Here is a 72,089-nt window from a genome sequence, read left to right on the forward strand (position 1 = left end):
TGACGTACATTTCTGCCCGTCATCAAGACTCTATATATGCAATTAATAGATTCAATATCTTTATTGAAGATGTTTTAAATAACATCTTTTATTGATAATAGAATATCTTTAACTTCTACAAACTGCGAGTTTTAGGACATAAAACCCAACAATACTCCTACTTGGACTAAAACTCCAGTGGATCAATATATACAAATATATACAATGTTGAGTTACACCAAGAGAACAAAAAGTATAAATACAATAAACTAGGGCATTAAATACCCATATATTCTTCCACTTGTCCTAATGATAAATATCTCGTAAACCTAGTCCTACTAGGTGATCCTCGAACACTTTAGCTGAGAGGGCCTTCGTAAATGGATCAGCTAAGTTGTCTTGTGAATCTGCATGACGATCACGTCTCCTCTGTGTACAATCTCTCTGATAAGATGGTTCTTCCGCTCGATGTGTTTTTCTCATTTATGGCTTTGAGGTTTCTTTGAATTTGCAACTACTCCATTGTTGTCACAATAGAGGGTGACAGACAGGTGTGCATATTAGGAACTACTTTCAGGTTAGTCAGGAACTTTCTGAGCCATACTGCTTCTTTTGCTGCTTCACTTGCAACTACATACTTAGCTTCCATTGTGGAGTCAGCAACACAAGTTTGTTTAATGCTTCTCCACATAACTTATCCTTCATTCAGAGTGAATACTGACCCCAAAGTTCATTTCCTTTAATCTATATTGGTTTGGAAGTCAAAATCAGTATATCAAGTAAGGATTAGATCTTTAGCACCATACACGAGCATATAATTTCTCGTTCTCCAAGATACTTGAGAATATTCTTAACGATAGTCCAATGATCATATCTAGGATTAGACTGAAATCTACTGGCTATTCCAATTGCATAGCATATATCAGGACGTGTACACAACATGGCATACATCAAGCTCCCTACCGCTGATGCATATAGAATTCGTTTCATATCCCCAACTTCTTAAGGTGTCTTAGGACTTTGTTCCTTAGACAGGTGAACTTCATGTCTGAAAGGCAATGTTCCTTTCTTAGAATTTTGCATTTTATATCTAGACAACATCTTGTCTATATAAGATGCTTGAGATAGTGCTAATGTTCTGTTCTTGCAATTCGGAACTATTTGGATCCCAAGAACATACTGTGCTTCTCCTAAATCTTTCATTTGGAATGATGTAGTCAGCCATCTCTTAATGTCAACTAGAAATTCTACATCATTTCCAAGGAGTATAATATCATCAACATACAACACCAGAAAAGCGACCATTTCGTTAACAATTTTTTTGTAAACACAAGGTTCGTCAACATTTTGTTCAAAGCCATAAGATTTGATTGCAGTGTCACATCACATATTCCAGGATCTAGATGTTTGTTTCAACCCATAAATGGATTGATTAAGCTTGCAAACCTTTTGCTCTTGACTCTGTTCAATAAACTCTTCTGGTTGATACATATAGGCACTCTCTTCAAGATAGCCATTCAGAAAGGCTGTCTTGACATCCATTTTCCATATTTTATAATTATAAAATGTAGTTATGGACAAGAGTATTCTAATTGACCTTATCATGGCAACCGAACAGAAGGTTTCTTCATAATCTACCCTCTCTCTTTGGGTAAACCCTTTTGCCACAAGTCTTGTTTTATAGGTATGTACCTTACTTGCTTGGTCTCATTTTCTCTTGTAGATCCATTTGCAATCGATGGGTTTTACCCCTTCAGGTTGATCTACAAGATCCAGACATAATTGAAATACATAGATTCCATTTCAAGATCCATGGCTTTAATCCATTGATTTTCATCCACATCATTTATTGCTTGTTTTAAAGTCAATGGATCCTCTAAGCCATCATCTGGTATGATGACTTAAGTTTCAGTTAAACCCATGTACCGATTAGGCTGTTGCACAACTCTTCCACTACGACGAGGCATTCTCAACTCTTGAGAATGATGTGAAATACCAGTTTCATCAATAACTCTTGTTGATGAACCTGCTCTATCAACAACTCTTGTTGATGTATTTGTCGTTTCTCTAGACATTTTATCTATTACTAGCTTACTGCAAAGTTGATGATTCTTTATGTGGTTTTCCTCCAAGAAGGTTGCATTTGTCGATATAAATACCTTGTCTTCCTAAGGATCATAAAAGAAACCACCTTTCGTTTCTTTTGGGTAGCCTACAAATAGGCATACTTTTGAATGATGTTACAACTTTTTAGGATTTTGCACCAACACATGTGCCGAGCAACCCTAAATTCTAAAGTGACATAAATTTCCTTTACGTCCTCTCTAGAGCTCGTAAGGTGTTTCAGAAATATTTTTCGAGGGAACCATGTTCAATATATACTGTAGTCTGAACTGCATAACCCCAAAAAGAACTTGGTAACTGAGCATAACTCATCATGGAACGAACCATGTCCAACAAGGTTCTATTTTTTTTTCCTGCCACACCGTTTTGCTGAGGTGTGTCAGGGGCTGTGAGTTGAGATTGGATTCCATGTTCTATTAAATAGTTTTGGAATTCCAATTCCACATACTCACCACCTCGATCTGATCGAAGTGTTTTAAGTTTTTTACCTAATTGGTTCTCAACATCAGCCTTATACTCTTTGAACTTTTCAAATGTTTTGGACTTTTGATGTATCAGGTAAATATGCCCATACCTAGAATAGTCATCAACGAAGCTGATGAAATATTCATACCCTCCTCTAGCTCTAATATTCATAAGACCACAAAGTTCTGAATGTACCAGCTCTAAGGGTTCTTTGGCTCTAAGACCTTTTCTAGAAAAAGATCTTTTAGTCATTTTACCCTCAAGATAGGATTCACAAGGCGGTAATGAATTGTCTTCTAACTTATTTAGATGACCATTCTTAACCATTCTCTCAATCCTGTTGAGATTTATGTGATCCAATCTCAGGTGCCAAAGATAGGTATTTGGAGAAACTTTATTTTTCTTATTATGAGTTTCAGCTATTTTAAACATTTCTATATTTAAAATGGCCTTTACCTCAGTCGGTCATAATAAGTACAAATTATTTTCTAATTTTGCAGAATAAATTTTAATATTCTTCGAAGTAATAAACACTTCATCATTTTCGAAAGAAACCTTATAATTTTGTTCCAGCAAACAAGAGACAGATATTAGATTCCTTTTCATAGAAGGAATGTAATAAACATTTTTAAGCAAAATGTATCTATCTCTTATAAATAACTTCATATCTCCCACTGCTTTGGCTGAAACAACCTCCCCGGTCCCTACTTTAAAGATTGTTTCACCTTCTATCAACTATCTCCAGGAACTTGTTTTTCGTGAGAAAGTACAGACATAATTAGCGACACTTGAATCAATTGTCCAGGTTTTATCGTTTTCCACTAAACATGCTTTGATAACAAGTAAATCATATTCATCTTGTTTTTTGAATTTTGCATTCTCATTTATATAGTTCAAAACTTTAGATGAATTGGGAGATCGAGGACAATCCTCTGTTAAAACCCTTTTAGAACCATTAACCGCTAGTAATTTGTATGTCGATTCGATTTTACCGTTAACTAATTCGCAAGTGAGTACTCTAGAAGATTTCGACATGCTGAAAATTTTAAACAAATTCTAATTAGCAAATTGCAACTAAATCCAAAATCAAGTTTTAGCAAAACAAGTAATAATGTACCCATAACCATTATTTATTTGTAACGATACTATAGTGAGTCAGAATACGTGCTATTGAGGGGCAGCCAGATACTCCTTCACTAAAGCAAACAATTTTGACCAAATACTATCTCCAGAATAACTCTTATTCTTATAGTCGTTTAGTTACCATTTTCGGTCTGAAATTATTAACACTTTAGTAATTCTATAAGTGTAACCCTCTATTTTTAGACGTCAGAGGTCGACCCCAACTATGCTACCGAAATGAAGAGTCAAGGTTGGGTATGGACCTAAGAAATTCTATCCATTTCTGGAGTTTGAGTTGTTCCGAATCTTATGTTACAATCATCCGAGTGGATAACCATCGTTAAACAACTAGCAAGGGCCGCTTAAAGCAAACCAATAGGCACAACATAGGAATCTCATGGTCCAAACTAACGAAAGAGACCGCAGGATATGTTGACACATATCCTTTACCCACTTACTACGAACTACTTTCCTCATTTACCTTGCTCTTGACTCATACAAACACTTTCCGAATGGAGCAATCGAGGTATAATCGACACGAAGTGTTATATGGATCTCACAGTGTGAATTTTGTGGGGACATGAAAGTTGAAACCAAATGTATCATATACTTGATTTTTATATTTGACCGACTTCCCCTTATTTACCGAAATCCAGATTTATGCAAATACTTTCTGAATGAAGTAGTTGAGGTATAATCGACACAAAGTACCGCTTAAATCTTGATTGTAAACTTTTAGGGACGTGAGAGCTAAAAATAACGTATCGTATATGTTATTAATCTCCTACTAAAGTGTTCTAATAACTTTATCATATAAGTTATTAAACTCTCACTGAAGTTTTCTATTAATTTGGGTAAATTTATACTTAGGTTCATTTCGGCTAAATAAACTACCCTAAGTCTATGTAGTTTATCCAAGTATAACACTTATAAATGGATTTTAACCTACAATGTCTAGGTGATAAACCATTTTATTACCTCATATCGCTCACATACGCTTATAAAACCGGTTAACAACATTCAATTATTCGGCCATAATCCCCAAGTAGAAAGTGTTCCATAGATCGTCAACTTAAGTACCCTCAGCCTCAAACAGGATTTTATACCGGTTAAGTTTGTAACCGTGATTTATAAGATAGTGACATATTTTAACTATTAAAAGAAGTGTTTAACCTACACGAGCATGCAACTTATCTTCGTTATGGATTTTAATGCCTATTTCAATTTTATAACAACTTATAAAACTTAGACATGCTTATACATCCACAACATGCATCGAAGGCATTCAAATTTAATATAATAATTATATTAAAAACAGAAACCCTAAACAAGCATTCTATACATTATAACAATTTATAACATATACTTAATGCATGTAACATGCTTCCTATGGTGGGTTTTTAAATCTAAATGGCATACTATATGCCCAAACATGTTTGAATTTAAATACAACATACATCACATGCATAATTATTTAAATAAACACTGATATGGTTCAACTTTGACATCCTAAGCAAGCATAATAACTAGATTATTACAAAAACAAGTCCAAAACAGCTTCAATTTGGTGTAGAACCACCCAAATCGACCCGAACCACTTGAACCGAACATCCAGAGCATCAAAATGTGTTGAACCAGTCTAAATATGATTGAACCAGACTGAAACCGAGTTGAACCGGTTGAACCATGAGTCTGTCGTGCGAACTGACTTGAACTGCGCATTGCACAGTTGGGATGAATAGCGTTGCAACGCTTCAATCTTCCTCAAGAACAGCGTTGCAATGCTTGGACGTAGTGTTGCAACGCTGCCTGGGTATTGGAAAATTTTGCAGTATCTTTCTCACGACCTTGCTTGCTTCAATCTCCAAATTACAGCTTAAAACGGACTCTAACGACTCCAAATAAATTATAGACTCTAGAGCTCACATCAAAGCTCATCAATCAAGAGCCGATTACAAATTTAACTTGGAAATCAAAGAGGAATCTAAGCCTAAGTTGATAAAACCAGCCATATTAGTCCAAACATACAGTTTTCAGAAATTCACCCATCAAAACTCAAATTAACGTTAATTGAGTGCTTAAATCACGCTCTGATACCAATTGATGGAATACATAAGCATGCAACGAAAACAAACAGAATCAATAAGCACTCTAATTATATTTAATTTGAGTTCTAAAGTATGATATTCAGGTGGGTTTCACGTTACATACCTTTTGTGATGAAATCTTCAAATCCAAGTTGCTCTTCACTCCAATTCAGCTCTAAATCAATCCGTGAACCATCAAGAGGTCTTCTCTACTATTCTCAGCCTTGAATTTGAGTGGTGGAACTCAGATTTGAGTGAATTTGGTAAGTAAATTTGTGGGTTTAAAGAGAAAGCAGAAGATGAAGCAGAAACCAACTTTTCAGCTTCAAATCTTCGTCCATCCATCACCAATTTAGCAAATTGGTAATGTTTTATTACTTAGCTGCATGCAAGCAACCTCAATAATGGAATTAGCCAGCAGCTACTTCAAATTGGAAGATGAATTTGTATGTGTACTAGGACACCTCCTACTAGCTTCAAAGATGGGATAAACCCACTTTGAATTTTAATTTTCAAATTTCTCTTTTATTTCAAAATTTCAGTTTATTTTAATTAATTTTAAATTAAAACCTGATTTAATCGATTCATAATTTGATTAAATAAAAATCCAATTTCTCAAATTGAATTAAAATTGGAATTATTTTGAATTTATAGTTAATTAAACATATTTAATTAATTAATTAATTTAATATCAAATATTAAATTAATCACACACTAAATTTTAAACATGAATCCTATTCATGTAATTGATATCTACATCAATATTTAAACATTATAAACTCTTCAATTTCCTTTAATTTCAATAAATTAAACCTTAATTATACTGAATATAATTATGCAAACCCTAATTTGAATTTCAACTAATTCGAACTCAAAAACCCTAATTTCAATTTGAACATTTTCAAATTGAAATTCAATTTGAACGATTCAAATTGATGTCATTCTAAATTCACTCAATTTAATAAGGTGTTCATGTTTTACGAGCTAGTAGAGGGACCCTGTAGACCTACAGATCATGAGCTCCAACGATTAAGATTAATTGGCTAAACTCTTTAGACCAAATTAATTAGTATTCGTTAACTATCGAGTCACACCAATATAGCTTGATAGTTGCACTCTCTTCACTGTAGATATATTTGTGTCCACATGATTTAATCATAACTAGTAAGTCAACCCTTCAAAGGTTGTTCGTAATACCGACTGGGTCAATGTACTATTTTACCCTCGATATTATGTTTTGTTTCTTAAGTTCCAACTGATCCTCTAATGAACAATTGGTTTATGATCCCATCACTAAATCGGATCCCTCTGGGGCCAGTGAGAGGGTGGTGCCCCTTGTTCAAGACCTGTATACAGTACTTAAGAGAACAACCTTTCTCCTATCCTTAAATTGGGTAGGCATGAATTTCGTCTTGTACCCTATGTCCCCAACTATCTACCCGGTCTTACCCCTGAATTGGGAGGCTTATTAAGCCAGTGCTGTTGAGCCAACTCTCACCTATGAAAATCTAAGGATAATCCTGAATAAACAGGAGTTCATAGTTAGCTCAAGATTAAGATCGAGTTACCTACGTCATCTAAGCGAAATAGTTAGTCTTAAACAGTAAACAATGTTAAAAGGTAAGAGTGACTTATTTCTTGGTCCGATCTTATGCAAACTCATTGCATAGGACTCCCCCACTCCTCATGTCATTACATGAACGAATCTGGATCACTTGGTTTGTAGTATCTTTACAACAACTTGTAACAGCTACAGAGTAGACCGCATCCAATAGTGTTACCAGAATAAAGTACCCAATCTTAATCATGTACTATGGACCGTTTTGGCTATTTACTCGAACTTGATCCATCTTTATATTTCTACATAAAGTTCATGTATTCATATACTATCCATGGATCTTAGTTTATTGGATTTAGACTATATAAATGCAATTAATAAATTCAATAGCTTTATTGAAGATGTGTTAAATAACATCTTTTATTGATAATAGAATATGTTTAACTTTTACAAACTGTGAGTTTTAGGATATAAAACCCAACACAAACATCATTGGACGTCTATCAAACTCAAATGAAAAGGCTTGTATGATGGCAAAGAGAGAAATATGAGCTGGAGTTTGAGAGGCGAAAGGAATTCGTCGAGCAAATCTACCAGGTTGAGGGTTTAGAGGAAGATGATTGGTGGCCCTTATAGATCTTGTGGTGACTGATATTCATAAAACATATTAGTTTTTAGCCATTTCCCACAGTCGAGAAGAAGATATTGCATGTGTTTGTTGGGCAAGACTGACTGACTTGGAGCTATGTTATAGATGTCTATGAATTATTTTTTTTATAAGTAACTTGGCAAAATGTTGGTCCACATTATATATATTTTTTCTATGCATCTTGTAAACGGATCATAGAATGTGATCCCTATATAAACTAGTACTTACTTTTTAATCAACATGTATAATGGCCATCAGTAGGAGCATCCTATTATATATATATATATATATATATATATATTCCACGTAATATATATTGTATGGATTTTTCTTTATTAAATGAATCCAAATAATTTTGTCTAACTTCACAAATCAACTAATAAAAATCAAATTTATAAAATAATTGCTTTTGTTTAAAAAGACTTTTGGAATGAAAGATCCAAAATTAAACCTTAGATCATATTTTAGGATTATAAGAAATATTTCTATACTTAAAAAAAAAAAAATCAATTCACATTTTATTAAAAAATCATGGGTAAGATTATTTCAGAGTTAAAAAAATGTACAAGATATCTTTAACATATAAACTTAACTCTGCACTCCAAACACAAATATGTGAACTTAGACAAAACAACCCTGTTGAAGAGATCAAATCTCGTAGTGGGAAATGAGTGATCACTTTGCTTTAAGATTAAGTACAAGAAAGAAGAAAAACAATAACATATATATGTGTAAGTTCATAGGTTAAGCATGCAAAATTTATAGGGAAAGAAGAAATTTACCTCTGAAGAACCTTTTTTCAACTTCCACAGCAATTCTCTGTCCTTTGCAATCGATCTCCCATGTACAATACCATGACATCTCCATAGAGTCTTCCATACTATTCTTTGGTAAGGAGTCAATTTGTGGGAACCTCCTTTTGAAATAGAGAGAGAATTATTTTGTTGTAGGAGAGTTTTACAAAGAATTTTTCTCTGTCGAAACTTAAGAGAGATGAGAGGGGAAGAATGAGTTTAATTTTGGAAACACTGATCACTCAAAGGAAAAATTTCTCCATGTTTTAACGTGAAGTGAGATTGATTTAAAAAAAAAACCACCCACTTTATCTATTAATTAAATTAATTACTAATTATAATAATTAATAACTAACATAAATTAATTAATTAATTTACAAAATTAAATATAAAAAGTTGGACAAAATCCAACCGTGCATGCCCTCATCACAATAATCTATCATGAATAAATTTAAGTTGTGAATTTAAAGTATGTTAGTAATATATTTTGATTACTGATGATAGACTTCAAACTATGAAAACAATCTATAGTGATAGAAGCCAAAATAAACATAATTCAACTGACATAAGACATACATTTTTTATTAAAAAAATTCATACGTTTTAAGAAAATAATGATAAACACTAACAAAATAATAAATAAAAGAAAGCGCGTGTAAAGGACTCGCGGAATTGGGACAAATGGCAATAGGTGGGAATGGAAGTAAGAAGGAAAAGAAAAGAAAAGATGATGGTGAATGATAATGAAGCAGAAGCCTGAGGAAGTGGGGACTCTTTCTTTTTTCTTTTTCTTTTTCTTTTCTTATTTGATGAACACTCACCAATGAGCACTTTTCACCTTTGGGAGCTGTGTTTCCTTTCAATTCTCTCTCCTTTCTCTTCTTCTTCTTATTCTTTTTCTTCCTTATCTCACTCCTTCCTCGCGTGCTTCCCATCACAAGAAGAGAACTCTAAAGAAAACAACCACCACAATGTGCAAAACCCTCTTCTTCTTCTTGTCATTTTCTTCCACCATTGTTGTTTAAACCTCTTTTCCTCTTCTGGGTCTTCAAGAAATGCCATTTTCACACTCCATTTTCCTCTCTCTTTCAACATTTTCATGTAATTTTCCCATTCTTCTTCTTCCTATACCATGAAGCAAGGTCAGTTTTCTTTTCCTTTCCTTCTACTCTTATTGTTGATTCCATAGTTTTGCTTCCAAGAGAAACAGGGAGGAAAAAGACAAGAGAAATGGAATCTCTCTACATTTGGGAATTATTTATTTGCTTGTTTTTTTTGTCGTCTTTTTAATTAATGTATGTTTGTTTATCTTCTTCTGAGTTTTATTTTCAAAAGGAGTTTGTATGTATCCATTTTTATACTCTAGAGAAAAGAAAATGGGAAAAATAGGATGTAGGATTTCAAGGGCATGGGATTTTGTTCATTTCTGTTTTCGGGTGCTTCAATTTTTTCATATGAAGGATCCACACTTTTAGATAGATGTCTATTGATCTTCAAAAATGTATTTTATTTTCTCAGTGAGGTTAATTGTATCGGTAACCAAGAATGCTGACAATTAGTGTTTCATCTGGTTATAAAGATTTTGATTTTATCTGTTCCTTCATTTCCACATTTTAGTTCAATGATCAATTTTCATTTCTTTCCATGGATTGGTTGCCCATTAATGAGCAAGGAAAAGAGATGCAAAGAAAACAGGAACATTAAGAAAATACTCAAAGAGTAGAGACCTAAAACAATTGATTCCAATGTGTTATTCCCCCCAAACCTAACCTCATTCCTTCACAAATGGCCGAATCCTCTGGTTTTTCTATTAGATCTGAATGCTCCAAAGAGTAGCTAATCTGTAATGGTACGAGAACTCTTGTTTAACCAACAAATGGAAAGTTAAAAGAAGCTACTCAAATGAGTCTCAGCAGCTTGATTTAGGATAAAGGCTCATGACAACATCAGCTAAGGGAATAACGGAGCAATTAAAATTCAATAATCTTCACAACGTGAAATATGATTTCCATTCGAATGGAAGAAACAAAGAGGAAAACCAATGTAGCCTTGTAAAGTGCATTTACAAGGCTATGATCACAGCCAATGGAAACAGGTTGAAGCTATATTGTAATGTATGTCGCCCATATTTGCTACTTATTATCTTGAAGGTTGGTTTGCCTCTTTCCAGCAACCATAAGTCCTAGAAATTTTGGACCTTTTGGTTCCTATTTTGGAGGAACCCAAGTTGGCTGACTCTGTTTTTAATGCTTTCTTATCTCCATTGTTATTTATTGATATTGGAAGTGCCTGGCACTTTGGCTTGAGATTTAGAAAGTATAGAAAATTTCAGAAAGGTCCAAGCTTAAAAGGAGGTTCTCATCTTGAAAATTGGAAAAGTGCTTCCATCCTAATTGAGTTTGATGGTTTTGGATCTGGAAATTAGGTAAAGGAACATTTCTTCATTTTCCAAGTCTTTGGAAGTTTTCTTGGAGTGAATGTTGTTAAGTTATGATTAACCTAGAGGGGTCAAGTACGTGCTCATGACGGGTTATCTTAATTTTTTCTTGACCCAAATTCTTTGCAAACCCTTCAATTCATAAATTTTGGGTGGACCACAAAGACACTGGATTAATGTCCTTGATAAGACTCTAAAGTGGGGGATGAGGATTTGAAATTCTTCTAGAAATTTTCTAATGGAGGAAGGAAAAAAGAAAAAGAGCTCTGATGACCAAATTGTTGAATCAGGAAGGGGGGGACTATCATTCGTTCATTCATATGGAGAAAACTATTTTAGCAGACATAAATTGAGATTATAAACTGAGATGGTAATGAAAAAAACAGTCCCCCTCATCTCCAATTGATGTTCATACATTTGTTTCTTATGGCTAGTTTTTTAAGAAGTCTACTGAGGCATGTGCCTAGGGGTGCTTAAGCCCAAGGTGCAGCCTTTGCGCCTCATTTCAAATAAGCGAGGATCCTTGAAGCCTGCTCAAGGCACACGCCTTGATGTTTATGATGTGTACCTGCACCTCAAACTTGATTTCCTACTTTAAGGGAAAAAAGAAATCTTTCTAATTTTTAATAAAGAAATGCACGAATGTTCTAACAATCTTGAATAAGAACTCACTTTTCTTAAACTTTTCATCATCTTATTATTCATTGTACTACTTTTCTTCTATATTAAAAAATATATTTACACTTTTCTATCATGCGGCTCATAAAAAAGTATGTGCTTAAGCCCTGGAGCACTATGGCGCTCTAGTGGCACCTCGAGCTTTAAAAAAACACTACCTATGACGAAAAGGTTAATCGGGATTCTAAGGATCTTTGAGGTTGCGGCTGGTTTGAAGATTAATACTCAAAGACTAAGTATAGTTGTTAACATTGAGAGGGAGAAACTAGAAAGTGATTTACCAAGCAGGATGAATGAAAAGGTATTTTATCTGAACTGTGGCAATGGAGAGGATGAATACTACAAGTATGATCCAAAGGAGGAAATCCATTCTCATTGGTGATTTTGACCTAACTGATGTATTTTGCAAAAGAAAGTCATAATGTTAAATCATTCCTTCTTTTTGTTGCCCCTTAACTCGGAAGCTTTGATCTTTGTGTTTCTAAGAGTTTAATTTGGAGTGGGTGTTTCATCGATCTAAACGAAAACCTTCATCAACATCCCTTGGGTCATCCTTGTAAGTCAAAAGAAGCGTGAGTGGAAGGGAACAATTCAGTATTCCAAAACTACTTCAGAAAGAGACAGGAATCTTATTCAGTATAAGGCTTCTTTTTTATGGTCATTTTCAATTTTCTTTTGTCCAGTTTAAAGTACTTATTAAAAATTTTGAACTTTTGACAATATCCATCTGAAGTTTGCCACTTTTTCCTTTGCTTATTTTGATATCATATTTCTTCTCATGTAGCTGATTTTTTCTCTTGATTTAATTGGAAGCAATTCTCTCTCTATCTCTTTTTCAGGTGTAGAGCGAGGTGATTTGGACACATCTCCTGTGCAAAGTTTGGATGGAAGTTTTAGAAAGTTCATTTCTGGTAACCATTGCTTTTTTTTTTTTTTTTTTGACCCTCTTGATATGTCTACATGAAATTCCCCACTCCCAAGGTTTCTTTCACAGAGTCTTTCATAAAAAGATCATATTCCTAATAGATCATTGTCATAAGTACAATAAACATAGTCTCTAAATTATGTCGAGATCCTTGATTCTGGATTGTTTTGTAATTGAACCTTTAATTCTATATTAGAATCAAATTCAGTATATGAAGCAATTTGATTTCTGGGTCAGGAAATAAGCTTTTCAAATTCGATGGTGCTTAGGTATGTTGATTGTGGACTCAGATAATGGAAAAGACTAAAATTTCTTTTACATTTTTTAACTAAGCTAAATGGACAAAAGAATACAGATTCTGTTAGTTCAGAAATGCTTTTCTCCTCTTGTTGATATTTCATTCTTACTTGAACAGTAAATTTAGTTCCTCATTGTTTGTGAATATTAAAATTGGTTGATGATAAACTTACATGGCATAATGCTTAGTGAATAGGTGGAAATTCATCGAAGTGAAGAAAACTTGAAATATCTACCAATTCCTTAGAAAATTAATCCACTTAGTCTCTTCTAGATGGCTTCTTCCTTCAATAACATTTTGCCAATTCACTAAATATTGTGTCATGCAAGTGTATGATTCATTAGTTTTAACATTCACTAATGGTGATAGACTAAGTTGAAAATTGATAATGCATAATGGACTGAATTGAATTTTTTTAAACAATAGGACTGAAAAAAAAAAAAACTCAAAATAGGGACTAAAGCATACATCTTTTGAGAAATTTGACTGGGTAACTTTTTTTTCTAGAATATTTGTTAATATGTATTTTTTTTTTTAAAAAAATAAAAATAAGTTATTATTTGAAAATAATTGCAAGTATAACATTTTTTTATTTAAATTCTACAAATCATTGAATAATTTTTTTTAGTACAATAGGAATGGAGGAATTCGAACCCACCTCTTGGTTGCTAACACATTCATATCCATATGCCAGTTGAGCTATCATTTTGGCAAAAAATTTCTTATTTTATATTATAGTCACTAACTAACATAAATTGATGACTAACTTATCAATTGATTAACTACAATCATTCATTCTCTTTCGTCTTTTAATTTTTCCTACATTTGAGACTATTTTGAACATTGGATGAGTTTGTAAGACGGCAATAGTTTCTATCCCTTTCCTTTTGAATCATGCTTCTCTATGTTGTCTCTTTAAAATTCCAGTTCATTAAAAATTTCCTTTTACTCTTTTAAATCATTAATGTTAAACCTTTCATTTATCCATGAATTTGAGTCAGTGTTGGGAGAATAGGATATGCTACTAAATGATACTTCAATTATATTCTTATGGTCACAAATCTTATATCAATATGCTACAGGTTTTCTTCAAAATGGTATAGACTTGTCTCCAGCTCAAAGTTTGGATGGAAGTTTTCGAAAACCACACTCGGGTTTGTACTCGATTTAATTTAATATATTTGGTTAAAATACTATTTTGGTCTCGTACTTTTGGACTTTTTCTATTTTATTTCTACATTTTCATGTCCAAATTTAGTTTGCATACTCTTGATTGTTAAATTTAAGTAAGGGAAATGAAAGAGAGAAAATTGAGTTGCATAAATGAATACAAATCTAACGACTATTTACAGGGAAAGTAAATCCAATAACCAAACTCAAATACTAACAAATCTAAGCCTAATAAACTTAATTAGAAACAGAGCTAATTGAAAGCATAATCAAATATACTGTCTGTAAAATCTAATATTATGTAACATTTTTTTTTCATAACAATCACATCAACCTCAACATTCAAACATTTGAAAATGAACATTTATGGCAGTCTCAAACATATCCCCTGGTTCAGCAACGTAGCCGCTCGTTTTGGCTCCGAATCACTTCAGTTTCAAGAGCCATATTCCAACCGGCCTCAAATTGGAATACCCATAACTTTTAGATTTCAAATCAGTGAAATAGAATTCTTTTGAACATGAACCAATAATATGCAAAGCCTTTTTGGTAAGAATTAGGCAGTAAGGATTAATTCGGACTATTCGATTTCGATTAAAATGTTTTAGAGTTTCTTCTAACCTTTGGGATCCTTCTTCCATTTACAGTTTTTTGGCTAGCTAGTTTCAGATTGATCGTAGATCTAAAAACAACGTTGGGCGAGGTCTAGTTTTGGGTTGACTTATACCCATATTAGACAAAGACCCATATTAGACAAAGATAGGGTTCCATCTCAGAGTCATAACCAATTCATGTATCTTCTAAAAATTGTGAGGTTTCTCTATCAAAATATGGAATCCTCAACATGCTTCCTCAAGATCTTTGGGTTCACCATTGTTTTTGGATCCCAATATAATGTTGGACCATATTTTCATTTGAGTCTTATGAGCTTTAATACTAGCTTAAATGAACAGAAGACTTAATCTCAAAGCCAATTGGTAGTTGAAGGAATAAGTATCTTTTAAAGATTGTGAGTTCTCTCCATCTTTCCAATGTGGGATCGTCAACATCGATAAATAATTAAATTAGTTCCCACTATTAGTTTATCGTTAACTTTTCCAAAATAAATTTAGTCTTTATTAACCTTCTCTCAGTAAATTTTGGAACATATTCATATTATGACTTTTCCTGAATGGAAATTATGTTTATTATTTTATTTCTACCTAGTGCGATAAGAATTAACTTTAAGCCATCAATACAAATTAAATTGAAGATTTATTGAAAGAGGACTAAAATGAGATTTTAACCTTGTATATATATTACACATATACTTTTATCTTTCATTGGTTACAAAAACTCTGTAGAATCAGTATTTCACATCCAAATATAATCTTCAAGAGATCAAAATCTTATTATATCAATCTCTTCATCTAAGCGCTTAGAATAAATCTGAAAGTTCAAGGACTAATATAGGATTTTAATCATCATTTGTATGGATAAGATCATGTATAATTTCCCATTGTAGCTTATCCCTTGCAGAAGTGATTTAAACTGATTCACAATAATGCTAAGGTGTGATCCACAGTGTCTTCTTCTGAAGTTTTTTGTTTTTCCCACATAGAAATTAGAATAGCCATTAGGATGTGAATGATCAACAGGTGACAGACTTGTGAATAATGGAAAAGACAAAAAATCAGGTTAGTATAGATACTATGCTAATTTCTTTTCATTTTTCATATACTATTGGCTCAATATTTTCTTGGTTAAATACGTGGTTTAAAATGTCGATGCTGGCAGAAATATTGAGGTCTTAATTTTACAAAAATCTCGATGGAAATATCGATAAAATGTTGATGTTGATGGATATTTTTGAAAAAAATAATAAAAACAAAAGATTCAAAAGATAAATTTAAAGTAGTAAATAAACCTTTTATGATTTTTTTTTGACAAAAAACATTTTATGATTTTAAAACTAGTTAACAAGTCTATTATTTATATTATATTTACATTAGTGACTCTTTGTTTATCATTATTATTATTATTTTGGATTTTCTTACAATATATCGATTCACCATTCATGTCGATGTCGAACTCATGAAAACGTGGAAATATCAATATGTTGATGGAAATTCAATATTATGGTTAAATATATGTATTAGTTACTTACGTTTGGGCATGTTTTCAGTATAGTCCCTCACTTCTTTACTTTACTTCTCCAAATTTCTAAGTAATTGGCAAGAAATATCAGGTTAATTTTTATTCTAATTTGCTTTATCATGTCATGTAAACTTTTCATCAACTGAGTTTATTATTCACGAATGGAGAGGGTGTAACTCAAATTTTGATGAGGGACTAAAATGAAAGGGAAAAAGTCCAAAAATTGGGGACTAAAACCTATATTTTAGCCTTTTATCTTATTTTTAATGTATTTCATGCACCAATATTCATAGATCATTAACATAAAGGTCATCTTATGATTGCAGCTCAATTAGGATATAGTCCATATGGCACTGCCTCGTCAGGCAAGTTTGTTCCTGTTTCAAGAAGAGTATATAAAGTGATGAAGGACTATAAAAGAAAACTTATTGATTTTGAAATCTTTAATCAGAGTCTTGAGAATTGGGTTGTGGAGAATACTTCATCCCATTCAGCAGATGAGGAACCAAATTTTCCATCACCATTTCCAATCGATGAAATTCACGAGCTCGACTTGGCACTTGAAGGAGTTTTGTTTCAGCAACTGTTCCGCATGCCATGTTCACCTTTCTCCGATGATGTAATTGAAGATGAGTTCCTTGCACTTGAAGACTTCTTTCATGCTATCATCAACGGTTTATGGCGCACATTTTGGCATAAGAGCAGACCATTGCCTTTCTTTGTATCCTGCCCCCGTCACTTGGGATCGAAATTCTGTACTGTGGAAAAGGCGATATCAAGGGGAAAGGTGGGAGAACTACAAGGCTTGGGCTTGATTTCTAGAGCTGGAGGTGAGCTGCAAGCACGATGGGATCAAGTGGTGCAGTTTGCTTTATTCAAGCCTAGTGTACTATCAGAAGACGGATTAAAGTTATCGGCTCGTGTTGTTTGTGAAGCTCTCTTTTATGGTTTACATTTACTTATTTCAAGGAGTTTAAGCAAAATCAGTACTATAAAAAACTACGATTCTGTTTTTGTTTTGATATTGGATTCAAAATATGGTGGTGTAGTAAAACTCGGTGGAGATCTTAGCAGACTTGATATTAACTCAGCTGACCCCTACCAATCTGCAGTTGAATGGATGAGAAATTATGCTGAAGTATGTGTTTCACCAGTCGACCGTATATGGAACAAGCTTGGAAATGCAAACTGGGGAGATTTGGGAACTTTACAAATCCTATTGGCAACTTTCTACTCGATAATCCAGTGGCATGGTCTGCCAAGACATTCAATTACATCTTTGGCTTCAGACCATGGTTTGCGTTTACAGAAGCGTTGGATGGAGTGTCGAGTTTTGGAAAATGAAAATACAGTAGTTCCTTTTGAACAGTTTAATGATCATCCTGGAGAGATTGTTGAACTCGAGAATATGGATAACCATTTATACAAGAACCAAACATCACGCTTGAAGCTTCGTCCTGGGAAAATACTCGTAGTTGATGATCAAAGACAAGGACAAAAAAGCTTTCAGGTGCAGGGATCCTTGGTGGGTGTTAATAACCGTTCTCTATACACTGCTGTTTCGGTAGATTATCCTGCAGAGTTGTTGACACTTTATGTTGGTGCTCACGTGTCAAATCTCGAGCCGTCTTGGGAGGATATGAGTCTTTGGTATGAAGTACAGAGACAAACAAAAGTACTGAACATCTTAAAGTCACAAGGCATATCAAGCAGATACTTACCTGAAATAATTGCCTCTGGCCGAATCCTACATAATGGTCTCTGTAAGAAGGAGACCCCGGGGGGACGATGTGATCATCCCTGGTGTGGGACGCCAGTGCTTTTGACATCACCAGTTGGAGAGCAGCTTTCATGGATAGTTGCTCGGGATGGCCCATTCTCTTCTGAAGAGGCGATCCGTTGTTGCAGGGACTGTCTAGCTGCTCTAAGAAGTGCATCTCTAGCTAGTGTCCAACATGGTGATATCTGCCCTGAGAATATAATACGCGTTGTAGATGTGCAAGAATCAAGAAATAGTTACTCATACATTCCAATATCTTGGGGACGTGCTGTTTTGGAAGACCGGGATAGCCCGGCTGTGAATTTACAATTTTCATCCTCTCATGCTCTCCAGCATGGGAAACTTTGTCCATCTTCAGATGCTGAGAGCCTCATTTATCTCCTCTATTTTATTTGCGGCGGATCAATGGAGCAGCAAGACTCCATTGAATCTGCATTGCAATGGAGGGAAACCAGTTGGGCAAAGCGGATAATTCAGCAGGAGCTGGGCGAAGTTTCGGCCCTGTTGAAGGCATTTGCTGATTATGTGGATAGCCTTTGTGGAACACCATACACGGTTAACTACGATATATGGTTGAAGAGATTGAGCAGGGCGGTTGATGGCTCGTCGGATAGAGGCAAGACAGTTGAGGAAGTTGCCATAACATTGAAGTCGGAAGATGTGGCTGAGTCTTCAGGAACATCAGGAGTTGGTGCTTAAGTTGCATTCTTTTGGATGAGGCTGATGAATTCAGGTTAACTATTACATTCCATTGCTAAGGTTTGAGTGGGGATTCATTTTTTTTTTTTTTTTTTTCAAAAAATGAGAGTTGAATTGTATGAATTTTACCATTTTTCTCCTCCTGAGGAATATGATTTTGTGAAGTAGGCTGCCATTGCAATGTTTGTTACCACTGTAAATGTATAATGTATGCTCAAAATTTATGAAATCATGTTTATGCTTTTTTCATTATTGCGTGTGTATTTGATTTAATGTTTTCATGCTTTGAATAAGGTGTTTTAGAAAACCTACTATACAAATTAGGTTAAGCATATTTTACCTTTTAGAATGAAAAAAAGTCACTTTCGTTGACGACTTAAATGAAAATGCCAATTCTTCTTGGGATGAAATTCAAGAACACCACCACTTGGAAATTTTCCTATCCTCTGAAAAATTGAGGTTAATGGTTTGTGAAACCAATCTCAAAATGAAAAAAGAAAAATAACAATTATAGTGTGATTATCTTGAGAGAATTAGAGAGTTTTTCACTCAAACGTTTCTGTAATGCACCTTCTTCCTTTTCTAGGTCTATTTAGGCGTGAGATCCTAAATGTGGATGGTGATCCATGGTCTTTTGATAACTCCCACATATAGGAGTTGTTATTATTTAGTTTAATAAATTAAATTAAATTAATAATAATAAATAAATAAATAATTAAATCCATTTAAATCATATTTAAATGAACATCCCTCACATAATCTATATAATTAATTCAATAAATTTAATTAAATCAAATAATTAATTAATTCTACAATTAATTAATCACCAAATTAAATATCAAATATTCAATTTAGCCTATATTTTGAATCATATTTAGTTATATTTCTTTCATAATCTATAGTTTTAATGTTCATCTGATACGCTTTAATATTAACCTACAGTTTTAATATGAATCCAATTCATATTAAATTAATATTTGAATTCATTCAAATATTTAATTCTCTCATAAATTAATTTTGAATAATATTCAAAATTAAATGTATATTATAAAGTTTAATTAAAATATACACTTTATATCATAATGTATCGTTATACAGTATAGTGTTTTCCAAAATAAATTTGAACATTTCAAAAACTCTATTCAAGACATAATTACCTCAATACCTTTTACAAGCTAGGAAGGGGATCTCGTAGACCTACATATCAGAACCTTCAACGATATAAGATTAATTTGCTAAACTCATTAACCACATTAACCAATATTTGTTAATTGTGAGTATCCATTAAAGACCTATAGTTGCACAATTCTCATTGCAGATATATTTCTATGTCCACGGATATAAACTAATAATAGCAAATTAGTCCTTCACGAGTGTTCGTAACGTCAACTAGGTCAAATTACCGTTTTACCCTTGGGTTACCTCTATATCCTCAAGTACCAGTGCTCCTGTAATGAACAACCTATTCATGGTCCAACTATTGAACAGAAACCTCTCTCGGGCCAGTGAGAGGGTAGGACCCTTTGTTCAAGTCCCGGAGACATCACTTAAGGGAACACTCATCTATTTGCCCAAAAGTCGAGAAGGAGAGAAATCCATCTTGTATTATTATGTTCCCAACCCCCACTCAATCTTGTCCCCAAAATGGTAGGCATATTGAGTCGGTGAACTAACCACTCTCACCATACAAATCAAAGGACAATCACTCGTGAACAAAAGTTCATAATACACTAAGGATTAATACTAAATTGCCTAGGTCATCCTATTGAAATAGAAATCTAACTAGTCAATGGAGTTATATCTAGTGGTTACTCTTTCGCAGTTCGGTCTTACGCAAACTCATTGCATAAGATACCCCACTCGCATGTCACCTATACGAACGTGCTAGATCATTGCATTTGTATCAAATACACAGTGAGCTATATCCATAGTGTTACGAGGATAAGACACCCATCCCTATCCCTATACTATAGACCCTTTAGGCTATATCTTGAACATTGATCATGTATGTCTCCACATATAGTTCAAGACTCATAAGACAACCTAAGATGTTAGTTTATTGGATTTAGGGTTATTAAGACAAAACAAATACAATACAATCAATGAAACTTATTGAAATAACATTGATAACTCTTTATTGATGATAGTTCATTATTTACATTTTCTATCTATGAGTTTTATGACATAAAACCCAACCTTATATTAGATATAAGGTATGTTTCTTTTAATATATGATATTAAATTAGTTTATATATATATATATATATATATATATATATCATGAAAGAAAAAATAATTTCTGTTTAATTAAATAATTTTGTTATTAGGGAAGGGAGTTATTTGATAAAATATACCCTTCCCCGTTATTCTCTCATTAACTAGTATTAGAAGTGGGAAGGATTGAATTTTCATCTTTTCCTTCCATTCTAGTATAAATATAGGTGATGTGATGAGATCCTTAACACTTTCTCAAAAATCGAGAACATTCGTCACATTCTAAATTAATCTTGAAGCTCACATACTCTCAACGATTCTCTACCCCGAGAATACCAAGGTTTCCACATGGTGGTGTCCGATTGATTAGAAAATTTGCTCCATTTTCTGGTTGCTTGTGAGTTCGAAAGGAATTTGAAGAATTCGCGATTTCGAGAAGAATGTGAAGTATTTTTTTGGACTACAAGGGTATGTGATCTGGATCTTTTCTTCCTCATTAATTTCTATACAAAAGCATGCTTATTAGATTATGTATATACGGTTTCCATCTCTATATTTTCTGTATGTTCTGTAAAATTAGAATTCGAACATGATCACTTCCGCAATGGGTATTCGCGTATTCTTTCATGCTTATGCAACACGGTAAACTGGTTGCTTATGCCTCTGGCCAGTTGAAGAACCATGAACGAAATTATCCTACTCATGACTTAGAGTTGGCAACAGTAGTTTTCCCTTGAAAATTTGGAGACATTACTTGTATGAAGAGAAAATACAGAGTTTCGCAGACTACAAGAGCTTAAAATACTTTTTCACTCCGAAGGAGTTAAATATGAGACAGCACCAATGATTGGAATTAGTGAAAGATTATGACTATGAAATTTTGTATCATCCAGGCAAATAGTATAATCCACGAGAAGGATTCATCATCTTGTTCCATCTTCCACATTTGGTACTGAGCTTTAGCGCCAAAAGTGGTTAGATACAAAGCATCGTTAAGGGATCCGAAGACATATGCAGAATAGAATTGGTTGTGGGGAAGAGAAAATTGATCCAACTTGTAATCTTCTAAATCCAAACGGTATATGACGTCGTTATGGTGTGTTTATAGTTTGTGTAGGTCATCGGTTCCAACCCAATAAAGGGCGCCATTGAAGTAATAAGCGCCCTTGGTATGAATGAAAATAGGAAGAAAACCGAGAGGATGAGGACGAAGACGAAGAGTAGTCCCAAATGTAGAAATCTCCATAAAGATTGAAGATTCATCAGAAGAGTCATTATATGTAAATCTAAGGAGTTTGAAGTACTTTGTGTTAAGACTAAATCCGAAGCCGTAATAGTATTTTTTAAAAATCTATTGTTAGTAATAGAATAGGAGGAAACATGGAGATACTCATTTGTGATGGATTTAATATGCAAATTACTAAATATTCTATTTGTTCAAAGCGAAAAGAACACAACAGAGAATTTTGGAAAATGCAGAAGAATATATAGGATTGAAGGTAAATGGCGGCAAGGCTGCTGTTCATCACTCCCATGTGTACATATTTAGGGTCAAAATCCATACATTGGATGTTTTTGGGGCCAGGAGAAGTAGAAGTTTGAGCAACCCAAAGAAAAAAGATCGGAATCAAACTGAACCTTCACAGTATTCTTCCATGATTTACATACCTGAAGGCAAGCTTGTAAATCGAAGATGCTGAGTTTGGAGAATATTAATTGATGAAGAATATCGAGTGGAATCTCTAAATTTGTGTTGCTACTCTTCTTCTCCATCTTAATCCCATCCTACTACCAAACTGTAACAGAGCAATTTCAAAGAAGAAGAAAGTCTACACAAACCCTAACTATACTCGAATCTGACCTTTGTCGTCTCGGAAGATGAAGCAAAAAACAGGGGGCGAGGCAAGGCAGCCACGGCTCTCCACTAATTTACATATTATCCAATTTATAATTTTAGTTATTTTATTTTATATATTTAATATTATTATATAAATATATTATTATATTATATTTTTTTCATATCCGTATTCTCGTTGTGTTCTTTAATTTCATAACACGTTATCAGCATGAGCTCCTGTCGTTTTTCTCGCTAAAGGTAGGTTTTAAGAGTATGTCAGTTTTTCCATCGTTATAATTAATAAATTTAATGTTATTTTGCATATTCAATATTTATTAAATTTTTAACATAAGTACAATATTTTATAATAGTGTTGCCATGACAAATCTCACAAAATTAGAATTTGTCACCCTTGATATTAACGACAATAATTATTTTTCATGGGTACTTGATGCCGAAATTCACCTGGATGCTATAAACTTGGGAGAAATAATTAAAGAAGGAAATACGACATTTAGTCATGACAAAGCAAAAGCTATGATTTTCCTTTTTCATCATATCCACGAGAGATTGAAAATGGAGTAATTTACAATAAAAAATCTTCGTATCTTGTGGAAAAATTTGAAAGAGAGGTATCATAATTTTTTTTTAAAAAAGTTATTCTTCCTAGAGCTCGTTATAAATGGATGCATTTGAGGCTACAAGATTTCAAATCAGTAAGTGAGTACAACTCTGCATTATTTAAAATAAGTTCAAAATTGTTGTTATGTGGAGAAAAACATTACTGATGCTGATATGTTAGAGAAGACATTTTCTATATTTCATGTCTCGAATATACTCCTATAGCAGCAATATCGAGATAAAGGTTTTAAACAGTATTTTGAATTAATTTTATGTTTTCTCGTGACCAAACAAAATAACGAGTTATTGATGAAAAATCATGAATCTCGACCAACTGGAACGATACCATTCCCTGAAGTGAATGCCGTGAATTTTAATAATAATCGAGGTCGAGGTTGTGACCGTGGCAAAGGAAGAAATAATTATTATTTTTGTGGTGGTCGTTCTAATCATTTAAATTTCAAAAGAACCACACAAAATGATGATCACAAAGGAAAAACTCCACAAGATAAAAGTTCAAAGAGTGTTGAAAATAAATGCTTCCGATGTGGAATGACTGGGCATTGGTCACGTACCTGTTGTACGTCAAAACACTTAGTTGACCTCTATCAAAGCTTCCTTGAAGGAAAAAGATAAAAATGTAAAAGCAAATTTTTCATACCAAGATAATGACATATTTGACCCATCTCAAATGACAAATATGGATGTGGCGGACTTCTTTCAATCTCCTAAAGAGAAGTTGGCACAGTTGGTGGCACATCAAGTGTTTCTTTTGATTTTGAGAATATCTAGACTTAATGTTATTTTGTACAATCCAAGTCTGATTACTCACCTTTTACACGTGGTAGAGGTATAACCTTTATTGCATTATTGGTGTATGTTGATGATATATTGGTGACAGAACTCTCATTTCATAAGACTACTTTTGTTAAAAAGTTTCTTAAGGATCTTTTTAAGCTTAAGGATTTGGGACAAGCCAAATATTTCTTGGGTTTAGAGTTATCTCGTTCCCACCAAGGTCTTTTCCTTTCCCAGAGGGAATATTGCTTATAAATCTTTGAAGACACTGATTACCTTGATGCTAAGCTAACCCTGTTGCCTATGAATCCTAACATTAAGCTTTCAAAGGACATTGGTACTTTGCTGAGAGATGAAAAAATCACTTGTTATGGAAGATTGATCGGACGTCTTTTATACTTATAGATATCACGACCTGACTTATGTTTTGTTGTTCACCATTATCGGCCCTAATTGGTTTTTCACCATCTTCAATACGTTCACCACTAAATATCACGTCTTGACTCAGTGTAAGCTAACTTTATTTAACTTTAGTTAAAGTATATGCTGTAGAACTAATTACATACTAGTGGGTTTCTTTTCACCTAGGCATAGAGCCTCCTAGACGTTGGTATAATTACATCGAACTGAGTTAAGAAATCTATGTTTTCTATTTCTCTCTTATCTCTTCCAGTTGTTTTTGTTTTTGTCTGACATCTTTTCTAGCTTACAACATCATTGTGATTCATTCTTCTTTATTTCAGGTCTGACTATGTAGTATATGAAATGAGAAAGATTTATTTTACATTTTAGTAATTTCTTTGATGTAAGAAGTATAAGGTTAATTGGATAACATTCTAAGTTAATTCCCTTTTTACTCCACTTGTAATAAAACTTTATAAATAGGAGCCTTTCTCTCTTGTATAAAAACAATTATTAGCACTTCAAAAAAAGATGCACAAAGTGAAGGAACTCTAATGGGAGAAAACCTTGGGCAGAAGTGGATTGACCAAATTCCATTTTCATCGAATATATAGTTTATAGTAAACAATTAAACAAGATATGCATTTGTTTCTAAATTACAATATGCTTTAGAAAGAATTAAAGGGCTTCAAGAAACCTCGCCTTTGAAGTACTTTTCTTCACGTTTTCCCTCGAATAAATCACGAGCTCCTTCAAGACCTTCTTCAAGATTAACCTCGAACAAAATCAGACACTACCACAATAGTTACCTTGGTATTCTCAAGGTGAGAACCCAGGAGTGGTGGGCTCTGACTATTTTGGTTAAGAAGGAAAACTTAATGTAAAGGAGGAAGATTGAGAACTCTAAAAAAACTAAGACAAAACAAACAGAACACTTCTGTATTTTTCTTTCTCAATCGTCCAACCAACTTTTTTTTTTTAAAAAAGAAGAAAATATTTTTCTTTTATTCTCCTTGCCAAAAATAACCACTACCCACTCACGTGGGTGGAGAGAAAAGGAGTGGAAGGGAGTTGTAACTCTCTTCCTTATTATAAAATAATAATAATATAAATACAAATATGATAACTAACTTATCATATTATATATATTAAATTATATGTGATATCAAATATAACATATAACCTATAGTTTTAATATTGTATCACATACAATATAAACTATAATTTTTTTTCTCTTTTATATGACATTTAATATAAATCATATTTATATTAAATTTAACAACTATGAATCCAATTCATTTGATGACCTCTTTTTTATTTTCCTTCTTGTTTTAGGGATGTGTGATGAAGGTGGGGGCTTTTGTTTAGTGAATAAAATGGATGTGTGTGCAAGCGTTCTAGTCCAGTAAGAATAAAATAGTAGTGTGTTTAACTTAAATTTTATTTTTCATAGGATAACTTCATTGTTTATGAATGAGACTTCAAATCAAATTCGTTCTAGTCTAGTAAGATTATTAGGGAAAAGAAAACCTATTAAATTAGTTTCATCAGCATGGGAACATTTTATTAAAGTAGAAGGATGTGATCATGAATATTCTAAGGTTGCTTGTAAGTACTGTGGGGTTACGTATGCCTGTGATTCCAAGAGAAATGGTACAACAAATCTAAAAAGACATATAGAGAAATGTAAGAAGAAGATAAATAATCCAAAGATTATGTTGAAGGAGAGGGAGATTTTGAAAGTAGTTTGATGGCTACATCCTTCACTTAAGAAAATTGTAGAACAATGCTTGCTTGTATGGTCATATTAGATGAATTTTCATTTAAGTTGTAGAAAGTGAAGGATTTTGTAAATTTTGTTAGGTATTAAATTTGAAGTTTTTTTTAATTCCATCAAGAGTAGCTATTGCAAAGAATTGTTTTCAAATGTACGTGGGGGAGCAAAAAAAGTTAAAGAGTTGACTCAAAGTAGTCAAAGAGTTTGTTTAACAACTGATACATGGACTTCCGTGTAGAATATTAATTATATGATTATAATGGTTTATTTCATTGATTGTGATTGGAATTTGCACAAAAGTATTCTTAACTTTTGTCAAATAGCTAATCATAGAGGAGATACAATAGGTAGAGCAATTGGAAAATGCTTAGAAAGTTGGGGTATTGATGGGCTTTTTACCATAACGGTCAATAATGTAAGTTCAAATGATAGAGCTATTGCATATTTGGTTAAAAAGTTTAGAGGCTGAAATGGAATGGTGTTAGATGGTGAATTTTTTCAGGGATGTTGTGCTCATATCCTTAATTTAACAGTTAATGATGCTTTAAAAGATTTGCACATGTCTATCGTGTGAATTAGAAATGCTGTGAAGTATGTTAGGCCATCTCCTGCAAGATTGCAAATATATAATGATTTTGCTAAAGAAGAAAAGATGTCTTACAATAGATGTTCCAACACAATGGAATCCAAATTTCACTATGTTGGACAAAGCGATTAAGTGTGAAAAGACATTTGAAAGATTCAAAGAGCATGATCCCAGTTATTTGCCAAATGATGATATGCTTACTATTGAAGTTTGGGATAATGCAAAAGTGTTTATAGAGTTCCTAAATACTTTCTCAGAGGTAACGATAAAGTTTTCAACATCTATCTCTGTGACTTCAAACATATTTTTTCATGAACTATGTTTGATCCAAGAAATAATACGTGAATACTTGTTGTATGAGAATGCATTATTGAGTCAGATGATATTACGCATGCAAACAAAATTCAACAAGTAATGGGGTATAACTACAAGTGAGAAGACCAATTTACTGTTATATGTTGCTGTAGCTCTTGACCCTAGATACAAGTTGACTTCTTTTAGTTATTGTTTTAATGAATTTTTGGAGGAAGAAAGTGCAAAAAAAAAATGGACGAATAAGGTTGAAGAAGCATTTAGTCGCTTGTGTGATGATTATTGTATAAGATGTCAATGCCAAAAGAACAATATCCACAAACACAATCATCTACACCTATTGAAGGATTTAGCTTTCAAAGTCAAAGTGAAATACCTTCTATCTCATCTAGTGGATTGAGTGTAACTGGATCTTATAAGGTACGTGCTGCGGTTCATGATAGATTTAAACAAAGTAATAAAATAGGTCCAGATGATGCTAAAACAGAGGTGACTCGTTATCTAGGTGAGACTCGTATAGAAGATGAAAATTTAGATATGCTAAATTGGTGGAAGTTGAATTCTTCTCGATTTAAGATTATTAGCCTAGTAGCCAAGGATAACTACAATATTCCTATATCTACTGTGCCATTTGAGTCGGCCTTTAATGCTGGAGGATGAGTGTTAGATTCTTTTCGAAGTTCATTAACTCCTCAAACTATAGAGACACTCATTTGTGCTAAAAATTGGCTTCAATCTAAACATTTGGATGATATGACTGAAGAAATTGATGGGCTAAAGAAATTGACGAGGGTAATAAATAATGTTATCGTAATGACTACAAATTTTATTTATTTCATTATTTGGCAATTTTCATTTATGAGCTAATTGTTTTCCATTTTGATCTAAAATTCATAAACATATGAATGGAGATGAAAGCTTCCTTTGAGAATTTGAATTATGATTCTATGGTTCTAAGTTTTTACTCTTAAATTTTATTTACATATGTTTTTTTTTATTTGTATTAAAACTAAACTTGTTAAGTATTCAACTTTTTTTTTTTCCATAGAATCTTGAAGTATGATGATCGAATTAGAGTACGTGATGAAGATGAAGATAAAATACTTGACGAAGGGTTTTGGGAATAATTGTATAGAATGTTGATGAATTTTCCTTTCCCCCTTTAAAAAACTTTGTTTTCATTTTACAAAACTTGTATTTCCTCTCTTTCAATTTTTGTTGATCATTTTTTGTGCTCTTTTAATTTGTAAGTGCAGGTGGAGTTTTGGATTTGTTTGTTGTTGACCATTTTCGGATTTATACCTAAAATTATATATGCAATTTATGTTGTCATGTATGTTTGTTATTTATTGATGAATTAATTTTTAGATGGAAATTTTGTGATGAGTTATCCAAGTTGTTGACTATTGAAAATTGTTCCAAGTTAATAATAGGAGTAATAACTTAAAAGCAAAGAAAGATGAAGGAAGGAAGGAGAGAGAGGGAAAAAAGACCCGAGTCGGGTCGATTTTCTTCCGTACAGAACCGACTTGTTTCAGGTCGGTTTCCCTTGAAAATCGACCCGACTCGATCCAATTTCACCCTTAATTTTAACAAACTAATTTCGCAAATGTCTTCTATTTATTTATTTTACATTTATTTCATCACTTGAATTGTTGAATTATTAAGGGGTCATTTGATAAGCAGTTAATTTTTAGGCTCCATTTAGTAATCATTTGGTTTTTCACTTTTGTTTTTTAAAATTAAGCCTATATCATCCACATTTCTTATAAGTTAAAATCCTACTTTCATATAAAGAAAATAAGTTGAAAAACCCAACATATATATTGTAATGTTCTAAAAAGAAGATGGAAATAAAAGAGATAACCATAATAGTAAAATATAACAAACCAACATTTAATTCCTCATATTTTACACCATCACACAAACATACACAAATGCACACAAATACACAAAAACATCATAGTATGTTGAATGCTTGGAAATTACTGAGAAGAACATATATAATACATCATTAGTTCAACCTGTGGCATATGAAAGTAAGGTGCCTAAAATAGGCATGCCTCCAAGTTTTACTAATCAAAAGAGGAACCCAAATCCCCCAAAACCCAAAAATGAAACCAAGTGCTATGCTTAAATAAAACCACTCATCAATTATATGATTTTCATCACCTTCGTCTTTTGGTTCTCCCGTTTCTACATTTGGAGTGTTCCCTTCCATTTGGCAACTGTTGATTAGTGGAGGCCCGCATAAATGGTTTCCAAGAAAGCTGGATGGATCTAAGCGTTGGAGTTGTGTGCTGCTTGGAATTTGACCTGACAAGTTGTTGTAAGACAAATTCAAGTAACTCAAGAATGTCAAGTTGGACATGCTTTGGGGTATTTGCCCCCAAAGTTGGTTCCTTGACAAGTCAAGAGACTCTATGCTTTTCATCGTTCCAATGTGTTGTGGAATATTTCCTCTTAAATTATTCCCGGAGAGATTTAAAGATATCAAGCCAAAGAGAGCTGTAATTTCTTCAGGGATTTCTCCGGATAAATTATTGTATGAAAGGTCCATGCTAGTCATAAGGCCAAGTATTTTTTGGTACTCGAATTCTTTTCCTTTGGTGGTGACAAATGCTTGCTCAAAAACTTCAAAACTAGAACCACTAACGTAGTAAAAAATTTGACTTGAAAAACGCCATTCTGTAGCCATAACTGGAAAATTACCAAAGCAATGTGGTATCTGGCCAGTTAAATTGTTATTCCCAATGTCCAAGATTTGAAGCGATGAGAGATTGCAAAGTTGGTGTGGGATTAGACCACTAAATTGATTGGATCGAAGGCCAAGAAGCACGAGGTTTGACAAATTTGTACCAATCCAAGGTGGTATGCTTCCACGAAATGCATTGAAACCAAGATCTAATGACATCAATTGAAAGCACTTTTGTAGAGGTGAGTGAGATGAAATTTCTCCAATAAGATTGTTGTTGCGTAGGTTCAATGACATTAGTTGGGTTAGACTACCCATAGAGTTTGGTAAATTGCCAGACAAATCATTGTTATTCAACTTCACTAACATTAAGGATGTCCATTTTGACCAACAATCAGGAATTCTTCCAGATAAACGATTGTGTCCAAGAAAAAGAAGGTTTAATTGATTGGTTTCTCTTGAATGACAAAGGAAGTGATCAAGGTTTCCTGAGAACGAGTTATTGGAAAGATCAAACTCCAAAACGTTGGAGGATATGCGAGGCAAGCTGCCATGAAATTTATTGGAAGCGAGGTATATGTTGCTGAAGGTAAGAACAAAACTAGGGACTCGACCTGACAATTGGTTGTGAGAGAGATTTAAGTACGAAGAAGAAAAATTTGGATTAGGAAAGCTCCAAAACATATGTGGAACCATGCCCGAAATTCCGGTATTAGACAAATCAATAGAAAAAACCATATTTTGTGGTTTGATCCATATGGGAAATTGGGGACCTAAGTTGCAAGAACGTAAATGTAATCGATAAAGCTTAAAAGGAGGAGACCATCCATTAGAGAAATTCAAAGTTAAATTATTCCCTGATAGATCTAAGTCTATCAAGTTCACGAGATTGGCAAAGCTAACTTCAGATACCATGCCTTCCATGCAATTATTTGAAATGCTTAGTGTTTGTAATCTCGACATAGATCCTAAGCTTTTTGGAAGACTTCCATTTAATTTATTTTCAGCAAGATCCAAAAAACTCATTGAACCTAAATTTTGTATCGACTCTGGAATTGGACCAGAAATGAAGTTATTTGAAAGATCGAGGTATCTCAAACTTCTTAACTTTGGAAGATTATTTGTCAAATGACCTGAAATATTATTCCTACTTAAATCTAAGTTCATCAAACTATTTGCGAGACACCCAGAAAAGCTGTCAAAAAATTCAGATAATTTTCGATTAAAATTATTTTGGTACAAATAAATGGTGTTCAAGTTGCAAAGAGATCCCATTGATTTTGGTGTACTCCCTTCAAGTTTATTGTTTGAAAGGTCAATAAGCACTAAGTTAGTGAGGTTGGCAATGTGGGGTGAGATCTCCCCTTGTAAGTCAAGAGAGATAAGGTACAAATATTGAAGATTATGGAAAGAATAGAAAGAAGTGGGAATGGAGGTTGAAGTGAAATTGTTGAATGAAAGATCAAGATATGTAACAGTCGATAAGGTTTGAAAATTATTTGGAATTGGGCCTTCAAAATTATTTGACCTTAGGTCTAAATAAGAAATTTTTGGAAGACTAAACAACCATTCTGGTAGTGTGGAATTTAAGTTATTATATTGTAAGATGAGACTCTCAAGGGATGTTAAATTTGAAAAGCCTTTAGGAAAAGAACCAAGAAAATCACATCCAGATAGATCAATTGAAACAAGGCTACCAACAGTTGACATCCATTTTGGAATAGAGAACAAACCGAAGTTGTTATATGAAATATCAAAAATTGAGAGTGAAGTGAAATTCACCTGGCTCAAAGGTGTAATATGATTGAGCTCACAGCCAGACATGTGAAGTTCTACTAGATAAGGAAGCTTATTGATCTCTAACAACCAATTAGACACTTTACTAAGGTTTACTTGGCTCAAATCCAAACTCAACAATGAACGAAGACCTTGAAGCCATTGAAGGTTTTCACTATACAATAATTTAGCGTCATCGAGAAATCGAAAATTACCTCGCAAACTCAAATATTGCAAGTTAGATAAATTTCCAAGCTGATAAGGTACCAATCCTTGAAACCCTGAACTTGTGAGGTTAAGATAATTCAAACTTGTTAGTGAACCAAAGAAGCTTGGGATCGGAATCCCTCCGAAATCATTATAACTGAGATCGATACGACTTATATGGCTCAAATTTAAGATCGAGTCACTTAAACTTCCCTTCAACTTATCATTGAGAAAAGAATTCATCTCCTTCAAAGTATTCCAATTAACAAACCTATTTCCAAGGTTGAGTTGTTTGACATGTCCAGTTAAGCTGTCGCAACGAATTGCAGCCCATTTACAACAATCTGTCCCAACGAGCCATGATGAGAGACGGTTTGATGGGTCAACAAGCACTTCTTTGAATTTCAAAAGTGCTTCTCGCTCGATTTCAATACAAGCTGCATGTGATGCATTTCTCTTACCCATGCCTTTGGTTGCCATGAGACATGAAATGAGGACAAGGATTTCAAAGCCTACTGCAAATTTGAGTCTATCCATATTGATTTCATGTACCAATTCCAATACAGATTGAACGACTTGTTATTAATAAGAAGCCCAATCAAGTTGGTCAAACAAATTATCACTATCAATCATCTACGAAATTTCTGGTGAAAGAAAATTATTTGATTATTGCAAAGCAAAGTCACACAATAGTTATAATTTATAAATAAGTTTATGTTGTACTAATCCATGCCCCTACTTTCATAAATTTAAATATATTTGTCAATCAAGTATTGACAAGAAAATTAAATAAGTCTTTTTCAAGGAATGAATGGTTGAATTTTTTTGAGTTGTACTTAAAAATAAAGAAATAAAAAAGACCTATGGCCATGACCCTGCCCTGGTTGGTTATTATTATTATTCATAAAATTTTTTTTACACACTATCCGCCTTATTTGGTAATCGTTTGGTCTTGAATTTAGGTTTATGAAAATGAAGTTTTTTTATAAGTATAAGAAAGTTGAATTATCAAAAACGAAAAATAAAATGATTACTAAACAAGACTTAAATGACCAATTTATCTACAAATATAGCAAATTATTATAAAGTTTCCTCAGCTCATTAGATAAGCTTTCTGTTCTTTTGTTTTTTTTTGTTATATTTGAAAATATTTTTAGTGATTTTGCCTTTTAAAACAATTTCTTTTGTTAAAAAAATGGCTTAAACTATAAGTTTAGACCTTCTACTTTTAAGATTGTGTCTAAAGAGTCCTTAAACATTTTAGAAATATCTATTAGATTCTTGAACTTTTAGTTTGTATTAAAATGTCTACAAACTTTTAAAATATTCTAATAAGTTCTAAAAATATTCAATATTTGGACTAATAAGTTCCTAACCTACTCAAATTTTTAAATCTTAATTGATATGTTAGATATAAAATTAACTCTTATGTTTTATAAGACCTTAAACTTTCAATTATGTTTAGTAGGTTATTGAATTTTAAAAATGGTAAATAATCGAATGACTAATTATATACATAATTTGAATTTCGTGGACATAGTGGACACAAAATCAATAGAAATTTCATCTGTTCAATCATTTATATTTCACTTTAGAAAATAATATTAAAAATATTTTCAAACAGTTTCCAAACACATTTCATATTTACTATAAATTAACCAAATAAAACACCCATATATATAGTCTTATCGATTATGTTTTTTTATGATTTTAATATTTCATGTCATATATTCACTATTTATAATTAAAAATATATTCCTTTAAAAATTTATGTTCTAAAGATTTTAACCACACGCATCACATATACCTTTAAATTAATGTATTAAAAGCAACATCAAATACAAAGTTCAAAATATTGATGTCAATGAAAACATTTAAGTCTTGATTCTATGAAAATATCAATGTCGATGAAAATTTCAGAAACTTTAAAGAAATTGATAGAAATTATTGTATTTAGTTAACGAAACTTCAATTAAATAACTTAATTAGACTATATATGACCATTTTTAATAATCATTTCTTTAAAGTAAAACAACATCTAATGTACATAGCCTATGAGTGTGTAAATTTCAATGCAAGAACATAAATGAAAAAAAGAAATGGAAAATAACAACATAATAATATAAAATATTAGTAATTAATTACAAAATTCAAGAAAATAAAAAAAATATTTGCATAAAAATTAGTTGAAAATTGTTTATTGTAATATGCATATGTTTAATACCAAAAAGATAATAACCTTCAAATTTAACTTAAATAGTTAAAAATTAAAGTAAATTACATCAAATCATTAATCAATCAAAATGAAAGTTAACTCAACAGTAATTAGTATGAACTTATTTGTTAGAGATCGAAATTTCGATTCCTTACCTCTTGAATGAGATCGAAATTCTGTTTCCTTATCTCTTTATCTCTATCGTCAAATAGACAACCAATAAACAATTATTAATTTTTCTCTTGCCTTTGCGTGGACTTGAGCACCATCATTGTTAACAGAAAAATGGAAAAATAATAATAATAATAATAATTGGCACAATTAACAGGTGGCATGACAATTACCAAAAGACTTCATATGTTGATGCAAGACTTTTGACTAATTATTGAGCAAATTAAAAGTTAAATAAAAAATTGAAAATAAAAGAGTTCATATAGGACAGAAACTCAAAAGCTGCATATATAATTTTTGTTAATGAAATATTATTTAAGAAAAATAAACTTATACGATTTTATGGATTAAAAATATTTAGAAAATCAGTCCAAATCATAGAGGTGGCATTCCGTCAAATAAATTAATATTAAGATTGGTGAATGAGAAATTTTAGTTTATTACAAATTTTCGTGTCATTTTTTAAATTAATGATAAAATTAAAATTATTAAATTTGAGATTAATTATAAATTTACGTGTGTCTTAAATTAAAATTGATGACAAGAAAATAATAAACTCTAAGACACCGTTTGGTAATCGTTTCATTTTTTGTTATTGATTTTTGAAAATTAAGTCTATATTCTCTCATTTTCTTATCATGATTTACATCTTTCTTAAGTACATGAGTTGAATTCTTAGCCAAAATTTAAAAAGAAACACAAGTTTTTAAAAACTATTTTTTGGCTCGGTAACCATTTCAATTTTGGTTTTTTATTTTTGAAAATTAAGTCTATTTTCTTTCCATTTCTTACAATGATTTTCATATTCTTGAAGTACAACGGTTGAATTCTTAACTAAATTTCAAAAACAAAAATAAGTTTCTAAGATTTATTTTTTTAGTTTGCTTCATTTTTTAAACCATTGATAAAAGTAGATAACAAAGAAAGAAATTTGGAGGTGAGAGTAATGTCTATAAATTTAAATTTTAAAAAATAAAAATAAAAATAATAAAAAAAACAAATCATATGATTATGAAATAGGGCCTTAGTTTTCAAATTATGGTTTAGTTTTAAAAAACATGGACAAAAAATAAATAACAAAAAGATAAGTGAGAGGTGGAAGGGATCCTCGTAGGCTTAATTTTTAAAAACTAAAAATAAATAATCAAATAGTTATTAAACGGGATCTAAATAATGTCACATGTTTATATTACAATCATTTATAAGCTAGTCAATTCGGCCATAATATTTGGGCCAAAGTCCAAATAAGCCAAATGGTCAACTTGAGGAATAAGAAAATTTAAAGTTGATTTGTAAATATAGCAAAAATGTTTGTAAATTAGGAAAATGATAGAATCGATTAATCGATTATTAATTAGTAATTATGGAAGGAAAAAATACCCCTAATTCTAAAAGAATAAACAATAATTACATTGTGTTTAATAATTTAGCAGATTCATTTTCTGTAAAATGTAAAGCTACAAACTCAAATACACCATACTTATACCAGAAGATGACTCATCTATATCTATTGACCTTGAACGGATCAAATTTTTGCAGCGGAAACAAGTGATCATTTTACTTCGATTTTGTTTGGAATTAAAATACAAAAAGAAATATAGAAAACATGCACAATATTATTGTTGTGATTTATGCTCTAAAGCCTTGTAGTTAATTAGTTATTTGATATAATAATTGATTATTTTAAATATGTAATAATTAGTTATTCATTATGAAAAAATCGAATGTTATTTTATGAGACTTGAATAGTAGACATACAAGTGGATCATGTTCAAATAATAACATAAAGGGTCTATAGTATATGAATAAAGTTAGGTCCTTATCCTTGTAATAATATGTATATGACCCACTTTGTAAGTGTTACAAATATGATGTGATCCAATTTGTTCATGCGAAGACATATGAGTGGGGGTATCCTATATAATGAGTTTGTATAAGACTGGGTTGCGAAATCATTAATCTCTCTTTGTAACAATGTTAACTGAAAAAATTAATATTTAATAGGATAACCATATTTAACTTAATCTCAATCTTGAGTGAGTTATGAACTCCTACCTATGAGGGCTTGTCTTTCAATTTGTATGGATGAGAGTGTCCGAGTTATGACTTAATAAGCCCATCCTTTTGGGGACGAGACCGAATGGGAAGTTGGAAAGATAACTACACAAGATGAAATTCACTCATTCCCGCCTTTAGGGTGAGTAGATGAGTAGTTCCCTTAAATTCTGATTCCGGGTCTTGAACAAAGGGTACTTGCTCTGTTATTGGCTCGAGAAAGACTTGATTTATGGTATGACCAAAAACAAATTGTTCATTATAGGGATTAGTGGTACTTAAGGAGCGAGGGTAATTACATGGGCAAAACGATAATTTGACCCAACTGTAATTACGAAGAATTCACGAAGGAACAACTTACTTGTAATGGTTAAAACCATAGATGCAACATATTCTATAGTGTGAAGAGTGTAACTATAGGTTTTTAGTTGAGTGACCCATTGTTAATGAATGCTGGTTAATTTAATTACAAAGTTTAATTGATTAACCTCAGATCATTAGAGTTTCAAATATGTAGTTCCATTATGTCCCCTTGCTAGCTCATAACGGGTAAGCAAGGACCATTAGTTTTAAAAGAATTTGAAATGTTCAAATTTATTAAGAGAATATTCAATGAATGTATATGATACAATTAAGATAATGTATATAGATATATCATAGTATACAGTTAATTTTGAATAAGATCCAAATTTAAACCTACATAATAAAAGGAGATTTATTGTATCTGAATAAGATTCAAATAATAAATAATATGAATGAGATTCATATTAAAACTATAGGTTAAAAGTTAAAGTGAATAAGATTCATATTAAGACTATAGATTAGGAGAGAAACACATTTGAATATGATCTAAGTCTTTAATTAAATATTAGATATTTACTTAATAAATTTAATTTAATTAAATTAGTTTAATTTAATTAATTAAATGAATAAAGAAGTGGGTACTTATCGAATTTAATCAATTAAATTAAATTAAATTAAATAAATAGGAAAGTGGGAGTTATCCCACTATATGGGATATCACACAGAAAAGTTTTTTCTTTTTCTTTTTTTTTTTTTGGAGTTGATTTAAATTAGTTTTTCCCATCTTCATTCTCTCAAGTTTTTTAATAGAGAAAAGTTATTTGTGAAAATTACTCTCTAACTAAAATTTCCTATATTTCAAAAGGAGGTTCCCAAAAACCGACTTCTTACTAGCGAATAGCGGGAAAAACCATATGGAAGCATCTTGATGTAGTAGTGGAGATCTGTTTGTTAAGAAAGAAGAGGATGTTGGAATTCTTGAACACAGTATTCAAAGGTGAGTTCTTTTTTTCCTATAATTTTTCTTAACCTGTGAATATTGTAAACCTTGTTTACTATATTTTTTTCTCTTCTTTTCTATGTTATGATTTCCAATTCTACTGTGAGATTCGATTTCTTCAATTGTAACTTCACAGGTTAAGCAAGGAAATATATGGAAAAATAATTTAACCTTTGAAGAATATTTTCTTAAAAATACACAATATTGTTCTTCCTCAACTAACAAATCTTTGACATACAATAACATGACACCTCCATAGGATCTCCCTGATTATTCTTTTAGCAAAGATTGATTTGTAGGAACTTCCTTTTGAAAGAGAAAAGGGAATTTTTATTGAGGGGGTGAGTTTTTATAGAGAACCATTTTCTCTATAAAATGCACGAGAGAGAAGAAAGGGAGGGTGAGAGAGAAAAAATCCTCTCTTCTGCAAGAACTAACTTTCTTATTTTATTCTTCACAGAGAACAATTTTCTCTTTTTTCTAACATGAAGTGTGAGAAATAAAAACTACCCACTTCACCCATGAATTAAATTAAACCAAATTAATTTTAATTCAATTAATTATTAATTATAATAATTAATAACTAATTGAAATTAATTAATTAATTTACAAAATTAAATATCTCGCTCTTATAACCTATAGTTTTTAACATGAATCTCATTCATATTAACTTCCAATTTACAGTTCTAATATGAATCTAATTCAAATACATGTCCTTTTATATATATATATATATATATATATATACTATATTAGTTGTATCATATAGAATGAATATTATTCCCTAAATTAATTTGAATAATTCAAATTCTTTCCAAATTATTTGTCCTTGTTTACCTGTTGTGAGTTAGTAGGGGTCTTAATGGACTTATAGATTATAAGCTCCAATGATCCGTGATTAACTAATTAAACTCTTTAATTAAATTAACCAATATTCAGTAACTATGAGTCACTTCGCTAAAGACTCATAATTGCACTCTTAGCACTACAGAACATGTTGTGTCCATGGATTTAACCATTACAAGTAAGTCAATTCTTCATGAATTGTTCGTAATTACAGTTGGGTTAAATTAACATTTTACCCTTGTAATCACCTTTTACTTCTTAAGTACCACCGATCCCTCTAATGATTAATCTATTTATGGTTCTACCATAAACAAAATTTCTCTAGGGTCAATGAGAGGGTGAGTACCGTTTGTTCAAGACTTGGAACAACACTTAAGGAAAGTCTCATCTACTTACCCTAAAGGTGGGAAGGCGTGAATTCCATCTTGTGTAATTATGTTCATAGCTTCCCACTCGGTCTTGTCCCCAAAATGGTAGGCTTATTAAGATGGTGACTAGAGCCACCCTCACTCATACAAATCAAAAGACAAGCTTTCACAGGCAAGAGTTCATAACTCATTCATGATTGAGGTCGAGTTACATATGGTTATCCAATGAAATATTAATATCTTTAGTTAATGGCGATACAAAAAAAGATTACTGATTTTGTGGTCTTGTCTTATACAAACTCATTGTATAGAATACCTCCACTCGCATGTCTTCACACGAATAAATTGGATCACATCATCTGTAACACTTACAAAATGGGCCATATACATATTATTACTAGGATAAGAACCCAACCTTATTCATATACTATTAATCCTTTAGGTTATTATATGAATATTATTCACCTATATGTCAACTACATACCTTTCAAGTCTCCTGAAATGACCATGAATTTTTACTATAATGTGTAACTCATTATTGCATATTGAAATAATCAACTATTATGCAAACAACTAATTACTTGTTAGGCTTTAGGGATAAATCCCCAAAGACCCTAGCTAACACACATCCTCAAATATCCCTCGTTAGATTAGATGTACTAAAACATGCTATCCAACCAAAAAAAAAAAAAAAAAAAAAAAAATAGAAATCAACCCACTCAAAAAATTAAAAAATCAATCAAATATAATAACAAAAAAAAAAAAAAAACTTGAAACTTTCGTTCCTTCGTTCCCAATCCTTCATTTCCTACCAAATCAACCTTTTTCCCTTTTCCCCCTTCAATTTGACCTGTGCAAACAAGAAGCTTCTTCCCCTTCGTTTTGAACTGTTCAAGCAAGTAGAGAACTAAAACATTTTTTTCTTAAAGTTTAAGTTTGAGATTAGAAGAGTGCACATGATGACGAGGATCCGTGGAGTTTCCATAGACAAAGAAGAATACATGTAGGAAAACACTGCCAATCTCAGACTCAAAATCATGGGTCTAAACTCACTAGCTTTAGAGAATATTTTACATGCTTGCACGTAAGATTTTGTAGGGATTTGAGACACCCATTTTCATCTTATGGAGTTTACTTATAATAATAGTTATCAGTTTACTATTGGCGTGATACCATTTGAAACTCTTTATGAAAAAAGGTTGCACGTCACCTGTTTATAGGGATGAAATTGGAAAACGAAACTTTGTTGGGACTTGAGTTAATATAGATTACCAGTGAGGCTATCTGGAATGGAAACATCACAAAGTGGATAGAAAAGTTATGCCAATACTATGCATATAGACTTGGAGTCTGAGTAAGTGAAAGTGGCACAAGGAAAGGGAAGTTGGGTCCACGTTTCATTAGGCCATTTTAAATATTGGAGCGAGCTGGCCCTGTAGCTTATCGATTGACTCTACCGCCTACACTCTATAATTCATATTTTTTTCCATGTTTCTATGTTGAGAAAGTACATAGCATATCTATCTCATGTAGTAGACTACAAGCTCTTGTAATTGAACGAGAAACCTACTAAAATTCTTGTAAGGGAAGTGAAGATTTTGTGCAATCGAGAGATAGTGCTAGTGAACGTGCTATGACAGAATCATCAATTTGAGAAGGCAACTTGGGAACGAGAGGACGAGATGAAAATAAAGTACCTAGGGCTTGTTTGAAATAAGAACTTTCAGGGAAGACAATTCCTAAGAAGTGAAGAATGTAACATCCTAAGACTTTTGGTAAATTTAAATTAACTATCTCATATTATTCGATTTTATTTTCCCTTTAATTTTAGATTATTGGAACCAAGATTGAGATAATTGAAATAGATAATTAATTAACTTGATTGGTTTGTTGGACCTTGTTGAGATTAAATAAATGAGAAAAGTAGACTTATTTAGAGATTAGGCTTTGACTTTGAATTAGGGTTTAACCTTAAAAAGGAGAATATATGTGTGTGTGGGTATCCTTCTTTTTCTTTTTTTTTTTTCTTTTTTAAGAAGGAAATCATTTTTTCCTTTTTCTCTTCCGTTTCCAGCCATGAGACCCCCCATCCCCCCTTATTGTCAACCCTTTGTCTCTCAGCTTTCTGTTGTGCAACCTCAATGCCTAATAGCACCGAAATTGTGTTATCTTCCTCTTCTTCATTAAGATCTTTGGTCTATTTAGTGAGCTTAATTGATAATTTTATAGGTCTTGGGTGCCTAAGAGGTAGAACGAGGCGTTTAGTGTGAAAAGGTGCTAAAACAATTGAAATTGGAACTCAAATGCAACAAGTGAGAAGAAGACTGAAGAATTACGAAACTGTCATTGATGAGCGTTGGCAACAGTGCAGCAGTGCTATGCTTGGCACATTTTCAAGAAAGCTCCAAATTTGTGATGGTTGGGTAGCGCCTCTATTGGGTTTTATGCCCTAAAACTCGTAGATAATAAGTGTTATTAATTGACCATCATCAATAAAGAGTTATAGATATTGATTTAATAAATGTTATTGTGTTGTATTCTATTTTGTCTTAATAATCCTAAATCCAATAAACTAACATCCAAGACTGCCTTATGAGTCTTGAACTGTATGTAGAGACATACAAAGATCAATATTCAAGATATAACCTAAAAGGGTCTATAGTATAGGGATAAGGCAGGGTACCTTACCCTGATAACACTATGGATACAATTCACTTTGTATGTGATACATGATGAAACATAAAGAAAGCATGCAATAGCAGAAGCGAAGATCGATAACATTCTAATTAGATTAACACTAAGAATAAGCATGCATAAAGCATTAGAAAATACAACCTTTGAAGAATCCACCGCAATTTTCCTTTCCGAGCTCGATCAACACCACCAATGGTAAATCCTCACTATTCTTCGGTTGAAAAACATAGTGGTGGGACCATTTTGTTAGTGAAGACAAGGGAATTTCATTCTAGTAAAGTGTAGAGTAAAGAGATTTTGGTGTAAGAGTAAAGTCAAAAGTCAAAGAAGCATTAGTTCTTACACATTTCAAAAACCAAACTATTTAAAAACAAATTACATGCAAAATTCTATCTTGCATGTCTTCCACCTAAAACTCTACTAGCATGTAATATTTAGGTATCAAGCTTTGGAAGACCTAGTTAATCAACATTCCTTAACTAACAGGATTGTCCACTATAGCCTGTAGTTTCAATCCCCTCACTATAGATATATTATGTGTTCATTTGATATAACTGTCATCGATAAGTTGATTCTTCACAGGTTATTTGTAACCTTAGCTAGATAAATTACCGTTTTACCCCTAAGTTACATTTTTTTCTCCTTAAGTACCATTGTCTCTTTAATGAACAATTGATTTAGGATCTTAATCACTAAATTCATTCCCTCTCAGGGCAACGAGAGGATGGAGCCCCTTGTTCAAGACCTGGAATCAACCCTTAAGGGAACAACCTTTTTACTATCCCTAAAATGGGTAGGAGTGAATTTCATCTTGCAAATTCTATGTCCCCAGCTATCTACCCATTCTTATCCCTAAAATGGGAGGCATATTGAGCAGTGTTGTTGAATTTAACCTCACCTATGCAGATCAAGGGACAATCTCGAATAAACAAGAGTTCATAGACAGTTTAGGATTTAGATCAAGTTATCTAGTTCATCAAGAAGTGAAATTAATCAGTGTTAATGATAAACGGTGTTAATATGTAACAATGATTATTTTGTGGTCAGTCTTACACAATCTCATCATATAGAATACCCACGCTCACATGTTTCTACATGAACGAACTGATCACATTGTTTATAACACTTTACAACATTTATAACAATCATAAAGCGGGTCGTATTCAATGGTATCTCCAGAAATAGGTACCCAATCTAATCCAAGTAGTATAGACGATTTAGGCTATTTTACTCGAACTTGATCTAGTTTATGTCTTCACATAAAGTCCAAATATTCATAACAATAGTCAAAGGTTCAAAGTTTATTGGATTTAGATTTATTAAACAATCAGCAACATTTGTCTGAATAAACTTCATATATGTTTACTGTTTACAAACTACGAGTTTTAAGACATACAACCCAACAAACTCCCACTTGGACTAAAATTCCTAGTAGGTTACAACAAAGTTGAATGCTATGAGAGAAAACTAAATACAATAAACTAGGGCATCCCATGCCCATAATTTCTCCCATTTTCCCTATTTATTCTACCCGTAGTCCTAAATTCTTCAGGTGACCCTTGAAAATCTTAGCCGGGAAGGCCGTTGTAAACAGATCAATAATATTTTCCTCATACGCTATTTGTCTCACAACAACGTCTTCTCTTAGCACGATCTCTCTAATGAGATGATATTTGTGCTCAATATGTCTTCCATGCTTATGGCTTCTAGGTTCTTTGGAGTTCGCTATTGCCCTATTGTTATGGCAATACAAAGTGATTGACAGATACATGTCTGGAACAACTTCCAAATCATTTAGAAACTTTCTAAGCCATACTGCTTCCTTGGTTGCTTCACATGCAACAACATATTATGCTTCCATTGTGGAGTATGCAATACAACTATGCTTAATACATCTCCATTCTACTACTCTTCCATTTAGTGTGAACACTGATCTTGAATAGATCTCTTGGAGTCTATATCAGTCTGAAAATTGGACTCAGTATATCCCATAAGGATCAAATCCTTATTTCTATATACGAGCACGTAGTTCCTCATTCTCCTAAGATACTTGAGAATATTCTTAACAGCAGTCCAATGTTCATAACCAGGATTGGACTGATACCTGCTGACAATCCGTACTGCAAAACATATGTCTGGACGAGTACATAGCATTGCATACATCAGACTTCCGATTGCTGATGCATAGGGGACTTGTTTCATATCCTAATCTTCTTAAGGTGTCTTAGGAAATTATTCCTTTGACAAATGTATTCCATTCCTAAAATGTAAAATACCTCTTTTGGAATCCTGCATCTTAAATCTAGACAACACCTTGTCTATATAAGATGTTTGAGGCATGGCTTACGTTCTGTTCTTTCGATTTCAAATTATTTGAATCCTAATGATATACTGCACTTCTCCCAGATCTTTCTTTTAAAATTGGATAGCTAGCCAATTTTTAATGTCAGTTAGGTATCCTACATTATTCCCAATAAGTAGGATATCATCTACATACAAAACTAGAAATGCTAAAGTGGAGTTGATGATTTTTTTTTTGTATACACACGGTTCATCAATGATCTGTTCAAAGCCATAAGATTTGACCATAGTATCAAATCTTATATTCCAAGATCTGGACACTTGTTTCAATCCACAAATAGATCTCTTCAGTTTGCAAACTTTTTGCTCCTGGCCTTGTTCAATGAACCCTTCTGGTTGGACCATATAAATACTCTCTTCAAGATCTCCATTTGGAAAGGCAGTTTTGACATCTATTTTTCAAATTTCATAATTATGAAAAGTGGCAATGGACAAGAGTATCCTGATTGATTTGATGATAGTAACAGATGAGAAGGTTTCTTCATAGTCCACCCCCTTAACCTGGGTATAACCTTTTACTACTAACCGGGCTTTATAGTTTTGTATCTTTCCCACCTGGGTATAACCCTTTGCTACTAACCGGGATTTATAGTTCTGTACCTTCCCCGTATGGTCTCTTTTACGCTTGTAGATCCTCTTACAACTAATAGGTCTTACCTCATTAGGTTTATCTACAAGTTCCAGACTGAATTAAAGTACATAGACTCTATTTCAAGGTCCATGGCTTTGATCCACTAATCAAGATCAACATCATCCATTGCCTGTTTATATGTTAATGGGTCTTCTAAGCCATCTGTTGGGATTGGTGTCCTAATTCTCCTGGAGTCTCGTTATTTGCAATATACACATTGTTATGAATAAAATAAGAGTTATTCTTTCTGGCATTTACTCATATCCAATAAATAAAGCTCTATGGTTATCGTATGTAAACTTAAGCATGTATATGAGATATACAAGTGGATCATGCCTTAAGTGATAACCTACATAGGTCTGTAGTATAAGGATTAAGGTAGGATACCTGATCTTGGTGACACTATGGATATGACCCACTTTGTAGGGGTTTTCAAGTGTTGTAAACTACTATAGATGGTAGATCCTAACCATTCATGTGGAGACATGCGAGCAGGGGTGTCCTATACAAAGAGTTCGTATAAGACCGGACCACGAGATAATTCGACTCTGTATATAACGCCATTGATACTGGAGACTTACATCTCACCTAAACGATCATAGGTGACATGACCTCAATCCTGAGTGTTTTGGGAACTGCCTTTGAGGGCGGTTCTTTGATTAGTATGGGCGAGAGTGACCAGATTGCCAACTCAACATGCCTACCTTTTTGAAGACTTCTCTGATTTGGGAATTGGGAACTCAGTTACACAAGATAGAATTCACTTCTTCCTCGAAGCAGAGGTAAGTAGATAGATTGCTCCTTTAAGGGCTGATTCCGGGGCTTGAACACAGTGGCCAAAACTTCTCTTTGAAAGAGAAGACTCAGTCATAGTAGGACTATGGCTTATGTTTATTAGAGAGATTAGTGGTAGTTAAGGAGTTAGATGTAACTATAGAGGCATAACGGATATTGGCCCAGCTGTACCTACGAGCGATCTGTGAAGGGTTATCGTACTGTTGATTGGTTAAGATGGACACATAATATATCTGTAGTAAGAAGAGTTCAGCTATCGGTCTTTAGTGGAGTGTCTGTCAATTAATGGATGGTGTATCCCATGACTAAAGAGTTTAGTCAGTTATTCACGTATCATTGAAGCTTCGAGCTATAGGTTCATAAGGTCCCTTTGGTAGCTTAATGGATTCAAGTTGAGGATCAGTTCTTGGTGTTGATTTGAAATGTTCAAATTGACAAGAGAAAACTCGATTATATATGATATGATCGTTGTGGTGTATGAGATACATCAAGTGGAGGGTTAATATAAATGAGATTTACATTAAGTGCCATGATATAGAAAAAGAGCTATGGTTTATATATTTCATGAGATGAAATATTAAAACTATAGGTTATAAATATATTATGGTAAGTTGGTTATCATATGTATTTATAATAATATTAATTATTGGATAATTGTCTCTTTTTCTCTAATAACCAATTGAGTGGGAGGTTATTGGTGGTTTCATGGTAACCGTGAAATAAAAGAAAAAATGTTTTCCTAAATTTAGGGGTTGTTGAATTGAGTTTCCATTCTCAAAAATTACTCACGGCGACTGTCACGTAAATTAGATTTGCTAAATGAAAACTTGAAGAGACTAGACGATCATGGAGTGTTTCTATATGATAAACACTCAGCTGGCCGATTAGCTAAATGATCATATAGCTTTTGCTAAACGATCGCATAACATTTGTTAAACGATTGGGCATCATCTATATGATAGATACTGTCATCTCCCACTTGCTCAATCGTTTACACGATTGTTCTCCTCTGGTCTTGTCCTCTAACTAAGTCCACATAGAGCCCACACTTCTGGATTTTCACATTGAGAATACCAAGGCAGCCTTCGTAGTGGTGTCATACTCAACTTGACATAGTCAAGGTATTTGGAGGCTATTCGTGGTGCTTGTGTGGAGTCCGCTGTGTTCTTGATCTTGGAGATTGCAGTGTTCGAGTTCACGTTGATCGTGTAGTGAGCAGTCGTAGTGTATGAGCATTCGTGTGTTGCCGTGTTGCTGTGATGGAGCGTTTGTGATTGAGGGATCTTGAAGATGAGTCTTCAAAGGTATATGTAATTCTATCCCTTGATCTGTCGAAAAGCATGCTATAATTTCGTCGTATGCATAGCCTGTTGTTTCCCTTTGTGATTGTAATTGTTAATGTTCATATACGATTGAAATTTAAAATGATCCTTCCGCTGCTCATGGAAATCCTCGGGTCCGATTTCCTTCAATATTCCAAATTTCACTTCTGGTTTTGAACTTCTTTTACAATCGTGGTCGGTTTTCTGCATTGCGTTTAAATGTTAAATGCGTTTGTGGATGGCATTGATGGATGTTTGCGGGTCTAATTGCCTCTGTTTAAAGCTTTCTTTAAATTAAAAAGTGTTAATTTATAAGGGCCTCTGTGTTTTTGGGCATAATTAACATGCAATCGAGTCTTTAATTCAAAGTGTTTGAGTTAATCGAGTCGTTCGTGATGAAGTTTCGAAGCATGAAGATGCGGTTCTCAGCGAAGAAGAAGATCAAAAGTCGGTCGTGTCGTATAGTCTCAGGTAAACGATAGTTGGGATTTAACTAAACGATCATGTAGATTTTTCTATGCGATCGTGTAGTATTTACTAAATGATAGTTTCGAAGCATGCTAAACGATGGGGTAAATCATTTACTCTATCGTGTAGCATTGGTTGCCCGATCATGTAGACGCTAGAGGTAGACGATCGTGATGGGAGCATTTGATTCTCATCGTTTAGAAAAAGGCACGCGCTAAACAAACGTGTAGTTAGCATGCTCATCGTATAGTCATTGACTACACGATCACGCAGTATATGATACAAAGGCGCTTGCTCAGCGATCGTTTAGATGATTGTGCTTCATTGCATTGTAGTCGTTTAGACGATCGTATAAGGCTTGCGTTGTGGAGCACGCTGCACGATCACGTACCTCATTCTTCATCACATAGTAAAAGGTACACGATCATTACTAAACGATAATTTAGCTTTAGGAGCGTATGTAAACAATTGAACAAAGCGTTTGTTCTATTGTGTAGACGATCACAGGGAAGTTTACTACACGATCAGTGGAGACACGTTGCTTCGCCCAGACGGTTCAAGACTCAGTTCACCTGTTTGAAACCAGAGACTCTTTGTTTTTTAATAGTTAGCTTTAGTTTTTTGAGGATTTGAGGCAATTTTTCTCGGTTCATCAACAATTGTTTATTATACATGAGATGTATGTAGTTTATATGGCAAAGTGTTTGACATATAGATTTGAAACCCACATTAGGTTGTGCAATTATTCATGCATCATGTATTATAAGTGTTTTAATCTAGCATGAAGAAATTACATGAAAGCATGCACATGCATCATGAAAATATAAGAGTGATATTTGTGCATGCAGTGAGCATATTCATGCATCATCTTTATATTATAAGTGTTATAGTATAAGGGTGTATGTAAGCATGTTTTCCTTGATTTGGTACTTGTTTGTATAAATGTTATATAAAAAGGTAGCAACGAATAAAAAATGCATGAAACATGACACTTAGGCTGTTTATAAACGTTATGAATGCCTTGTAGGTGCTAGCCTTGCATTGTGGTTGATTTTCGTTGTTTCCTGTTTATAAGTGTTATAAAGAAAATTAGAACTAAAATCGATAAGAAAGAGTTGCATGTAAATTTAGGGTGAACTCATGTTTTTTAAAAGGATTTTAAAATTGGATTGAGATAGTCCTAAGTTCAAAGGTTCTAATGGGATTAGTAATCTAAGTTTAATATTTTTAAATCGGTTGGATAGGATTAAATTAATTGGCATAAAAGATTAAAATTGTATTAAATCTATCTATAAGGGACCTTTTGTCTAAGGAGGGTTCTGTCTAGGCTAGGGTTCTTAAGCTGACGAAAATGGAACACCTCTACCTGGGAACCTACCTGGAAAGGTGAATTAGATAGATTTTCTACAAGCATGCGACAGTTTGTTAAAGAATCCGTTAAAGAGTTTAATGGATGATGATCAAAAGTTGTTTCAATTATCCAAGGTAAAAGTCACTCTTGGGCAAACCTAAATAGTCACTTAGTTAAAAATTCTTAGACATGTTTTTTTTTTAAGTAAACTAAACCCTAGGTTATAAAATACTCAGTGAGAGGAAGAGATGTATATGATATGTCAATGATTCCACTCACGTTTCTCCCTGAATGTTCACACCGTGAGATTCATGCTTGGTCTTGTGGTGCCTGATGCTCGATTTTATGAAGTGGGAATGTGGATGGTATGCGTTGATGAAATTGCATTGTGCACTCAAGTTTCCTCAGCGGAATCCAAGTATAAATTCCATTGAGTTTCCTGGTAAGTCCAGGGTCGAACACAGGGACTTGTGAAAATAGGTTGCGTTGGTAATTTTTAGGAAAACTTTGTGGTAACCAAATAAATAAATTGTTGGTTTGTTATTGATTGTGTTAATGAGAAAATAAAAAAAATGCGATTTGAGAAAAGTCAGTTGCGTGATAGATGCACTGAGTATGCGATGAACGGGTTGAGAAGATCTTTAGCTAGCATTACTTGGGAATGCATCAAACTATGCGATCATGCTACAACCATGCACAACAAGTCATTTTCCAATGCAAATGCGATGCTTCTAAGTCTAGGACGCATATATTGAATGCAAAAGTGTCCATAGAGCTTATCCCTAAGTCTCTACTCTTGTCCTATGCGATGATGCAAAATTCATAAAAGCAAGGTGACCGCATACAATCATATCCTATCTCCAGGATGCATCCGATGCGTTGATAACAAATAGTGCTTATTCCTAAGCTTCTATCTCTTGATTATGCGTTCTAATTTGACTCTCCTAGATTCTAACCTGACCTTCTCAAGCCTAGATCCTGTTCTTAGACTACCCTCCCAAGTATCTCTAATGGACGAATGAAGCATACATAATACAAGATAATCACATAGAATGAAGATTCCCTAATTGTGCTAGCTAAATGCTTCTCAACCCATTCAACTGATTTAGCTACTCATGCGTAAATAACAGAGAGTGAAAAGATATAGAGAAGTAGATTCCATTTCAATAAATGAATGGAATACAAAATAACAATAGAAGTTTAAGGTAGAGAGCCTGGTAGTAATTCCTTGCTGACCGAGGCTTTTACACTGTAATCTCTATTCGATTCTAAAGATGTTCCTGTTTCTGCAGACATCAGCCCTCTCTCTGTCCTTGAAGCTTCCGGTGTGTCATGCAGACATCCAACTATGGGTAAGTGCCTTTCACAACTTAACTCTTATCAACATGGGTTTCCCATTGCATTGATAGTGGAGTTGTTATTCTAAAAAAAAAAAAAAAAAATTCTCTCTCTCTCCTTTTTTTTTTTCGAATAGCAAGGTCGAAAATAAATACCTCACCCCTAAATTTAAAATGCGGCAATGTTCTCATTGCCAAAAGATTGAAATGAGCCATGCGATGTTCTTAGAATGCTTTGTAAAGAGAGTTTGAAAGAAAGCTAGCAAACCCCTAACTTCTAGAAATATTTTAGGAGGTGACTATCTTAAAGTTAAGTTGACTCTAGTATATACAAAAGAAATAGAAGATTGTTTTTCATCATTGAAATCGTAATTGGAAAAGAAACATTATGTGGTAACGTACTAAATTTATCCATGACAAATGATTGCGGTAATCAAAGAGGATGCGATGATAAGACTTTTTAAAACTAACATGTGATGTGATAGTGCAAAATTTGAAATAGAGATAAGGAAGAATACACCCCCAAATTTGCGCTGTCGCCCGCATTGTGTATTGACGCATCCATCTTTGCGGCGATCTCTCTTCTTTGGATCGTGGTGATGGAGTGAGATAATTTGTTGCTTCATATAACATCTTCGCAATCTTGTGCCTTAATTGTTGTAAACAAACAAAGAGAGGGTCAAATGATTTTAAACAAAACAAAAAGATTTTTTTTTTCAAAAATAATAATAAGTAAAATGCAGATAGATAAATGATGATAAAAGTGACGAAGAAATGAGAGTTCAAGAATCAAACAAAGGGTATTTCGAGTTTCTCAGCTTCACGGAGGCATTTTCTAGCTGGAAATCACCTCCACAATATGCCTTAACTCGCTGTCCATTAACCTTAAATGTCCGGCTTCCATCCTCAGTACTTAGCTCCACCGCACCATGTGGGAATATTTCTTTAATGATGAAGGGTCCGAACCAGCGTGATTTTAGTTTTCCCGAGAAGAGCCGCAAACGTGAGTTGAAAAGTAAGACCTTTTGCCCGACTTGGAGGTTTTTACCGCATATGCGTTTGTCATACCAGTGCTTGGTGCACTCTTTATAAATTTTCGCATTTTCATATGCATTGATCCTCCATTGTTCTAGGTCGATCAGTTGTATTTTTCGCGCTTCTCCTACTTTCTTCAAATCAAAGTTCAGCTTCTTTACCGACCATAATGCCTTATATTCTAGCTCCAAAGACAAATGACATGCCTTACCAAATACCAACGCATATGGGGAAAAATCTATTGGTGTTTTAAATGCAGTCCGGTATGCCCACAACGCATCGTCAAGCTTTGTTGCCCAATCTTTCCGTGAAGGCCTTACTACCTTCTCAAGTATTAGCTTAATTTCTCGATTGGACACTTCAGCCTGACCATTCGTCTGCAGATGGTATGTGATGCATGCCATCTTAGTCCTTTTACTTAGAATTATGAAGGTTGTTAGGCAGAATATGCGTCAATCATGTTAGGAATTCACGAGAAAAAGAGTTTGCGTCGATCAACATGATGAATCTCAGCTAACCCATTATTTTACGTTAATTATGCGTTCAATATTCTATTTTTATAGCCAATGCAGGAAATGAACGCAAACGTGGAAACCGGACCACCGCATAGACGGCCGTATGTGGAGAAACACTCCATCGCAAAGCCGAACGTGTCGATCAACGCATGGATGTTGCAGTAATCATCCGTATGCGTCCATCACATAGGAGTTGCGCTCGTCAAGCGATTGCGGTCATCATGTAGAGTTGCAGTATTAAGCGAATGCGGCCATTGAATGATTACGGCTACGGACAACGCAAGCTAATGGGATCAACGCAAGGTAGGTGGAATGAACGCATCAACACATTTACCTCGAGAAAATCCAAAAGATGATGTTGACATTTCACCTACCACGCCGTTGGTGGCAGAGGTTCAAAAAAGAACTAACTTGCCGAACATCAGACTCAGAGCAGTTCAATTAATGCTGTCGGTGACCCAATCTCTAAAAATAGAAGCCGATGAGCTGAAATTCAAGTTATCCAGAGATTATCCCTCAAACTGGGGATTTTCCCTGCAATCCAGACAAAATGCATGAGAAGATGGCTAAGAGTTCTTCACCTCCTTTATCCATTCTGAGTGACGATTGGAGCCTTCGACCAGAGCTTAAGAGTCATTTCCTCCGACGATCCATGGCACCACTGGCAGCCTTGACACACAGCCGCTGGAAGCAAAGTTTTGCTTCCAGCCGGTCATTTCTTTTTCTTTTCTTTTCCTTTATTGTATTGTATGACATTTTGAATTAAGGAATTAATACAATCTGTTTTCAATGTATTTATCTGTTCCTTCGACTCCATCTCCATCTTCTTTGCTTAGCATCTTTATTTTCATTGCAACACTTAGTGAGATTGCTTGGGTATTGCATACTTAGTCATGTGGATTAGGGATATGAAACATGTAGTAACCTATCGAGAGGTGTGTATTGTGTGAGTGTGTGAGTAACCTTATTAGTTTAATGTGAAGCTATGGAAACGCCTATCTATAGGTTAACGCATTGCTTATCTATGAGTAAAGTCAGTAACAACCAACTGCCCGAGAGGGTAAGTGGTTGGTCGCATTAAGCAATGTATGCATTGTTCACTAGAGATAGGAATAAGCTTAGGTCAGCCAAGTTCATGCGATTACCTTATTCTATGAGCACATCATTCATCATTTAGGCATATTTGAGAGAGTAGTCTAAAATCCAAATCTAAGACTCGAGAGAGCAGATTGGAACGCATAGGAAGAATGAGGATCTTAGAGATAATCTCTATTTGCGTCACACAGCGTATGCACCCTACAGATTGGATTTGCATTATGCGGCAGCCACGCTCATACGGCGAGAGCTAGTGAGCTGGTTATGGAGGTCTAGGCAGGCATAGGCTTCTCGCCAATATCGCAGATACATCGCATACGTCCTAGAGTTAGGTTCACATGTGTGTAGCATGATTGCATGGCTTGGTTGACTAGGGTTGTCCTTGCGGTCACTCTTAAGGATTGCAATGAAAACATCTCCGCATTTTATCTATTTTCCCATACATTTATTTCATGTCAAGGTTTGTCGTATCTCTACCTCTCATGCATATTCTCATTGCGTTGTCTGTTAGATATGAGTAGGAGTAGGATTAACTTAGCAACATCCTCTCCATTCTTTTATTTATACCACCGCATGCACGTCACTGCAAACATATAGCTACAAGTCCCTGTGTTCGACCTCGGATTACCCAAGAAACTTGCATTGGAATTATACTTGGTTCTAGCATAAGAAAACTTGTGGCAGGACGCATGGTCATCGAATATATTCGTTAACGCATTTTCATTCCAACGCATAACCATCGACGCGTGACTATCAACGCATATCTTAGGAACATACATTGTATACCACGTCCAGGGATTTTGGTTGTCGAGTAAAATTGACTTCTAATTTCCTGCCACCAAGTTTTTACGGTGGTCACTACCTTCTCAAGGACTTCTAAAGAGTTTAGAAGAAAACTCCTTGACGGTGTGTGAATCATGTCCATGCCGGTGTGTGAATCATGATATAAGTGTTATGTTATAATGATGTATGATTACACTAAGCATGTCCATGCATCATGCTATATTAGAATTGTTATAATACATAGTGGAATGATGTATGTGATTGATTTTCATGTATGATTATATTGAAAGTGTTATATTTATCAAATGAAAACAAAATTTGCATTGAGCATGACATTACTTAGATAAATATAATTATTGTATTTAATCAATGTCACTAGATGCAAATTTATAGATTTTAATAATCATTAAAATATAAGGGTTATAGTTTTAATGAGATAGTTTAAAATCTATAATTAGGAGTTGCATGCAAATGTAGGTCCAACTTAACTTTTAAATTGTTTAAAATTGATTAACCTAGACTTATGTTGGAGTTATTTCTAATGGGATTAGAAATAGATTAATCTTTTTAATTCGTTTTAATAGGATTGAAATGAATTTAATCAACAGATTAAATTTATAAAATAATTGCCTATAAGGGATCTTTGTCTAAGGGACGTTCTATCTAGGCGGGGTCTTTAAGTTGACAAAAACGGAATACCTCCACCTCGGAACGAACCTGAAAGGTGAATTGGACAAATATTTTATAAACATGTAATAAATGATTGATTTTATTAAAGAGTTTAATAATTAAAACCAAGTATTGATAAATCATTTAATATAAATGTTATATTGAGTAAATTAAAAAGACGTAGATAATTTCATTAGCCAATTTTTTAAATTGAATATAATGAACCCTAAGAAAATTAGAATACTTTAGTGGGAGGTGTGATATATCAAGCTTCAGCTCTCACGTCCTTAATAGTGCACATCGTTATATCCACGATCGGTTTCATGTCGCCTTGGACGCGGTCTCCTTCAGAAAGTATTTGCATGGGTTAATAACAAGGTAAATAGGGAAAGTGTTCATAGTAAGTGTGAGAGGGACGCGTGTCAATGTATTCTACAGTCTCCTCCATTAGATTGGATTATGAGATTCCTATGATTCGCCTGCATGTCGTCCTGGAGCGACCATCCCTTTGGAGGGTCTGATCATAGGATTCAAAACAACACAAACTTCAGCAATGGATAGGATTTCTTAGGTTAATCTTCCACAGTTGTCTTTTCTTTTGTTAGCCTATTGAAGCATACCTCTAGGATCCAAAAATGAGAGGGTCGCACTTACGAGATGAATTAAGCTAGTTAATGAATCCTCGACCGAAACAACGGTAGCTAAGAACTATAGGAATAAGAGTTATTCTAGTATTAGTGGTTGGTTGAGATTGTCTCAATTCAGGGGAGGAGTAGATGATCACCATTCGGTGGCTGTTAGTCTAAACCTCTGAAGTACTGTTGCAAAAACTAACTAAAAATTAGTGGTCGAAGGTATTTTTTGGACCAACTTAAAAGTTCAAGTTGGTTGAGTTGGAAACCTAAAAGAACAAATAAAGTCTCCAACCCAACCCTTAAAATTCGGGTTGGGTTGGTTTGGGGTGTCAAATTATAACTTATTTTTTCTTTTTAATTAAAAATATGTAAATTTATCTATAACACATGACATATAACTAAAATCTCATAAAAATTAAATGTTAAATACTAAATATCATGATATTTATTAGAAACTTTAAACAAGGATAAACATCATAAAAATTTTAAAGAAAATACTAAAAATACACAAATCAATAAATACAAATTAAACAAACTTTAAACAAAGACAAATATATATTTTTTTATTAATATATATAATTCGGGTTGGATTAGGTCAACCTAATTTTTTTTTAGCCAACCCTTGAACCCAACCTAACCAACAAAAATAGAAAATATTTAACCCAAAACTCAATCCAACCCTTGCATTTTTGGGTTAGGTAGTCCGGGTTGTTCAGGTTGTCGATTCATTTGAACATCCCTACGAAAAATTAAAAGATAAAAAATAACATTCCATCTAGTATTTGTTTGGACTTTCTTTTTCTCTCGACTTAAAATCTTTCACATTAACGAATCTAAAGGTGTAACATTCAACTTCCATATTTTATTTAAGTTGATAATTGTAATGCCCTAAACCCAAAATTCAAAATCGGCCCAGTACTCTCTTGCATCCTCTACAACCTAATTACGTCTTTCTTACATACCCTCATTCACATGAAACTTTCTAAAAGGTCACTCAAGTACCCTTAATTAAAAGTTTTTATGATTAAGCCACCAAAAAAGAAAGAAGCATCTTATTAGTTTAGGTAGTAACTTTCAACTCTTTTAAATCTTTCTAAACTATACTTTTATGTCCTTAGAATACCTCTTGTTCGAATGTGATCTAAGTTTATTCATGTCCCTCTCTCAAAATCAGATCATTACAATAATACAAGCATGAATATTACAATAATACTTTTATGTTGTTTCATTTCCTTCAATCCTGTTGGCTTTGGCATTATACTCATCCTACCGTCTTTATTTTATGTTTTTCTAGAACATACAAGACTCTAACCAATTGGAATGCTGGAAACAAAGACCAGATTATGAATGCTCCAATCCTCTATTACATTTCGTTTGAAAAAAATTCGTGTAAAACTTATAAATGTATTAATTAAATTTCTAAAATATTATGAATGAATCAATTTAGATTCTTATTCGTAATTTTCTTTAAGAATATTATTTTGTAAAATTCATATTTGAAGAAGTCTACATATATTTGAGAAATAATTCATAAATAATCTTTAAAGATAATCTTAAGAAAGAATCTATATTGATTGACTAATGAAAATTTGAGAGTTTTGTTGACTAATTATATGTTTACATGATACCGATGAAATGAAATCTAGACGAAAGTACTTCCCTAATTCCTCAACAAGATCATTCTCTCCATGCTACCTTGGATCAACAGTCAGCAAAAAAAAAAGAGGCCAGAAATTATAGATTTTACAAGATATGAAAAGACGATGAAAAATGTATTTCAGGTTATGTAACCTATAGATATATATATATATAATTTAAATATTTATAACAAAAATTTGATATTGCATCTTTAAAAAAAGTAAAAAGCTTTGGTATTGTAAAAATGGCAAAATATCCCAATTATTAATAGATACTTTTAATCTACAAGAATTTCCCTTATTTAATTTTCAAAAAAAAAAAAAAAATCAATTAATTTAAATATCAAATTAAATTTTATAAAAGTGTGGAACAAAACTAAAGATCTATCAACTTAGGACCTGTTTGTTAGAAAATTTGAAACAGAGTTGTATTCATGTTTTCAGATATTTATTTGGTAGCAAATTTAGAAATTGAATTCTAATTTAAACAATTACTTAAAATGTATTTGATACTACATAAAATTAGTTGTAATTACCTATTTAATATTTAGTTGACAATACACTATAATTAATTTATTTATGAATATGATTTTTATTGAAATTATTATATAATTATTATTCTGTAATATTACATAATACATATTATATTTTTTTTAGAAAAAATGAATTGAGATTATAACATGATATATAATATTTCTAATATTTTTATCTTTATTTAATATAATTTTTCTTTTAAAATATAAAATTCAAAATCTAGATACAACGAAAACATAAAAATATTGTCTTCAGAATTTGCATTGTCTGAATTACAGAAACCGAAAACATTTTTAACAAACAAAAATCGAATTGTCTGTCAAACACATATTTACTTAATTTGGTGAATGTGAAAATATAAAATAGAATTTGAATTCTCTAGCAGTTAAATCTCCAATTAAATTCAAAATTTAAAAAAGATAAGATCATTTAGTTTAAATTTCGAATTGTAGTGTACTACTTAGAAACAAAAGTGTAAATTTAAGATGAACAATTCGTTGCTCCATGCATACTAAATTGTGTAGAACGAGCCCAATTTTTTATTTTAGGCCCAATTCATAAGATTACTTAACCCGAGAGTTTGTTGCTGATTGACTGAATTGAAGGTGGGTTATCAAAAATAAGAAAATTTGGGGCGATGGAATCTCTTTAAAAGAAGCCAAAATCAATTTATTTTTCTCTTAGCATTTTAGTGAGTGACTGTGTATATTTTTCTTCTGAGAGTGAGAGTTTCTCTTTGTTATTTATTTCAAGTTATCGAGTTGTGGTACTGGATTCAAATAGTTTTTATTGGACTATTTCGGAAGATATTTGTAGTGAGAGTATTGGGTTCTTTGCGATCTCCATCATAGTAGAACCTGCCATTGCAGAAGACTAGATGTAGTCCCGAGTTTGGGGCGAACCAGAATATTCTTCGGTGTTGTTCTCTTTATCCTTTATCCTTTTTATTTACAATTTTATGATCCATTACTTATGGCTCTAACCTGTGAAATGGGAATTTGAGATATAATTTAGTTTATTCTGTATTTATTTATATCTCACATGAATTCCCAATATGTGGTATCAGAGCTTTTGGTTCAAGAGTCATGGAATCAGTAGAGCCAAAAGATTTCGAAGGAATCATAAAATTTGATGCGACAAATTTTGGATATTGGAAGATGTAAGTTAAGGATTTCCTAACTTACAAGAAAATGCATAAAGCACTGAAAGAGAGACAAGAGGAGATGTCAAATGAACATTGGGAGAACCTAAATGAAGAAGCAGTCACAATCATCAAGATGTGTCTGTCGATGAATGTTACCAGTCTTGTAGCCACTGAGACTAGTGTAGTCAAATTGATGGAAGCGCTTAAAAACAGGTACGAGAAACCATCTGTTAATAGTAAGGTTTATCTCCTTATGAAATATTTCAACATGCAAATGACTGAGAATATTTCTGTTAATTCCTATATCAATGAGGTTACCACTTTAATTAATCAGTTGAAGTCTGTCAAGATAGAATTTATTGATGAAGTATATGCTATTCAGTTGTTAATGTCTTTACCTCATAGTTGGAACCATGAAAACAACCGTGTCTAATTCAATAGGGGACAATACATTGAAGTTTTTAGGACTGTGTGATTTAGCTCTAGTTGAAGCAATTCGTAGGAAAGATAGTAGTGAAGAATCTACTGTAGGTTCAACTTTAATAGTAAGTAAGGGTAAAGACAAGATAAATTATGAAATGATGAGTCGAGTAACAGTAAGAAAAAGTGTAGAAATAGGAATAAGGAGATGGATTGCTTTTATTGTTACAAAAAGGGTCACTTCAAAAGTCAAGGTAGGAAATTAGAGGTGGATCTAAAAAGGAAACATGAGGTAAATGTGGTTGAAATTGAAGAAGAAATAATTAGTGATGTTTGTTTCTGTGTTGAGAGTAATACAGAAAGTAGTAGCCACTCATCTAAATAGACAATTGATAGTGCAACTTCAAGACATATAGCTTCAGATAGGAGTTTGTTCACATCTTTCACATCAAGACACCATGGTCTAGTGAGGATGGAGAATGGTAGAGTTTCCAAAATTGTTGGGATTGGGAATATCAATCTATAGGCAGAATGTGGAGAAAAGTTAGTACTAAACGATGTCAGGTTTGTGCCTAGGATGAAGATCAATCTTGTCTCTATTGGCAAATTGGATGATGAGGGTTATAGGTGTGAGTTTGGCAGTCGCCAGCGTAAACTCGTGTTAGGATCATAGGTAGTGGCAGTTGGCCACAAATATTCTACACTGTATAGATGTCGTTTTGATGTTGCCAAAAGATCAACGAGACGGTGGATGCCAATTAAAGTTTCAGATTGCAGGTGTAGAGGTACAGTTGAGCTATCACACCTCACTCCAGATTACATTCTTAACCTGGATGGAATGGTGACTGCAGTAGTTACCAACCCTTTTGCTAGCACTTACTGCCTAACTAACCTATTAACTTTTACTCAAACCTTGAATACATACTTATCATTAATATACCAAAATATTAACTTGGAACTTAACATATTTACATTACAGGGTTTCGCAGCATTGTTCATACATGAATATTACAACCTAGTGAGCCCCATCTAGTATACTAGTTACTAGACAGACAAATGTCTACTAACTAATACAGGTTTTCAATTACACTTTGTTCAACTTGTTTCTTTAAGTGACAGAGCAACAGCAGAAAAGTCTTTTAGGAACTGACCGCTACCTAAAAAGGAAAACATTTGAAAACGTGAGCTAGAAGCCCAGTGAGTGACTTAATAAAACATAAATCTCATGCTTTAAACTGAAAACTTGAAAACATAATATTGAAACTAAAATATACCAAGCAAACGTGTACATAAAACCTTTAAAACCACCATTAAACAATAATGTTCCTTAGTTGTAAACGAGCATACATCGCTCTAGCTTCTAACGTCTGTTACCGGCCAAGAGACCCATACTTCGACCTCCATTTGCTGGTATATAGCCTAAGGGACCCATACTTCGGCCTCCCTTTGCTGATATATGGCCTAGGAGACCTATACTTCGGCTTCCTTTGCTAGTATATGGCCTAGGAGACCCATACTTTGACCTCCCTTTATCCTTAGTTGAGAGTGAACTACTAGATCTAACCCTCAATGTCAACCTTAGTCGGGGAGAACCCTTTTTCTCAATCCCTCGACGTCGTATTACCAACGTGCAAGTGGTGTTTTCTATGTACCATCAACACCTTCAGTACATTTATTCAAATACCTTCCTTATTTTCAGTATCTGGCTCACTTAAGCTATCAAGTTCTCAAAGAGCATTAAAAGAATAGTTTTCAAATATAGCATAGAAAACTATTTAGGATACCTTTCTTACCTTCAGTATCCCTTTTCATTTTGTTTAGGAATACCAACGCATGTACTTTGACAACCTTAGGTATTTAAAACATAGTACATCAAGCTTCATTCATCCTTAGCTTTAACCCTAACGCATGCTTCATACTTTGTGAAATAAGTTGGCTTAAAACATACTGAACCAACTTGTAAAAACCACTAGCATGCGTTAGACATAGAAAACATACTTGGAAAACTCATACACTAGTAAACATCATGAAAATGGAGTTACTAAAACATGCTGAAAGTATTTGGACAAGATAACATATTTAAATCGTGTCAATTTCCGTGGAAAACATGCTTTACTTAGCATGAGAAATAGCTTCAAACATATGTTGCTTGGCACTTCATTTGAACACTTAGCATGAGAAATATCTTATAAGAAATCATAGTTTCTAAATCATTAAAACATTAAAGCATCACATAGTCACTCACGACTCGTTGGCCTCTTAACGAGTTATACGCCTCTCCTAGCTCTTCTTGGCCTGAAAGGACATAATTCCCGGTTAACTACTTAGAATTCTTAGCAAACTACCTTAAATAGTTCATTTACTAATGGAACTTTCATCATCAAAGATAGCTTTACTAGCGAGATACTCATCATGAGTCCATTCTTCTCATGAGCGAGATCCTTCATCCTAGTGATACTCACCTTTCCAGCGAGATTCAGCCCAATTTCTAGTGAGATTTCCTTCTAGAGCGAGATCCTCATCACAAAATTAGCGAGATTTCCTTCATTAGCGAGATCCTCAGCACAAAATTAGCGAGATTTCCTTCATTAGCGAGATCCTCAGCACAAAATTAGCGAGATTTCCTTCGTAAGCTAAATCCTCATTCTTCATATGAGTTGTTTGCTTGTTCTTCCCCAAGCAGTTATCTGCTTATTGTTTGCTTGCTATCTTGAGATGCTTTAGGAGTATATAAAGTGAAACATATTGGAAGAATAAAGTCTAAGTGCTGCGTTCAGCCTTGATGCGGTTAAATGAATGCAACGCGTTGGGGTGTTAGTATTATGCACAGAAGGCACACAACCCCTTATAATAACGTTCAAGTTTTCCTAGATTAAACCCAAGTATAAATCTAATCTAGGTTCCTGGGAAGTCCACAGGATCGATCATAGGGATTTAGTTTCACTAACACAGATCATACGTTGTACTTGCAGTAGGAGGTTTTTCCTAAATGAATGTGAAAGATGTATTATTTACACTAACATGCTATGCTTGTGCAAGATAATACAAAAGAGTTGAGTGGAAAATGAAGGATCATGTGAAAATGGAATTTAAGTAGGTGGACACGCCGGTTAAAGATAATTGCATACAACTGATGTAATGTGGATGAAATGGGATGGATTGCTTATCTTTCTGTTCATGCGTTAGATATCATTCAACACTTTTCAATGCGAATAACATACAAGCCTATCTCTAGGGTGCATGCATCTAACTTAGGATGCAAGGAACACCAGTAAGTCTATCTCTAGCTATACTAGGCGTTCTACTTAATGCAGCTTAGCTATTCTTTCGAACAACTAAGTAAAGAAGCTTTCACCAAGTTGTCAAGTTGGTTTAGGCGTTGGAATAGAATTGTGCGTGAAGTACTAATGCTTTCAACATAAACAGAAGATAAACAATAGCAAAAGTGATGATCAAATATATGAATTTTATAAAGGATCAATGAGTCTTTACAAAGAACTATATTCAATCAAAATGAAATGGAAATGATATTAAGAGAGAAACTGAGTCAAGCCAAAGAATACAATCTCTTGTAGTTCTTTGGCTCAATCTTGTTGTGTACAATCACTTTAAAGAGTCGAGGACAGAGTATCTTTCTCAAGAATAACTTTCTCCACTCCCTGGCCGGCGGTGGTGGTTGTTCTCAGCTCCTTCGATCGTCTTACACCAAGGCATGACTTGTACAAACTAAAACTAAGTCTACAAATTTACAGAGAGTATAGAGCTTCTCATTCTCCGAACTCCTAATTCTAGAGGGTCTTCAAGTATTTATAGGCGTTGGTCTCGTCCACTTGAAGGATGGGCTGCATTTAAGTCCATGCCCTGGTTAGCATTAAACTCCATGTCCTGGTTGGCTGCCTGACCTCTAGAGGCTTTTCAGATGCCACCTGCTGCTGGAAGCTTTTCAGACGCCGCCTATTGTAGGGGCCCATGCTTGCAAGTGTTGATGTGACACAATCAGCCTGGAGCAATGAATCTTCTATGCATTGAATTTCTTTCGACGCATGGCTTTAGCGCGTTTCCTACGACACTTGTCTAATGCGTTATTATCAGTTCTTGCGTTGAAATCCTACAAAGTAGTGCGTTAGCGCCGCGATTTTTAGTGATAAACTCCTTTTACATGAAATTATTATTGTTTAAGTAAATCCATGCGTTTCTATTAAAAATGAGGAGAGTTTATCATTAAAAACCCTAATTGTTCTAACTTAATGGCAAAGATAACTTGTATTTTTACAAGTTATCACTTATGCACAACTTCTCTCTTACAACTTCAAAAATTCATAACTCAAAATCCAGCCCTCTTTTGAAGAAACTTCCTTTCTATAAACATGTTTAGAATTGAGTTAACTTACCTTAAAATTTCAGCCATTCTCCTAGATTTCAAATGGCACCGGTTTTACTAAATTTTCTCATGTTGACTGCCGAAACCAAGCTTTCGAAGTTCCTCCTGCTTTTAATCTTCCTGCTACCTCCCGAATTCAAGGATTAACCACCACGTGCCAAACCAATAAGTGAGCTTTCTTATTTTGTGTTTTTCTTTTCCTTTCTCTTGAACTCCTATAAATAACATGGATTTTCACTTATTAGATATTTAATATATCATTCCTTTGGCTAAACATGCTTGTTTAGGAAACTTAGAATTCGGGGTTTACACTTAGCTACACAAGAGCTTATTTCTTCTTGCTTCCATCCTCTATCCCTCCTTAAACATGGCTTCATTTAACTCATTAGAAGATATCATATTACTTACTCTTACTTAATGTAATTAGTGTTCGGGTATTACAAATTCTTCCCCCTAAAAGAAATTTCGTCCTCGAAATTTGCTCGAACCTACTTATAACTTAGACTTTGACAACATCATTTGGTCGTAAACTTTACAACCTTCTTCTTTTCTTTCGTCCTCCCCCTTTTTACTACGCTTTCGCTGCGCTGCTCGGATATTAACTTTGTTCATATTAAATAATACTAGTATGTATGAACAACTTGATCATCATAGTTCACTGTATTTGTCACATCCTCTAGTGACTCTTCCATTTTCCATTGAGTCATAGTACTCATTTATTACTAGGGTGGTCCTTTTCCGTTTCTCAGCAATACCACTGGAACATTCTTTTCCAGTTGTCATACCTTTGAATTACTTGCTAGTTGTGAAATCAATATTTGTGTCAACTAGACTTCTTGACCTAACCGAGGGCACTTTTCTTAGGATATCATTTCTATCCATATTTGGGAGAAAACATTCTTTGTACTATAACATTTCCCAACTACGACTTACCATACTGTATACATAAGGTTTTCTTAACTGTACTAGTCCCTAGCTCATTTACAATTCAAACTTCGAGCTATTACCTGGAACATCAACAGATCTGGACCTTTTCCTTTTTGTCTTCTGCTGACCATTTTGTTCCTTACTTTTATACTCAATGTACCCCTGGTACATTTTGAGCTCACTGTTGCTCATCTTTCCCTCCTCTTAGGATTAATCTGACTAGGACTTTCTCTAGATTACACCCTTTTCTCTGAATTCACTAGAATAGACTTCACGTTTGCCATTAACCTCTGAGCAAACCTACTATACATTCTATTTCTAGGGAAAAGTCTATTTTACCTACGTGATTCCTGACTTCCACTCAGGTATCGGTAGTGGATTGAGTAATCCTACCGACATTTGCCTTCCAGTTTTCAATTGTTGAAAAATCAAACATCACATAGTACTTTTCCTATCTTGCTAGACTATGCCTTAGTCTATTAGTCTAGAGTCGCCGTTTTGCTCACTCCTTATCATTCTTTACTGCGTTACTACTTAACTGGGAAGGAACTCGTCTTATTCTTTTCCTACAAATATAACTTGCATTCTTAGTCGAGAGAGAATCTTTATTCAATCCCTCAACATCAATTCATGGCTAGCATGGAGTGTTCTCGACACTATCAATCAAATTTTTTTTTCCTTAATTGTACAATTCTAGTTCAAGTACTGTCATACCTTAGGTACTATTGCTCAGATACCTTCCCCGTGTCCTTCAGTATCGAGCTATTCAAATTCTAGGGAAAGGCCTCAGTACCTTCTCTATGTGCTTCAGTATTGAGTTATTCACATTCTAGTCTAAGCTTCAATACCTTCTTCATGTACCTCAGTACTGAGCTATTTATACTTACTTGCTTGCATATTCTTATCTCTTAATAACTTAGTTGCCCAAACACATCCCTTACTAATGCATCCTCATGTTCATTGTAAAACATAGTATAAATACAACACTAATGTGAGGTGCGTTGTTTGATAACTATTTGAAAATAGTTGTCATAAATAACTTTCAATAATCATGCATTGGTAAACATTCATAGGCTTGAGCAATCTACTTAAAACATTTAAAGTATTTAGAGTCACTCACTTCTGCTGCTAAAACCATATGACCAAGAAATACAACCTGGTCTAACCTAAAATCACATTTACTGAACGTGGCACACAACTGCTTCTCTCGTAGTGTCGGCAAAACTATCCTCAAATGGTTCCTGTGATCTTCCCTACTACTTAAATACACCAATTTGTCATCAATGAAGATTATCATGAACTGATCCGAGTAGGGATGAAATATCTTATTCATCAAGTCCATAAATACTACAGGGGCATTCGTTAATCCAAATGGCATTATTAGAAGCTCGTAATGTCCATACCTCGTCCTGAATGCAGTTTCTTTAGACATCCGCCTCTACCTTCAACTGGTGTAACCTGATCTCAAGTCCGTTTTAGAGAAAATCGTGGTTCCCTTTAACTAATCAAAGAGATCACCTACACCAAGCAATAGTACTTGTTCCTGATCGTCACCTTGTCCAACTGCCTATAATCCTTACGTATCTGAGAGTACCGTCTTTCTTCTTCATCGAAGACCAGCGCTTCCCAGGGCGACACACTGGATCTGATGTAACCCTTATTTATTAAATCCTGTAATTGAACTAAGTTCTTCTAGCACCATCCTGAATGGTACCTAAAAAAAAAATAGATGCTGTATCTGGAATTAAATCGATAGTAAACTCAATTCCTTGTCAGATTGTAAATCTGAAAACTTTTCAGGGAAAACATCCAGAAACTCTTGTACAACTGGTACATCCCCAGGTTCCATCTTCTCGTCCTACGAAATCGTTACATGGGCTAAATAGACTTCACATCTTTTCCTTAGTAGCTTTCTAGCCTTCACTGCTATTATTAGGCTTTCTGGAATATTCCTTTGCTTCCTACAAATACTGTCTCTTGCCTACCAAATCTCTCGAACATTATCCGTCCTTAAAACAATTTATACGGTTGTAACATTTATAAGGAAAATTCATGATCTAGAGTGACATCAATTCCAGGAAATCTAATGGAATCACTTCATAACTATAATTATCAATAACTACCCCAGAGCCTGTAAAACTTTTATACTATTACAACCTCTCCACAGCATAATAATAACTACTTAGGGACATGCTTTCTACAATCTTTCCTACAAGCAGTGCAATATATCAGATAACAATAAAGGTATAACACCATAGGCAACTAGTTCATAAATATACTGATACATAAAGTTACTTTACCATTCACAACATCAAGTAACTCCTCTGCCTCCTGGTAGGACACTTCATAAAAACCTGCCTTGCCACTGAGATCGTCCTGCTTTTTTTCTCGTTTTTCTTCTCTTGAATCCCCTTCCTCGGCTCCTGAGCCACTAGGCTTATCTATCGTCTGTAAAGTCATTCCGTGTTCTATTTGAACTCCCCGACCTAGCTGGGCATTCCTTCTTGAAATGTCCTGCCTGTCCATACTGAAAACATACGTTTTTCCCTTAATAACATATCTCTCAATGATGCTTACCATAATTCGTGCATAAGGGTTTCTGACTCGAATTAGCTACTAGCTCGGTAGGATGCCAAAACCTTGATCTATCACTCATACTAACCACAAGTCTTGGCTTTTTCCTTCCTACACTATGTTGACTTGTAGCTCTCTGTCCTTTATAAATTCCTATTAGGTCATTCTCAATACCGTACTTCCTTTCCAAATATGCCAGAATTAATTTGACACTTTCTGTCAAATATTCTGTCCTCTAACTGAGGATCTGTTCTTGTCTGCGGAATCCTCGACTTCCCTTCAGAATTCGTTTCCTGATTTACCGGGTTTTTACCTCTCCGTTCACTAACATTTGAATTCCCTCGAATTTGGAACTTCTAAAGGTAGGGTCAGAGTTCCCGTTGTTTGTCTGCCTACTCTGCTTCCCACTTTTACTTGACATCTTTTTCTTACCTAGGTAGTACACATGCTAAGGACTCAGGATTCAGACTTATATATAAACTTTTCTCCTCTCTTCCCAAAATGTTTTGCTCTGATATCAACTTGTCACACCTCACTTCAGATTACCCTCTTAACTTGGATGGAATGGTAACTGTAGCAGTTACCAACCCTTTTCTTGGCACTTACTGCCTAACTAACCTGTTAATTTTTACTTAAACCCTGAATACATACATATCAACAATATACCAACATATTAACTCGGAACTTAATACATTTACATTACAAGGTTTCGCAGCATTGTTCATACATGAATATTACAACCTAGCGAGCCCCATCTAGTATACTAGTCACTAGATAGTCACATGTGTACTAACTAATACAAGTTTTCAATTACACTTCGTTCAACTTGTTTCTTTGAGTGGCAGAGCAGCAGCAGAAAAGTCTTTTGGGAAGTGACCGCTACTTGAAAAGGAAAACATTTGAAAACGTGAGTTAGAAACCCATTGAGTGACTTAATAAAACATAAGTCTCATGCTTTACACTGAAAGATTGAAAACATAATACTGAAACTAAAATATACCAAGCAAATGTGTACATAAAACCTTTAAAACCACCATTAAACATCAATGTTCCTTAGTTGAGAACGAGCATACATCGCTTTAGCTCCTAATGTCTGTTACCGGCCAAGAGACCCATACTTCGGCCTCTCTTTGCTGGTATATAGCCTAGGGGACCCATACTTCGGCCTCCCTTTGCTGATATATGGCTTAGGAGACCCATACTTCGGCCTTTCTTTACTAGTATATGGCCTAGAAGACCCATACTTCGACCTCTCTTTATCTTTAGTTGAGAGTGAACTACTAGATTTATCCCTCAACGTCAACCTTAGTCGGGGAGAACACTTTTGCTCAATCCCTCGACGTCGTATTACTAACGTGCACGTGGTGTTTTCTATGTACCGTCAACACCTTCGGTACATTTATTTAGATACCTTCCTTACCTTTAGTATCTGGCTCACTTAAGCTATCAAGTTCTCGAAGAGCATTAAAAGAATAGTTTTCAAATATAGCGTAGAAAACTCTTTAGGATACTTTCCTTACCTTCAGTATCCCTTTTCATTTTGTTTAGGAATACCAACGCATGTACTTTGACAACCTTAGGTATTTAAAACATAGTACATTAAGCTTCATTCATTCTTAGCTTTAACTCTAACACATGCTTCATACTTTGTGAAATAAGTTGGCTTAAAACATACTAAACCAGCTTGTAAAAACCACTAGCATGCGTTAGACATAGAAAACATACTTGGAAAACCCATACACTAGTAAATATCATGAAAATGGAGTTACTAAAACATGCTGAAAGTATTTGGACAAGATAACATATTTAAATCGTGTCAATTTCCGTGGAAAACATGCTTTACTTAGCATGAGAAATAGCTTCAAACATATGTTGCTTGGCACTTCATTTGAACACTTAGCATGAGAAATATATTCTAAGAAATCATTGTTTCTAAATCATTAAAACATTAAAGCATCACATACTCACTCACGGCTCGTTGGCCTCTTAACAGGTTATATGCCTCCCTTAGCTCTTCTTGGCCTGAAAGGACATAATTCTCGGTTAACTACTTAGAATTCTTAGCAAAATACTTCAAATAGTTCATTTACTAATGGAACTTCCATCATCAAAGACAGCTTTACTAGCGAGATACTCATCATGAGTGCATTCTGATCATGAGCAAGATCCTCATGAGCGAGATCCTTCATCCTAGTGATACTCACCTTTCTAGCGAGATTCAACCCAATTTCTAGTGATATTTTCTTCTAGAGCGAGATCCTCATCACAAAATTAGTGAGATTTCCTTCATTAGCAAGATCTTCAGCACAAAATTAGCGAGATTTTCTTCATAAGCGAGATCTTCATTCTCCATATGAGCTGTTTGCTTGTTGTTTCCAAGCAGTTGTCTGCTTATGTACAACTTCTCTGTTACAACTTCAAAAATTCATAACTCAAAATCCAGCCCTCTTTTGAAGAAACATTCTTCTACAAACATGTTTAGAATTGAGTTTACTTTCTTACCTTAAAATTTCAGCCATTCTCCCCGCATTCAAATGGCACCGGTTTTACTAAATTTGCTCATGTAGATTGCCGAAACCAAGCTTTCGAAGTTCCTCTACAACGCACATAGTGCAATCGCTTAGCTCTCGGGTAGAACTACACGATCGCTTAAGACCATCGCCTAGTGCTTCATGTCATCTTTTATTATTCGTCGCAGCTAAACGATCGCTTAGTTCCATCGTATAGAACATCATTGCATCGTTCAACGTCGTAGCTAAACGATCATTTAGTTCCATTGCATAGAAACTTCAACACATCACTTAGCACCGCATCTAGACGATCGCTTAACACCATCACATAATAAGCACCGCATCTAGACGATCGCTTAACACCATCGCATAATACTTCATCGCATCGCTTAGCGCACACTGCAGCTACATGATCGTGTAGTGTCATCGTATAGCACCTCCAACATATCATTTAGTTCCCATGCAAAAGCTAAACGATCGCGTAGTGCTATCTTATCGCATTTCAATGCATCGTTTAGCTCCCACAGGTACATGATTATTTAACATCCAACATCACAACAACTAACGCCCATTGCTATATGATCGTCTAGCTTTTCTTCACATCGTGTAACGCCTGGAACTATAGGATCGCTTAGCAACTGAACCTCAACAAAAATTTTGAGCATAAGCTAAAAACTGGAACAACAGCTCGACCTCTTTCACTTGTTTCTTCAATTACATCTTAATTTCAAATCTAATGACTCCAAATAAATTACAGACTCTTGCTAATACATATAAGCTCATGAAACAAGAGCCAATTACAAATTTAATTGAGAAATTAAAGAGAATTAAAATGCCAAAACTAAGAAAATCATATTAGTGCATCAGTTTCATATATCTCATGAAAAACACCTACCACACCATAATTAAACCGAATTGAATGCTTATATGATTCTCTGATACCAATTGTTAGAGTGTAATAACATGCAATGAAAGTATCAAGGATCCATAAGCATTCAAATTCACTAATTTTGGCAGAAACTAAAGCATGCTCATCTAAATAAGAGGGTTTTAGATCATACCTTTGTAGAACTCTTCAAGATCTCGATCAAACAGCATTAGTCTTCTCCTAAGATCACCATGAACCACCTCAAGATATTCCCCACTATCCTTTTAGAGCTTTAGACCAATTTTTCGGACTCAAGAACAACTTGAAGCAATGTAAAACTGAAGGAGAAGCTTACAACACTCAGTTTTGAAGAACTCTTTTTCAGCCGAAATTTTCTCTCAAAATTTCTGTAGGATGCATCCTATAAAAAACACTCCATTCTTCTTTATTTATTGTAGATGAACATGCAAAAGAAGAATGTTCATGGCTTGCAACTAATGCTTGGAGTTTAATGAAGAAAAGGAAGTGGGCTTTGTGTGAGCATGAAGAAGATGATAATGGAAAACCTCATATTTCCATTTGTGCATGTAATCTAAATATTCCAAATTTCCTCTAAAATCAAAACCAATTTCAAAAACTCAATTTTGATTTCAAAACTAAAAAAAATTAATTTTCTAAAATTAATTTCACAAATTAATTTAATTTAAAAGAAAATATTAATTAATTTAATATTAAATATTAAATTAATTTTTGCACAAAACCATCTTCATATATTTAAATCATATTTAAATATATATTCTCCTATTTCGTTTAATTTTAATTTGAACGTTTCAAATTAATTTCTCAAGCTACTCTAAAGCTTAACCATTTACGAGCTAGTAGGGGGACCTCGCAGACCTAAAGATCATGGGCTCTAACGATTCGAGATTAATCGGTTAAACTCATTAGACCGATCTAACCCCCATTCGTTAACTAATGAGACACTCTACTATAATCCATAGTTGAACTCCCCTCACTGTAGATATATTATGTCCACTTTATAACCATAATCAGTAAGTCGATCATTCACAGGTTGTTCGTAATCACAGTTAGGTCAAATAACCGTTATACCCCTGTGAATACATCTTGTTCATTAAGTTACTATGACCCTGTAATGAACAATTCTGATTCATAATCCCTATGAATCAAATTATTTCTCTATCATAAGAAGGCGGGGCCCCGATTATTCAAGATCTGGAGTCAGTACTTTAGAGAACAACCTATCTGCTAACCGTAAATCAGGTAGGAGTGAATTCCATCTTGCAAGGCTATGTCCCCAGCTATTCATCCGGTCTTATCCCCAAAATGGGAGGCTTATTGAGCAGTGTTGTTGGACTACTCTCACCGTTTGCAGATCAAAGGATAATCCCGAACAAACAGGAGTTCATAGCTAGCTCAGGATTAAGATCGAGTTAACCTAGCTTATTTGATAAATGAAATAGTCAATTTTAACAGTAAATGGTCGTTATAAAGAAAAGTGATAACTACAGAGTGGATCGCACCCAATAGTGTTACCAGGATGAGATACCCAATTTCATCCATATATTTATTAGACCATTTAAGCTATATACTGTTAACCTGATCCTGTTTATATCACTACATAAAGTTTAGTATTCGGACTATAGTGATAGATATATTTATTGGATTTTCATAATAAGATGCAAAATCAACAAGTCATTATTATTGAGAAGCAGTATGGCTACGCAAATTCTTTGCTGATTTGAAAGTAGTTTTAGATATGCACCTGCCTATCACATTGTATTGTGACAATAGTGGTGCTATTGCCAACTCAAAGGAACCCAGGAGTAAAAAAGGTGGAAAACTCATTGAAAGAAAATACCATTTCATTCGGGAGATAGTGCACGGAAGAGAGGAGATGTAATCGTCACAAAGTTTGTCTCTAAAGACAACCTTGCTGATCCATTCACAAAGGCCATCTTGGCTAAAGTGTTCGAGGGTCACCTAGTTGAACTAGGACTTTGAGTAGTATAATCTAGGGAAAGTGGGAGAATGTCTATGGTATTGAAGATGTCCTAGTTTATTGTATTTTTCCCATTATGTTTCTCAATATTATATTATATTTATTTTTTCTCACTGAAGTTTTAGTCCAAGTGGGAGATTGTTGGGAATATTCTAGAACTCGTAGTTCGTGTTAAACATTCTATTGAAATAGAATGTTTAACACGAACTATGAGTTCCAGGATATTCCCAACAGTAAAGTGCTACAAATGATCTGATTCTGATAATTCATGTGGGGATATGTGAGTGGGGATATTCTAT

At 33.7% G+C, this 72,089-nt stretch overlaps 2 protein-coding genes, 1 long non-coding RNA gene and 1 pseudogene across 6 annotated transcripts; 3 read left to right on the forward strand and 1 right to left on the reverse strand.

The window, feature by feature from the left end:
- The first annotated feature begins 9,493 nt into the window (after positions 1-9,493).
- LOC120073807 (uncharacterized) lies at positions 9,494-19,153 on the forward strand. Of its 4 annotated transcripts, XM_090311468.1 has the most exons (5): positions 9,533-9,920; positions 12,733-12,804; positions 14,199-14,270; positions 16,749-16,787; positions 16,874-19,153. In XM_090311468.1, exons 4-5 carry the CDS (start codon positions 16,770-16,772, stop codon positions 18,899-18,901), a joined length of 2,046 nt encoding a protein of 681 aa, XP_090167594.1. In that variant the 5' UTR covers positions 9,533-9,920; positions 12,733-12,804; positions 14,199-14,270; positions 16,749-16,769; the 3' UTR covers positions 18,902-19,153. The 4 variants fall into 4 exon arrangements, with proteins under 4 accessions (XP_038882588.1, XP_090167594.1, XP_038882591.1 ...); XM_039026660.2 differs by having other exon boundaries at positions 9,494-9,920; positions 16,749-19,153; XM_039026663.2 differs by lacking the exons at positions 9,533-9,920; positions 12,733-12,804; positions 14,199-14,270 and adding an exon at positions 14,277-15,962.
- Positions 19,154-27,739: 8,586 nt separating this feature from the next.
- Positions 27,740-28,575, forward strand: LOC150037539 (uncharacterized; annotated as a pseudogene).
- A 742-nt stretch (positions 28,576-29,317) lies between these two features.
- LOC120073704 (receptor-like protein EIX2) lies at positions 29,318-32,664 on the reverse strand. Its single transcript, XM_039026502.2, has one exon. It carries the CDS (start codon positions 32,661-32,663, stop codon positions 29,463-29,465), a length of 3,201 nt encoding a protein of 1,066 aa, XP_038882430.2. The 5' UTR covers position 32,664; the 3' UTR covers positions 29,318-29,462.
- Positions 32,665-37,665: 5,001 nt separating this feature from the next.
- Positions 37,666-56,233, forward strand: LOC150037540 (uncharacterized). Its single transcript, XR_016528713.1, has 2 exons — positions 37,666-37,867; positions 56,070-56,233. It is a non-coding gene; the product is annotated as an uncharacterized LOC150037540 (long non-coding RNA).
- The last annotated feature ends 15,856 nt before the right edge of the window (positions 56,234-72,089 follow it).

This window comes from Benincasa hispida, chromosome 3 (assembly GCF_027475165.1).
Source record: "Benincasa hispida cultivar pf3 chromosome 3, pf3_genome.v1.1, whole genome shotgun sequence".
Taxonomy (NCBI): Eukaryota; Viridiplantae; Streptophyta; class Magnoliopsida; order Cucurbitales; family Cucurbitaceae; genus Benincasa; species Benincasa hispida.

Excerpts from the sequence above, each read along its gene's own strand:
- LOC120073704 (XM_039026502.2), bottom strand. The coding sequence starts at position 32,663 with ATGGATAGACTCAAATTTGCAGTAGGCTTTGAAATCCTTGTCCTCATT.
- LOC120073807 (XM_039026660.2), top strand. Across the intron at positions 12,805-14,198 it reads TTTTAGAAAGTTCATTTCTG|GTTTTCTTCAAAATGGTATA; the intron begins GTAACCATTGCT and ends AATATGCTACAG. Across the intron at positions 14,271-16,748 it reads TTTTCGAAAACCACACTCGG|CTCAATTAGGATATAGTCCA; the intron begins GTTTGTACTCGA and ends TTATGATTGCAG.